We start from the raw sequence: 72,089 nt of genomic DNA, 5'->3' as shown, positions 1-72,089 counted from the left end.
CAAGTGGATCTTGGGCACCTGGCCTAAGCCCCACCCACCTGGTGCCTTCCTGGTTACCACTCGTTTTACCTACTTAAGGAGCCCTCCAGCCTCTTTTCCTTTGCAGATAGGGAGCAGGTGCAAGAGGATCTTGGTCACCTGCCCTAAGCCCCGCCCACCTGGTGCCTTCCTGTTTGCCGCTCTTTTTCCCTACTTAAGGAACCCTGCAGCCTCTTTTGCTTTGCAGATGGGGAGCAGGTGCAAGTGTATATTGGTCAACTACCCTAAAAACCGCCCACCTTCTTAGCGCTGCCTCTTCCTTCCTGCTCTTAACTCTTAGATCAAGGGCGTCTCTCGCCTGTGCGTCCGAAGTGAAGGGCAGTCGAAGAAAAGGGCAATTTCTGTTCGGACCAGGAGGATCCAAGGCCCGAACCCCTGCTCAGACAGCAGGTAAGCATGCACCAACATGTGTTTACTCCCTCTGTCCCCACAGGCCATCCCCACCCCTCTGGTCCCCCGTAATTTTCCCTTTTGCCCCCCTTCTCCCACACAGGTGCTGCCTGTTTTGCTTGATTCTTCGACACTGCTCCCCCTCCCTCCCTCCAGCCAACTTCTGCAGCAGTCTGTCCTGATACATTATGGTTTCACCATCAGCGTCTTGTGGCAAATGCTGGATTTTACTTTTATGGACTTCATTGATACACGGTGCATCACCCTTTCTCAACTCTCATGCTGGACTTCCTTTGCATCTTGTACTCATGGTGGCCATGAATCACTTCTTTTATAGCGAAACATACTTTTTTTTTCAGTGGGATCCGAAAGATCCTTCCTTCTCAGCTTATAAAAACGCACACCGCCGCCCTGATTGGAACCTTGCATCCGTTTCAAAAGCTGCCACCTGCTGCCCCCCAACGCGCACACCGCTAAGAGCAACTTTGATTCCGTCAATAGCCATTGTGATGTAATCTGACTTTCCAAGACTAATCACCTTGTATCTCAGTCCATTGTGAGATCACAATTGAACATTCCATCAAGGCCTCCCCAGGACCAGCCACCTTGCCTTTTCAGCCCATTGTGAGGCCACAATCCGTACTGAAGGCCATTCATGTACTGATACTTAAAGACTCTGCAATCACAGTACAAGTCCATCAAAGGCCCCCAACACACACACCCTCTGAGTCAGGTTCAAGACAACCCCTTCAGGCTTTCCAATCCGTGCTGAAGTAACAAAGGCTGAATCCCAGCGCCTTCATGACCAACTCTTCTGATCAGCAACCAGCAATACTGCAAGCCTGTATCAGCTGACAACAATAACTGAACTGCAACTCTGTCTGGTAGCCGATCACCACAGCAACATTTGCCATTAAACAGCTGTCATACATTATAGTCCCCACTATAACAATGGCTAATCTCCTTCAACATTGCATCCAGACTGTACCAAAGTCAGTCAACTAGTCCAAAGCAGCAGACGAGCTACCTTCTCATAGGTGCTCATTGTCTTCTTGACAATTACAACTGAGAACCAGGCGCACCACCCACACCCACCATGCAGGGCATTCCACCTCCCACCAAGTTTCTTCCATGCCCTGGAAGCCCAACCTGCCCATGGGGACAATAAATCGATGGCTTTCACGTCTACCTCAGGGCCATTGGGGGCAGTAAGTTCAATGACGATCTTAAGGAGGCGACCCTCTTGAACTGCATAGGGGCAGAAGCACTGAGACTATTCAGAACCTTTCCCGAACCTGGCAACATGGGAGGAGATGGCAACCGCAAGTTTGACATAGCATTGGCCAAACTCACCAGTCATTTTGGCAACAAGACCAACGTAGTCCTGGAAAGATACAGGTGTTTTTTCCAGAAAACAGCTCAAAGGCGAATCTATCGATTCATACATAGCGTCCCTCAGGGCGCTTATGTCAACCTACAGCTTCACAGGCGTCAGTGATGAGTATTTGAGAGACCAACTTGTGCTGAATGTGGCTGATCCATGCATCCAACAGAAACTGTGGCAAACTAAAAATCCCACCCTGGACCAATCCACAGAGATAGCAAGGAGCATGGAATTTGGGGATCGGTGTATGAAGGAAAGACTTGACCACACGACCAGTGTAGGGATAAAATCTGTCGGCCCTGAGTTCGAGCCTTACGAGCCTGTAGTGGCAGTAGTGTGAAAGGCTCCGCCATCAAGAGGTTCGAGATACGGCTCAAACAGAGGGAGGCCTTACAACTCCCAGAATCCAATGCGCTGCCAGAGGTGTGGACGGTATAAGAATGGCAATCCTGACAAAGAATGCCCCGCTATGGCTGTTGAGTGTTATAAGTGCGGCCAGATTGGACATTTTGCCAAAGTCTGCAAGAACTCACGGGGAGGGTCAACCAGATATGGCAATTTCACCAGGCGACCGTTCACCAGATCAGCCTCTGTGAGAGTCATTGAAAGTGACCAAGGGCATGATGACATGTTATCCATCAATCAAGTGCAACCAACAGTACAAATATTCACCGTAACATCCCTACAACAGAGCAACGGTCCCTGGGTCAACATGCAAATCAATGGCATATCATTACCTGTAATGGTAGACACCGGCTCCCCCTACACCATGGTGGATCTCAACACCTTCCTGAGGGTACTCTCTGGCAAAGTACACGACCTGCGGAGCACTTATGTGAGAGCTACCGGTTATGGAAAGACACCCATTGATATCATCGGATATGTGTGGGTGAACCTCAAGTTCCATGACAGAGAATCATATTGCAAACTCTTCGTAGCCAAGGATGGCTCCTCTGTTGTGGGATGGGAAGAACAAGCCACCCTTCTAGTGAGGATACACCCTGGAGAAGAAATCCCCGTGCTGAGTGTGCTTAAAACCGATGCTGATATCAAGTCTATTCTAGCAAAACAATTCCCCAAGGTGTTCTGCGACAAGATCGGACTCCTTAAAGGTTTTCAACACAGAATCGTCCTCAAGAGAGGTGCTGTCCCAGTGGCCCATCGAGTCTGCGGAATTATCTTTGGAACAAAAGAAGCGTTGAAGAAAGAACTTACGCGCCTCTGCAATGAGAATATCATACAGCCCATCGAGAGTTCAGAATGGCTTGCCCCGATTGTCTTAGTAAAGAAAACGACAATTCCATAAGAATGTGCGTCGACCTGAGAGACCTAAACAAAAACATATGGGTTGACAGACACCCACTTCCCAACATATCTGAACTCCTATCTAAAATGAAACCTGCAAAGTACTTTACAACTCTGGACCTCTCTTCAGCCTATCACCAAATTGCTTTAGAGGAGAGCTCAATGAATTTAAGATCTTTTGTCACACCTCTGGGAGCATTTATGTTCAACAGAATGCCATTCGGACTCGCTTCAGCCGCGGCAGTATTTCAGAGGCTAATGTCACATCTATTGGAAGGACTACACTGTTTCCAAGATGATATTCTCATCTCAGCCAACACGGAAGAAGAGCACAACACAAAACTTGTGGGTGTCTTACAGGTGATACAAAAAAGTGGTTTCACACTTAAATTAGAGAAGTGCAACATAAAATGCGACCGAGTTTCATACCTGGGTCCTTCCATCGACGCCAACGGCATCAGCCCCAAAAGGAAACTCATGGACACCATATTGAACATTGCAGAGCCCGAAAACAAAGATCAATTAAGGAGTTTCCTCGGGATGACAGAATACTACTCCAAGTTTATAAGCAACTATGCTGATAAGACCAAAAGCATGAGAAACCTCTTGAAGAAGGCAACCAAATTTGTATGGTCCGCTGAGTGCAGGAACGAATTCGAAGAAGTCAAATCCAAGATTAACCAAGCCCCAGCTTTAGGAATGTTCGACTGTAAAGCCAAAACGATCATAAAGTAAAACTGGGCTTGGTGGTGTCCTGGAACAGCAACAAAATGAGAACACTGTGACGATCGCCTTTGCATCGAGAGTGCTGAGGGGAGCTGAACTAAACTATTCCACCATCGAGAGAGAGGCTCTGGGTGTGAGGTGGATTCTTCAACACTTCAAGAACCTAATTTGGGGTTTACCAATTGTACTGAAAACAGATCATAAACCTCTAGTAAATCTACTTCAGTCTAAAACCCCTCACCTTATCTCACCGAGAATCAGACGTTGGTTCCTCGACATCATGCAATACAACCTCCAGCTATGCTATACTCCTGGTCTACAAAACCAAGTAGCTGATTGCCTTTCCAGACTATCGACCAACCATGACGCTGAGATTGCATCTTCAGGTGGGTACATCATAGCTGTCATAAACCCTGCTATCTCGAGAGACTAATGGAAAATTAGTGCCAGTACAGATGCAGAGCAGCGAGAAATCAGGAAGGCAATGGCCAATGACTGGGAGGAAACTGGAGAGGCTTTAGCAAGTTTCATTCCTTTCAAGGAATAAATATCCATGGACGATGAGCATATCTTTAGTGGCGACCGGGTGATCCCACCCATCCAACTCAGAAACAAACTACTCCAACTGGCACATGAAGGTCACCTAGGAAGGAGCTTGAAGAAAAACAAGTTGAGGAACAACTATTGGTGGCCAAGAATGTGGAAAGAAGCAGAAGAACTAGTCAAAAATTGCTCCACCTGTGCCATGAGTGACAAGTCCAAGATCTTAAGAAAGACCCCTCTACAGCCTATTGAACCTCCCAAACATGTGTGGTCTAAACTGGCAATAGATATCATGGGTCCATTCGAGAACCTCGAAACAGTCAGAATATATATCAAAGTGCTTGTCGATTACACCTCAAAATGGACAGAATGGGGAATAGCTGAGGACAATGTAACCTCAAAGAAAGTTGCGGACTTTCTGACAGAGATCTTCAACAGGGAGGGAGACCCCAAAGAATTGGTCTCAGACAACGGGTCTCAATTTATGTCTATGGAACTTGGTGATTTCCTCAAGAAAAGGTCTATCAGCCACATAACAACATCCTTGTACCATCCGATTTCTAACGGACTTGTGGAACGCATGAACAGGCTTGTGAAGAGCGTGGTTCAACTAGCCACGGCCAACAACCTCCCGTGGAGAGAAACCCTCAAAGGGGCCTTGTATGCATATATAACAACCCCACATACCACCACAAACATAGAGCCCTTCACCCTTATGCGAGGTAGGGTTGCAACCAACCGATTTAGGCCGGTGTGGATGTTCATGAACACGGGAGAAGCAAAGGTGAACATGGATCTACTTCAGAAGACAGTAAGAGAAAAGCAAGCAAAATACAAAAAACAATATGACTCCAGACATGGAGTAAAAGAGATGGTGGTTCGAGAAGGAGACTGGGTTGTGTCAAGGAACCGAAGAAAACTCTCAAGGGTGAATCCATCTTTAGACCTCCACAGAGAGTTGTGAGTTGGCATGGGAAGTCTGTCATCCTGGATGATGGGAAGAGATGGTCTGGAGATGATCTTGTAAAAGTAATAACAGACATCCACAAACCCAGCACATCTAAGGACAACAGTCTTGACAGACCATCACAACAGGCCTCGCATTCCCTAGGAAAATCCCTCCATGAACATGTGGACAATGATAAACTCCACCCCATCCATCAAGGAGCCCCCACTGGAAGAATGTCCAAAAGAAACCGCAAAATCATCCAAAACTTCAACAACGACTATGTTTATTATTAACTTACCCCGGTTTACCAACCTTCTTTCAGTAATCCCCAGTTTGTTATTTTCCTTTTCCCCTTTAGCACTCAGCCCAGCCCTTCCTCTTCCCCCCCCTATTTTTCCTCCCCTTTTTTGCCTCATGGAAGGGAGATGTTATAGGTAATATGTGTACGATACTCCTCAGAATCTCGTGACGTTGTGTTCTATTTCCAAGTGCCTCCACAGTTTGTCCTCTGCTGTTGTAAACCCCGGGGGCCTCGAATAAAGCTCTTACTTGCTTTTACACAGTGTGCCTCTTTATTACACTTTTCCTATCACCTCCCCTCCTCCCCTTACTTTCTTCTATGCACTTACTCTATCAGAATTGTTCCTGGACCTAGTATGATAGCAACCTTGTCTGTCTCCTCCACCCTCCCCTTACTTTTTTCCCCCCACACCCGCCTCCAGCACTATCTGAAATGTCGTCCGGCCTAGTACAATAGTAGCTTGCTTTGTTCCTCCCCTCCTTTTCTGCACCCCTCTCCCTCACCTTTTGTTTTCTCTGGCTCTACCAGTAATGTAGTCAGGCCTAGTATGGTAGTCGTCTGTCTGTTTCCATTTCCTTCCCACTCACCCCCTCCCTTCCACATCTATGTCTTAGCTCTTGCACTATCTGAAATGTTGTCAGGCCGAGCACGATAGTTAATTTCACATCCTTACTGTTCATGGCCTGTAAGAATGTCATTGTATTATCCCTTGTTCCCTCCCCTGTCTTGAAGCGCTTTGAAACACATTGGGCCTCATTACACGGTAGGCGGTAAGGGATTTCCAGCACCGGTAAGGGCACCGGTGCCGGTAATCCCTTACCGCCCTACTACGAGGTCCCTTTTCGGGTCGCTTCCCTAACGCCTGGTTTTACCAGGCGTTAAGGAAGGGACCCATTGAGGGACTTCCGAGCTAATAACGGGCCTGCTAATAGCGGGCCCGTTATTAGCTCCATCCCCATTCCCATTGAGCCCTATGGGGGCTCAAATAGGAATGGGGAATGGTTCCCGGAATGGGGACTTACCGGGTCCTCCAAGGTCGGAATGACCCGGTAAGTCCCTACTCCGGAAAAACGGACACGGAATGCGGTAAGGGGGTAACCATAGCGCTAATAGCGCTATGGCTACCGCCTACCGTGTAATGAGGCCCATTGTGTATAGGCGCTATATAAATAAACTATCATATTATATCATACTGTGGGAGTGCTCAAAGAGGACTGTACAATTGATCAACAGGCCCAAGAAGAAGGGACTGACATTCAAGCCAATATTATAGCCTCTAGTGGTTACAACTCCCAAAGTCATGAAACTCAAATCACCCCTAAAAAAGAAGAGTACACATATAAAACCAAAGGGTGGCAATAGGAGGTTGTCTAGGAAATTACCCATAACCTAAATGAGATTTTAAACAGCAGGTATAGTGTAATCTAACTGTAATTGCAAATGTGGACTGCAGCTATATGCTTTTCATTGGTTTCGTCTCACTGTGTTCTGTTCTTTTTTTGTTTTTATTTTCTTCTTTTTTTGGGGCACTGCTTGAACTGTGTTAAATAAGATTTAGGAAAAGCAGAGTGGACTGCTGTAATGTTACAGACTGTTTTACATTGACATGTTTGACAGTGTTTATATAAAGGGAGCCTTCATTGTTTTATTTTCATAATTTAATATTTTTGTACTTTCTCTTGTGTACATGTTTTTAACTGAAAGTGTTAAAACAATGAGGGGAGAATTCTTGGAACCAAAGTTACGATTAGTAAATCACGTACATGCTTGTAAAAAATAAAAATAAACGAGATTCTCTTTAACGAGTGTGTGTCTGACCTTCAGAGTGCACCTCATGTTCCAAAAAAATCGAAACTTAAACACAAGAAAGTGGCAATCAATGGAGCGGTCAAGAGGCGTTAGAAAGTGATGAGGATTTAACACCTCTTGCGGAGCTACAGGGTGACCCCTGTACAGTATTACTATGCGCCCAGTTGTGTTCAACTTCCAACATGGTGTGCTTTTGCAATATCTGCCCACCCTCAAATCGTCCATTGGTTACACAAGGCGTAACTCTGAGATTGCTGCATGTTGTGCCTTCTGAAAGTGAACACTAACAATCAAAAGTTGTTAGTATTTTAAAGGGAACAGGTGAAGAAGGACTTACATCTCTAAATCTCTTACTTACACCAATGAGATTGGAAGCCAGTGTTGTATCTTGCTTGAAAGGCAAGGTGGCAAAGAAAATACCGAGGCGTGCTCCCAGGCTCTTATTGGAATATTTGTTTAAAGACTATGCTGTTACGTTAAATAGAACAAATATATTGGCACCGTTTTTTTAAATCCCAAGTTATCTCTTCCCCTGACATTGATCTTGTGGAGTTCATTGATCCTATTAGAACTCATCGAGTAACGTTGGAAATACCATAGAAAATCACATATTAAATTCTAATTAAGGAATCTAATACTTTTAGACAGTTGGACTGTGACCTTCAACAAATAGTTCCAAAATGACGGGCAACTTTTTCTCTGTACATCACTATCTCAATTGGGGGTGAGATCTGTATGCTTTACAAACCCTGGCAAGGCAAATGTGACTGATGACACTGATGGTCTTGGCTTTCAGCAGCGTTAAAAACAGTTAACCCCAACCTGACATGGTCCCACAAATTATCTTCAGTAAATCTGAATCTTTCACATTTATGTGCTGCAATGCATATGGAGATGCTTATTTAATAACTCGAAATTGGGTTCCATCTTGAAGTCTCACACCATTATTCTCTTACAGGAACCCTGGCTGACAACATGCCCATGTTTGGACGGGTATTACACTGTGTTTCATTCTGCTATGCAGGCAGTAAGAGCTGCCCGTCTGGGGGCCTTATTACCGCAATAAAGAACGACGTGGGGATAAAACTGGCGAAGCAATGTAATAATAGTTGGGTGCCCTTGCTACAACACTTATTTTAGACATTGTGGGATTAATGGAAGAGAGTGCCATTACCAATATTTATTGGCACAAAGGGATTAGGGATCTTCAATCATTTTTAGTGAGACTTTCTGCATTTTTAATGGAGTGGCAAATCTCAACTACGAATGGGAATTTTATGTTGGCCGAGCATCTTAATTCAACCTGCCCAAACATTGATACATGCTGTAATGATATTATATAAATGAACCGGCAGAACAAACATGGAAAGAATGTACAGGGAGTTGGTGGGCCCATAATATGAATGTATGGGGGCTGCACATTCTGAATGGGAACATGGCCGGTGTCATCACAAGTAAGCCTACATGACAAAGAGGTGAACTGTCTATGCTCGACTATATCTATGTTAGTATGGGTCTATACAAGGCATGCAAGTCATTTAAGGTGTTGGAAACTAGACCCAGTGATCATAACCTGCTTTCATCTGTAGTTCACTTGGATATCAAGAGAGGAATGGTTGGAGGTCCAACTAATTTGGTCATAAACCCCGGAAACAACAGAGTAAAGTGGAGTGATAACCAGGTGAAAAGTGTTAATAGTAGAGTTTCTGAGATGCTTATAAAACAACACCTGAGTGGAGAGTGGAAGTGGGATACTTTTATACCTGATGCAATGTATTTATCCAAAGTAATTTGAGGGTGGGTAAGTCATCAACTAAAAATCAAAATAATTATGAAAAACCATATACTTGTATTTGATATCCAGGTATATGAACAGAAGAAGGCATTACAAATGGGGATCACAAGTATTAAATGTAATTTGCTGAATTCCATGCAACACAAATGGGGAAATTAAAAAGGAAAGGTAAAGATATAAAATGGTTACATGTGATTATGTTGAATCACAAAATAACGAATCCAATTCCCACTAATACCAAAATAACTAATTCCAAAATAACAAATTCCTTTTTTGTTGTTTTTAAGGGGTTCCGCCTGAAAGGCCCCCCTTTTATTTTGTTCCTAAGTCATTTCCCCCACCCCAAAACCACTATTCCCACTCCCAACCCCATTTTTAGTTTTTCCCAAATTCATTATTTTGGAATTCGTTATTTTGGATTTGTTGCAATTGGATTTGTTTGTTTGTTTGTTTATTTATTTGTATTGCGCACCGGACCCGGAGGTATCAGGGTGCAGAAGTTACAAGTTCATAGCTTAGGTTACAGCAATAAATTACACATGGCAAATACGGAACAAAGTCAGGCAACAAAGTCACAAGTTACATGTTATCACAGACAGAAATAGGGACACAAGCAGGAGCACTACATCTAGGACCTAAGAGCCACATTTTATAGGTCAATGTACAGTGTGGTGAAGGTGGCAGGCCTTAGTGGTCTGTTGTCTTAAGCCAGTTAATACATTTGTGTCTAAAGTTTTGGTATGATTGATCAGCTCGGAGTGAGGGTGGCAGGGTATTCCAAAGCTGGGCTGCTATGACAGGAAAGTTGCCACCTCCAACCTTAGATAGTTTAAGTTTGGGAATAGAGGCAGCTGGTGTTGATTAATCTAGAAGGTCTAGAAGAGGTCCTTCTGTGGAATCTCTCAGTGAGATAGCTAGGAGCAGCGTTTTTCAACGATTTGTGAATAAGCGAAGCAGTTTTCAGCTGGATTTTGTCATAGGTAGAAAGCCAATTATTTTTTCGCCTAATCTCAGATATATGATCTCTCCTGGCTACACCAAGGGCCGCTCTGAGGGCATTATTTTGCAGAGTTTTGATTCTCCTAATGATATTTGTGTTGCAACCAATGGAAAGGGTGTTGCAATAGTCCAGCCTGGACAGGATGAGGGCTCTGGCCAGGAGGATGCAGCTGTTATTGGAAAGAAATGGTTTGCCGGTTCTGGTGAGTTTACAAGTGTAAGCGGTGGCAGAGGCCATGGCATTAACTTGTTTAGTGAAAGTGAGAGTCGAGTCAAGGTAAAAGCCTAGGGTTTCTATCTCATTGGCAACTTTGATGAGGTTGCCGATTCATGGCCTAGTTTTTTGAGGTTGGTGGGGGTGCCCAGGATGATGAGCTCTGTTTTGTCATCATTCAGGCATAGACCGTGAGTTGGCATCCATGCCTGGATGATGAGATAAACTATATTCACCAAGGCCAAATCCTTTCTGTAATCCCCAGAAAGTGGGAGGAGAATCTGGGTATCATCTGCATAGTTAGTGTAGGTGATACCAAGATGGTCCAGATCATCGAAAAGGGGCTTAGTGAATATGTTGTACAAGGTGGGAGAGACACAAGAACTCTGGGGCACCCCACAGGTAATAGGAATGGGGTCTGAGGCTGCTGACGGGGAGAAAACCCTCCTGGTCCTGTCGCTTAAAAATGACTTGATCCAGACTATGGCCTCCTTAGAGAAATGTGCGGCCGAGTCTAGATGGCTGCATAAGACCTTATGATTCACAAGATCAAAAGCAGCCGAGAGGTCAAGGAGGAGAAGGAGGGTTGATGTCACCTTGTCCCTTAGCTGATTGACTTGGGCCTTCAGGTCGATATGGGCGGTTTCTGTTCCGTGTTGGGGACGGAAACCTGATTGGCGAGCTCCTAAAAGGTGGCGTAGTTCCAGGTATTTCTAAATTTGTAGATATACGACCTTATCCAACATTTTTAAGAGAAAAGGTGCTGTCGTGATAGGCCGGTAGTTTGTTGGTGTCAGTGGGTCTAGGGTTTGGTTTTTTTAGCAGTGGGAGCACCCACGATTCTTTGAGGTTGCTGGGAATGGTGCCAGTCGCGAATGAGGCATTGATGAGCTTAGATATGAAGGGAGCTAAATCCCTAGCTGCATCCTTGATAAGCTGGGCCAGGCAAAGGTCACCCTGACAATTGGAGGGTTTAAGTGATAGTATGACTTTTTCTACCTCAAGAATAGAGGTTTTTGAAAAATTGAAGCAAGTGGGTGGGCTATGAGAGGTCAGAGAGGTATTGCTGATAGGTGAAAGGGTAGTTAAGGTGGTTAGGGATGCTTTTTTTGGGATATTTTGTTTTGGAGTGTAGTCACTTTATTAGTTAGCGCTTGCTGGATGTCGAAGCACCAGGCTTTCTCTTTGGTGGAGGCATCTGGCATGGGGATAAGGGTCCTAGTTCTTTTAAGATCGTGAATAATTCCTTCACGCTGGAATTGGCTTGAGAGATGTGGTTATTGTAAGATTCAGGTTTGGCCAAGCAGATTTCTTTTTTGTAAAGGGATGAGATCTTGGTATTTTGATGCTGTTTTCTTCTGAGGGAAGAAGTTTCCAAGAATCTTCACAGCTTCTTTTTTTATGCCGTAGGTCTTTTAGGTGTAGGGTAACCCATTTGTTCAAGTGAGCTTTCGGCTTACTAAGTCTCAATTTGAACGGGGCGGTGGTGTCTATTATGGTTGTCATGATTTTATTGTACTCATCGGCAAGCGATCCAGGATCGGTGCTGTCTGGTAGAGAGTTGAGGGTAGGGAGAATAAGAGGGATAAATCTATCCACTGTTATATTCTTTTTGTTCCTTTTTAAGGTAGGTGGAGCGGAAGGACTGAGTATGGGGGAGGGTCTGGTGGTGATAAGTGTAAAAGACAAAAGGAAATGGTCAGTGCAGGCTTGTGGGGAGATGGAGGTAATGTTGGCGTTGCAATTATAGTCAGCCACCCAATTGAGTATTATCCCTTTATTGTGATTAGGCGTTATTTTGTGATTCCACATAATTACTGCATACCTATAAAACTGAGTACGTCAGCATCGATATTTACTCCTCCAAAGGGATAGGGAAAACATTTTAGAAATAGCAGTGCGGAAATGAGAAACTAACTTCTGGATAACTGAATCTCAAATTAATCCTACTCTGGAACATGAGTGTGTGAATTATTTCGAGAATCTACATGCCAGAAAGTCACCTGAAGTAGCTGAGCTAGAGGGTAACACCATGAATGGTTCGGCCCTTAACATTAAATATGAAGACTTACTCTTTATTATTAAATTATTTAGTGGATCTCGCGCAGCCGGCCACAGTAATCTTTTTAATAGACGGTCTAACAGGCATCGGAAAACTTGGCATCCCTGCTGTTTATTCTATTTAAGCAAATTATGTATAAACCTATGACACCCCTGTCATGGAACACTTCATATGTTGGCCCTACCTTCAAAAAAGGTATGAAATTCACCCCCAGAAATTATAGACCTATAACTATCTTTGATGCCAACAGTAAAATCTTTGCAGCTATCATTCTGAAGGAGCTGGAACACTGGGCAACCTGTTCTGGACGGCTCAAAAATATTAGACAGACTTCCGTAAAAACATTGTACCCCACTCAATGGCTTTATAATAAATTGCCTACAAGAAGTTGCCTAGGGCAAACAATCTAACCCAATGTTTATTGTGTCAGTAGATTTGTCTGCTGCATTTGATTTGGTTATAATAATAATAATAATAAATACTTTATTGTGATATAATCCAGATTATTAGGATTTTACACAATTTGACACATAAACACAACATAAACCATATAAGCCATATCAAAATTTAAAAAGAAAATAATACATTTGCATGAGTAAATGATTTCTAAATTTATACATCATTTCTAAAAGTATACATCATTTCTAAAAGTATGCATAAGCAATACTATATTTAACCACTGAATAAATCGGAAAGAAAGTCCAATTTATTACAATCCTGATTCTACTAGCAAAAGGGTCTTTACTTGGGACCAAACCCTAAAAAGGGCCAGTTGAGGTCCCAAGGCCTCAGCGTTTAAGCAACAGATCCAAAAGTCTTCCTCCATTATGGTTTTATAGTTATGAACCCATTTTGCAAACATATGCATATAGAGCGGGCCAAGTTTAAAGCAAAGAGTTAGAACATGCCTGGTGGTTTCCAACACTCCTACGATCTGGTATATCCGTCAGTTTCTCACCTCAGTCGGGATCTTCAGGCGGCCCCCACTAATAGCTAGTACCGGAAGCTGATTTGTCCTGAGGCTCAGTATGAAGTGTCTCACATCTGATGCCAGACACAAGAGCAAGTAAGGCTGAGGTTTTCTGTATCTGTGTGTTACATGAATGATTGCCTCATGCCTACTTAGCTTAGGCAGATGGGTGGAGTTCCTGCTCCAATCCCATCTGTTCAGTTTTTCCTCAAACAATCTTTTTTGATGGATATAAGGCAGATGTATCTCATTCTCGTATGACCAGTCAATCTACTTGTAAATGGCTTCGTTTAGATCTTTCAAATGAAATTAAGGCCCCTGGGATGTCTCTCAGCCTCATAATTTTCCCCCGCCAACCCCAGGAGTCTACAAGCAGGCTCGGAGCGTGCTTTGAGGTAGAAAGCTCCCCTTGAGTGTAATGCCATACCTCTCAGGGATTTGAGGCCCAGCTCTAAGCGTAGGTACTGTATTGAACAGGAAGGGCCCAGTCCCAGCACCGCACGCCAGTAGTGGCCCTCCAGTATGTTTAGCCACTTTAGATCGTGCATGGCCAGAGCCTCCAGACCGCAAAGAATGGCAGGCACAAAGCACTGTTGGTATAGTTTTAGTGCTCCTGCTATACTAAAGCCTGCCGTTCCCCTGCCGAATTTGAATACCTGGAGTGTGATCAACTTAGCTCTATGCTTTTTATGTGTAATTATTTCTTCGTAATTAGCAGGTGCTTTAAAAACCAGCCCCAAATAGGGATAAGAGTCTACAATTGCGATGGTCCCCAATTGAGTATCAATGCCAGTACGGTTAGGCCCTTTACGGGCTATAAGAATTACTTTAGTCTTGTCCAAATTGATTATCAACCCCAGCTGGGAGGCACACTCTGCCAGCTCATTTAGCATGCTCGGATAAAGTCTGATCGAAAAGGATTAAATCATCGGCATAGAGCATGCCAATAATAGGAATGTCACCCAGCTTAGGGGGGCAATTTGATTTAAAAGCCATGCGATCTAAGAGGTCTGCGATGTAAAGATTGTACAGCATAGGCGCCGTCACACAGCCCTGCTTCAGCCACATATTGATGGGAATCGAAGTAGATAGTTCGCCATTGTCACTGAGGCGTACTTTGGTAGAGGTATCGCTATGGAGTGCAATTAGGATTTGTAGTATCCAAAGCGGGCAATTCATGTTTCTGAGCTTTGGCCATAGGATGTCACGAGCCACCAAGTCAAAAGCACTGCTAAAGTCTATAAAGGCGATGTATAGGGTGCATTCCCGGCTACTGGATGTATTGTTAATCAGCTGGTCGAGCACCCGGATGTTATGGGAGGTACTAGACCCAGGTCTAAATCCTGTTTGTGCAAAATGAAGAATATAATTTTTGATTACCCAGGCTTCTACTTCTTTCAAAGCCAGTGTCATAAAGATTTTGCTTGTGACATCTAACATAGACAATTGTCTATAATTGGCGGGTAAGCCCCTGTCGCCCTTTTTATGTACAGGAATCAAAAGGGAATTTTTTCCACGAACAAGGGACTGGGCGAGACCTGCAAATGCGAGAATATAAAGTAAGCAGCACCTGGGCTCAATTGTTAGGATCTTTTTTCAGGACTGCATCTGCCAGCACATTGGGGCCTGGAGGATTGGAAGGCTTTAATTTCAAAATGGTTTGTTTTATTATGTTATGGCTAAGTTGGAGGGGCCATGGTTTTTCACTCGCAGGCGGCCTAGTATTTGTCACCCTATCCTTGTGGAATTTATTGGCAATGTAATTGGTCCATGCTTCCCCTGATATAGGATTCAGTACTTTTAGCTTCTGCTCATCCCTTGCCTTGGCTAGGAAGTGCCATATATTACGGGTGTTTCGACTACAGAGTATTTTGGTAGATTTTTGCCACTGCGCTCTCTGTATGGTTAGGCGATAGTCTCGTAGCCAGGAGCGAAATCTACATTTTATCACCTTGATTTGGTCCTTTAACGGACCATAATCATCCCCATGCGCCATTGGCCTTCTTAATGCTCGAATAGAGCGGCGCATCTCCCGTTTCTTGTTGCGTATATTAACATCAAAGACAGCATTTCCTCCCGCCTGCCATCCTATCCCTGGTGCAGTGATTCCCTTGAACAGTGACTGTGTAGTTTCAGTTATCCACTGTTCAATCTCCTCAGGGTTTTTTTGGACAAGCTTTGAGCATCTGTGAGATGCCCATATGCAAATGAGATTAACAAAGATTTGCTCCAGGGTGTATCAGAGCTGCTCCAGGCATCTCCAGATTTGCTCCATTTTAAGGCTTTTTGGACCGGGTCCTAGGTAGCTGCTGCAAATCTGGGATGTGGATTGGTAGAGCGGAGATCCAAAGAAACATATCCTATTCTCTTGCTTAGGCTTTTTTGTGGAGACCTAAGTAGATGTGGGTTATTCCAGACTTGACGAAAGCTTTATTTGCAGCATCCCTCAAAAATGTTTCAGCATGACCAAACTAAATGCTTTTTAGTGTTTGCAATTTAAGTAGACGTGCTCTAGTTCAGGCCATTACAATTGTACAACCTGGCAAATCACTTCGAAAGCAGTCGGAATAGTTCAGCTCATGCATACATATCATGTAAAATACACAGGATATTTAATGGAAAGTCTGCATGGACTGCATGGACTGAATTCATTTCAATCTGACAAGGAATTGGAAGTGTGAAACCATATGGCCTTTCTTTAGAGAATAGCAGACGGAGTTTATTGCTCAGTGAAAGTCCAGCTTTTTTTGTCCTAGCTTCTTTCTAAAAAATAATATGTGGCATGTACACATTGGGGACTTAACGTAGATTGCAGAATTGTCAGGTACGATCTTAAAGAACTGCTCTACATGGGGAGCCAAGAATGTGATTGTACACGTTAGCACAATCTCCATAACTATAGCTAGTTCATTCCAGAGAGTGGTCCCTTGTCAGAATCTAAAGGGTGATAGGCTTGCTGTTTCAGGGGCTGAAGCGTTAGTTTAAGTGACGTTTATACATTTTGAAAGAAGTAGTGAACAGCAATAGTCAAGACAGACAAAGACATCCTGTTCGTAAAATGTATAACCTTCGTATCAAGGTGAGCATCTAACACGCAATGAATAATTTTCAGCCACAGCAGGGCAACCTCATACCAGAATAGATTTCTTCTCCAGTAGCTAGCTGCCATCACTTATCACTTCAGCTTCCTTCTAATATTTCAACCCTCCCGGTGGCATGTTCTGGGGTATTGCTTGAGCCAAACTCTAGCAATATTCATCCTCCCTACGTTTATTATGCCAAAGAGGATTTTCTGCTGCGCCAATGGCAATTGCCCATTTTCTGCCGTAAAGCCCAACAGAATTAATTGCATGGTGAAAAGCACCTTCCCACTTGTGATCTAATTGATGTCACAAAACAAATGCTCCCAAAATGGTCTCAGGGATTATAGCAAGTCGACATAAGTGTTACATCCTCATCTTTACCTCCACATTTCCGAGAAGAGGTCTTCTTCGCTTCTGTGACTTGATTGGCCATTGCAGATGTGTGGCGCAGGTTCTGGATTGAATACAACATTGCCTGCAATATGTCAAAGTGGTTAATCAGGGGAGCCTCAATTTCCTGGAAGTATGATTATTCTCATGTGTAACTGGTAGCCACTCTCCACCCCAGATTTGAACCCAATAATCTCCGTCTTGTATGCTTTCATTTGGAATTTGATATCATTGTGATTAATTATTATGCCTTCAAATCTTTTTTATATAAGTCCTTCTCACTCATATTCCATTGATATTAACTACCTCCAAGAGTCTTTTAGGGAAGTATTTTCACAACTAAACATACTGAGGCTGTGGCAATCTACTCTTGCATAGCACGTTCTAGTGAGTTCTATATGAATAAAAACAGCCATGCACATCGCTTAGATGATTGTAACTTTTGATTACAAAATCTTTCAAATGGATTTAGTGGAACCCATTTGGGAGTAAAGGGATTGTCCAAATTGGTGTTTCCCTATTTATTATTGGGATTTTGAATGCTCTTTTGCTGTCAAGCATAAGTGATAGAATAATTTTAAGCAAATGTTTAAAGAAAATGTGAATGAACTCAATCATGTTAAATAATCCTTTGGTTCCTCATACTATGCCATATTGCCATCTACTTTGTTGTAACAGAAAGTGCAATGTATCCAGCCATGCAGCCCAGTAATTCATAAGAAAAGCGTTCCTTTACCCACCCTGGGATGCCCTAGAGATATTTGCATTGACATCCAGCTGTCAGGAATCATCTCAGGTTATCATGCAGACCACTGACTCTGCAAGTCTTGCTGCTTATTAAAGGCACCACAGGAGTTAATGACAGACGCAGCAGCTGCGTCTGGTGCAAATAAACTTTGGACTATTCATTAAGGCAATGATGGTGTCTTCTGTGGAAACCCAAAGCAAGATGATATCAGGAAGGACAGAAGGAACTTTGAAACATGGCCGCTACATGCTTATCCACATACATGACAGGCAGCAACATGGTGGTCACGAGAGGATTTAGAATCAAAGGGCAGCACAGGAATAAAAGGAGCCTGGTCCTGGTGATCATCGTGTCGCAACTCTGCATACCTTCTCTGTTGCATGGCCGCTTTCTTGTTCCTCGTTTCTCTTCCTTCCTGGTGTCCAGTTCTCCCGTCCTTCTCTGCTTGTCCTTTCTACTCGTTATTTTCCTTGTCCTGAGCCCCCTCCTGTTATTTCTTGCAGCTCTGATTGCCCTTGGGAGTCACTTACCTGCTCCTCCTGATACTCTGGAGCCCCCAAGAATCTTTTGCTCATCTGAGATGTCCAGTTTCCATGAACTACAGTTGTCCTGGAATTCCTTTTTTATTTTTCACTTCTCTGTATGGGTTGTTTGTCCCAGGTCTGGGTTCCTATGGTGGATTCCACCTTGCCTGTTTTCATCAGAGGGCGTGGTGGCTGCTCGGGGAGACTGCCTTCCTCTTCCCCGACAAGGCTAAGGAACCTCCTCAGGTTAAGACAGTCGCTGAGAGATAACCTTGTCTGAATGTCCACTCATGCTCGGCTCTCACCAAAAGATAAAGCTCACCTGTGAAAACTGCTGGCTACAAAGGATGGCTCTATGCCTGCACCCTTCACCTTGCAATATCAGTTGAAGTTGTCCTAGTGAAAACCTCACCTGCCTTTGCTTTTTTTTAGACTTGTCCATGCTGGTATTGACGAACAAACTCTCAAGCCGCCTGTCAAGTCCTGCCTGTCCTATACCAAAGTTCCTCAGCCAGTGTTGGATACCCGCTGGTCCATCCAACTTGGTGAGTTTGGGGGTCTGCAGGAGAGCCTGTAGCTGGACAGTCGGGGAGGTCCTGTTAATGATTACTCTTTGCTTCTATTCTAGATCCACTGGTGTTCCACTGCACAGCTATCTATCCCACCTCTTCCTTCCTCTACGCCGCTCCTGTGCTTCCTATAGAGGCCAGCCCACTCGCCTTCCTAATGTACCTCGTTTTCTCTTGACAGAATATTTGGGAGGTTAGGGGGTCACTGCCACCTGACATCAGTTCCTGTGTGATATCAGAGAGTCTGACTAGTGACACAAAAACGTCCTTATGGGGCCACGCGAATTATCAGAAACGTGTCTACAATTGTTTTTAATCATTGTTTGGGCACTAGATTGGTATGTGCTAGAATTTGAAATGGACTTTTGAAAGGATATTTATTTGAATGTAGTTAACTCTTCCAATTATCATGATCAGAAAGTGACTCATTTATTTAAGTAATTTAGCAACTTCCTTAAAGAGTTTTTCATAGTTAGCGAGATTGTATTTTTTTAAAAATAAAATTCGAATAATGTATTTAGTCCTTAATAACATTGTGGGGTCTTACGTCAATGCGAGATCTTTAGTATGTGCCTCTTTTTGTTTATACCTGGATATTACACCAAATGCTGGAGCGAGATTGAAAAGTTTGTCAGCTGCTCTGTCTGCGTCTGATGCAGCGAAGCAATCACCTGGCCATGCGTGTAGAGTGGAACTACTGAAGCCCGATACTGAAGCCTGAGTGAATAGCGGATATCCATGCGCGTAAAAGCTGCAAATAGTTCAATGTAGATGGCAAGAAGCAAGCGAGCCTCTAAAGGTATTAGTCTGCCTGCTCGTTTCCAGTGTATGTAAATGCTGTTCCTCTTATGTTGATGTGGCTTTTAATGAAACCATGATGGAGTCAAATATTTGAGTGGCTTTGCTTACAAGGCCCAGTAAACCTAATGAAATGACTTCTGCGTCGCATAGCAAGTACCCCAAGCTTTTCCCAATGCTTTTGGCCTAGTTGATGCTGGTTTAGTCCAGCGTGTGTGAGTCCATCGTTTGCATGGATTATGGTATCATAGCTTTCCTCCTAGCTTCCTGTCTGGGGATATGAAATGCCTTCAGATCTTACCTACTTGCTGCTGCACCCACCCGTGCTACCAAACGCAGAAGCCCTGTTGCCCCCTTCCCACCATTCTGCAAAAGTGACAAGGCGCAAATGACAGCAAAGGAGTTAAAACGGTATTCCATCTCCATCCATCATCACCATCCACCACTCCAACCCCTCTAATTAAAGAACAAAAGTAGGTGCCCATCTACCCCTCATTAATGGCAATGAGCTGTGGACAACGAGTGCGTGTGTGGGTGGAACCGTGTGTCGCACTACATACGTGGCAGAAGGGCTACCACACCATGCCCATGCACTGAACCTTGCGAAAAGGGAGAGTTGGCAACTCACATTCTGATACTTTTGTCCTGGAAGCATAATTCTAAGATAATGTGCTAGTAGGTCTGTCCAGTGAATTGCAAAAATACTTTGATGCGATCGTGTACATGCTTCACAATGCAAAGCAATACATGTACATGCTTCACAATGCATCGCAGTACGTGTACATGCTTCACAATGCAAAGCAACACATGTACATGCTTCACAAGGCATCTCAATGCAATACATGTACATGCTTCACAATGCATCGCAGTACGTGTACATGCTTCACAATGCAAAGCAATACATGTACATGCTTCACAATGATCGCAGTACGTGTACATGCTTCACAATGCAAAGCAATACATGTACATGCTTCACAATGATCGCAGTACGTGTACATGCTTCACAATGCAAAGCAATACATGTACATGCTTCACAATGCATTGCAGTACGTGTACATGCTTCACAATGCAAAGCAATACATGTACATGCTTCACAATGCATCGCAGTACGTGTACATGCTTCACAATGCATCGCAGTACGTGTACATGCTTCACAATGCAAAGCAATACATGTACATGCTTCACAATGCATCGCAGTACGTGTACATGCTTCACAATGCAAAGCAATACATGTACATGCTTCACAATGCATCTCGATGCAATAAATGTACATGATTCACAATGCATCGCAGTACGTGTACATGCTTCACAATGCAAAGCAATACATGTACATGCTTCACAATGCATCTCGATGCAATAAATGTACATGATTCACAATGCATCAGCATCACGTCGCAGTACGTGTACATGCTTCGATGCATCGTTTTGAAAGGATTTTTAGGCCGAAGTATTTCATCTATTTGTTATTTATAATGACCATGTTATTGATCGATCAACGTTCTTTCTGTCGCAAGGATGCTAGATTCTTCTGCAATGTGGGCATTAATGCTGGGTTTTGCGAACTGTGGTGGTATTTGCAGTGGGTCTATACAGAACTACCTAAGGGTTTGTATGATGCGAGCATTCGAAGATCACAATCGTTTGATAGATAGCTCTGTTTGGGCAATTTAGGGGCGCTGTAGTTAACAAACAATGGCAAAGTTCACAGGTTTGTCTTTGTAAATGTCATGTTTTTTTTAATAGCCATAATACATCTCTGCGCCTGCGTCTAAGAAGCCAGAGCTCTTGAGTTGTCTAATACTTGTTTGTTTTAGTTTACTGTGGGGACCCAACATGCGATGGGGACCCATCTAGCTCCAGCTAGCAGGGGATGTTAATACCCCCAGTACCTATTCTATGCAGTGAAGCTAACTGGATTGGGGACAAGGAACTGAACTGTGAGTACTGCCCCTCCACCCGCAACAGATCCCCCCCCATACCCTGTTTATACAAGGTGTCAGAATAAACACCCATTTATTACACAAGTGACTTGTGTTCATTGGGGGCCACTACATTTAGGTTTTATCATTAGTTACTGCAGATAAACATTACTGTGCTCTTTTCGATCACACCGATAGAAAGATACCTTTTAATTCTGCACTTTGTCTAATGCTGTATTTCTCAAGCACCCCACCACTGGTCTCCTGCTGTAAATGCTTTCATGGAGCACTCAGTTGCATGCTGACAACACTTGAGTTTAGCCTACCGAAATAGAACTTAAAAAATATGGTCCACTCTTGTAAAAAGCTCCTCCCATTGTCTGTGCTCAGATGTGGCAGGGCAATTTAAGCAGCAACAGATGGAGGTCATCCTCACAGCCGGATATGGAGAGCAGCATTGCAATCTGTGCGTTGAGCTGGCTGGGCTCTGCTGCTTACTTTTACATTATGTTGACAGAACGGGCTCTTGTCATCTGGATTCCCTTCAGCTTCCTTGGTTCTGTCTTTTGTCCTGAAAGACAATAAGCTTCTTAAATGTTCATTATGGTGGAACAAACAAAAGTCAGTTGCTCCAAGCGACATAAACAAATAGGTGGGTACAATCTGGATCCAGTTATTGCAGAATGGATAGCTGTGCAAACAGTTGGTGAGGAGTAGTGGCAGGGACTGTGACACAGTTACATGTGAGTAGCTCGGGGACATGGTGAATACAACTTTAGGGTCCAGGGGATAGCTCTGCAATGCTGACCCTGCAGAAGGGACATTGGACATCACCCACATCCTCTCTTATATCCCCAATCTGGTCACCTGTCCCACAAAAGACCTTTATACTCTAGAAATAATGAGAGGCATATGATGTTGTGAGCCAGGACCTCAATATAAGCCATTACCACTGTCAAGAACAAAGACAAGAGTGCAGGGTCCACGAAGTGCCCCATGATAGCGATCAAAGATTTACCACTGCGCAATATGGTGCAAGCTGCTCACAAGTTAAGAGATCAGAATAGAAGTTGTGGGAGGACCAGAGGAGAAAGGTAGACCAAGGCTTTGGCCAGTTGCCATGACAGGGCCACCTGACTTCAAGATGGCGGCCTCCTTCTAATCATCTTTGCCTGTGGAGATGTGGGTCGACGAGAAGCAAACAAGGTTGTAATTGCCGCTCCTTTGTGGCAGAAGGAGCACATCCCAGTAGACCAAGTACACATTTTTTACATCAACTGGCCACAGGTAAATTAGTTAGTGCCGCAGGTTTCCCCCAGACCTCAGAAGTAAGACGGTAGCAGTCAGAACCAAAGTGGAGGAATTCGAAAGAAAGGTGGGGAAGCAGATTTGTGCTGGCAGAGTAGGGAAGGAGGTGGAGAGAAGGAGCGTGCACGAGATGTTAGAGCAGGAGGAGGGAAAGATGAGGTTGGAAGAAGCATGAAGTAGAGGTTGGTGATGGAATAAGAAGATATTTAGAAGAAGCTGGAAACAAGGAACATCAGGGACAGGGTAGAGCTGGAGACAGGAAAGATCAAGAACGATGAGAAGAGCATATAGGTGAGGAGAAGGTGTACATTGGAATGGAGAGGAAGAAGGGGGGATCAAAGAGAGATATGGATTGGAGAAGAGGAATCAGAGACTGAGGAAAGTTGTCCTATCACTGTGTTAGCAAATTAAGCATCCAAACTCAAGTCTTGCTGGGGCTTCTGATGATGATCCTGACTAGAACAGGGAGCCAGACTTGTGAAGGAGGGGCAAACAAAGTCAACATTGCTGGGGGCTAGGTACCTAGACACAAAGGGGATACGCCTTTGAACCCCTTTAGGCTAATCAAACTGCCCTTGACTTGGGAGGGTGCAACCAAAATGACTGCATCCTGAAAATCCACCCAGGAACTGTGAGTGACTATGTATGAACCCTTTAGGGGGAGGGCACCATGACCCCAAACTGTTGTAGAGTAGGGGAACATAGACTCAGGACCACAGTCATACTCTCAGCTAGAATCTGACTATCCCTCTCACTTGGGTGTGGTTTTTCCTGGACCCTCTGCACTGGCATATTTAAAATCCTCCTATTTCGTTTAAACCACCACCTATGGGAATTACTCCCACCTGGGTGTTTGCATATGAAATGAGAGATACTACACATTTTACATTCTTGAGCCTTCTGTTGATCCTTCAGCTTGTTGCAGGACCCAATCCCATCTGCTAGACCTCACCCCAATGGACAACTGACCAAAAAGCACCAAGAGGCAATGCAAATGGCGAACACTGCCCTAAAGCAACAGCCAGTATTATACAATTGTGTTCTTTTATAGTGCTTGATGCCAGGCTTCTCCAGCTGTAATAACAGGTGTTATTATTTCCCAATGTTGAGCGGTAAAATAACAAAAGCAAATGATAGCCTTCCAAACTATGGTAGTCTTCCTAATTATCTGGCATGTGTCCGCTTCACATTCCAGACAATCCCCAGCTCTCATGTAACATTACTGAACATTAGAAAATGACAGCTGTTAAAGAATGTTATTGCATTCATGTTAGCTCACTGTTACGTTATGTCTGTCTTTATATTGTGCTGAAACTCGCAGTGGGCAAACGAGCACTTTGGGTTGGTTGTAGATGTTGGAGTTTAGGGGTAACTGATTGCTGTTATGTTATTTAGAGACTGAATAGCATGGATTTGGTTTTGTGTTTTGGCACTCAACCTTCCTAGCACTTCATCTGTGGCTCACCCTTGAGCTCAGACCCAACAGCACTGACCCCCTGCATTCTACCTTGCTGCACTTGCACGTTCTGAATACTCACAAGGCATAGTAGGTTCGTCCTGTTTTCCTCTTACCCCCCACTGCTCGTATTCATTGTGCTTTTAATGTATTTTATTGTATTTCCCACTCCTGCTCCCTCCCTTGCCCCGTCGGTGCTTTGAAACAGTATTTTCTTATTGTATAAGCACCTAAAAAGCAAACAATAAATAAACAATAAACACACTCTTACTATAGCCTTTTTGACATTCACCTTACTAACCCATCCCACCTTCTTGTTTACAGATCCGCCAGAGCTCCTGGGGACCAATTCTGTTGGTGACGGTGTGCAGTACAAATACCTTTAACATAACATAACATCAAGGTGCCAGACCATTTTAATTTGTCCCCTTAGTTCCCTTACCTTCCGTTAATAACAAAATGCACTTTTAAGGGCAGTCTTTCCTTAACTAGACAACTCTTGGCTCAGGCTCTGCAGTTCCAGAATAAGCATTCTGGAATTTAAGCTTGGGTACAAAATATAGAGACTCCCAGGCAAATAAGCCACCAAACTTCCAGGACTGCCCGAGCACACTCTCGAGTCCCTCATGCGTCTAACTCTACATTGTGTACTAATAATTCTCCAACTCTGTCGTGGAAACACGACCAATTATCACAATACTTTGGAACATATTAGCCCCTTCTCTTGTGCAAAACCACGGTCCACCTAATAGGATTGACATGCAATCATGCTATCACAAAACATTCTTTCCCTGCTATAGTACCACCCCACCTGTATTCATAGCATCTCTTTTGTTGGGACAGTTAACATGGCCAGCCCACCTTAAGGGGAGAACCACCTTAAGGGAGGAAGAGGGAAGCCAAGGACAAATGTTGGAGGTGAGGAAGAGTAAGGGATAATAGATCCCGGGAACCAGAAAGCTGTAGAGGGAACCTCTGTCTCCATGTGTACATTGTGTGCAGGGCCCAGGCCCTTGGAGCTCCAGTGAGGTGAGGCCAGGCAGGTCACAACAACTGCCGACGAGGCGCCACATTCCACGCAGTGCAATGACCCAGCACTAACCACACCGGCACAGGTACCAGGAAGCAACACAGACCAGAGAGAGAACCGCCGGCAAGACAGCGGTTGAGCCGTCAAACCCGATCTGCGCAAAAGGAGGGATGCGCCACAGGACCCACACCGAAGAAGCTCGCAAGTGAGGAGGACGAGACTGGCACTGCAACACCACACCAGAGTTCCAGGAAATGAACACTAAGCATGCTGATCGGCACATGCGAGGAGGAGGCTAGGAGAAGGCGATATACACACCCCAACGGTTAGGAGATCCGCCAGGACCGCCACACCGCTGCAAGGGAAGAGCGGGCAGAGGCGGGGGAGGCAAGCTAGTACATGCACAATCCAGCCCACGTGTGACTGACTACGCGTGCACCAGCACACGCTGCATATATGACACGTGGAGGTCACGCATAACAGGTGGCAGCCGTGTGTTACACGCAGCTAAAAAAATACAAAAACAAAGAGGAGGAAGAAAGGAAAAACAGCAGCAAAGGCCACAACGCTAGGACACACCTTCCACTAAACAACCAGGGAAGTGCTCCACCCGTAGAACAGCGGAGGGACCACCCTCATGCCAAACAGCCCAGCAGACCAAGGGAGGTGACAGCCACTCATGCACGTGCGCACCATGCACAGCAACACAGCACATGCTCACCAATTGGCACCAAAAGCACAATCCACGAAACAACAGGACAAATAAATGGAGTAAACTCACCGCAAGCACAACAGGCACAGGAAGGTGAAGGAAACAAAGAATACGACACCAAGGGAGCGCACACAAATAATCCAAAGGACAGAAAATGAACATAAGGCAGAAGGATAAGACCTGCAGAGGACACTAAAATTAGGACGCCAGCTGGGCTCACAAGATTAGAAGGAAAGTGCACCACAGAGAGTAACTGTAGCTGGGACACGTCACACCTACCAGGACACGACGTTAAGCACAAACCCACACCCCGAAACATGGCAGGAAGCAATGAGATTGGCAGTAAGATCAATGGACGGCAGAGAGGCAGAAACGTAACCTACATGCGAAGCGGGAGATATTGAGGACCCTGAGGTAAAAAGAATGCTGTAGAAGGTGAACGGAACAGCCGCAGGAGAGACTGCCCAAGGATGGGGCCGCAGGAGAGACTGCCCAAGGAGGAGGCCGCAGCAGAGACTGCCCAAGGAGGGGGTCACAAGAGAGTTCGCCCATGCAGGGGGCCACAAGAGAGTTTGCTCAAGGAGGGGGCATTGAAAAGAGGAGGTACTGAATAAAGGAGGAGGCAGGAGCCCTGCCACTGGCAACAAAGAGACATACCAAGCTGTGAGACGGCACCCCGGGCGCCCGAGGCAGAACCAGGGCTGCTGGAGGCGAGTGTAGCTAAGTGGGAGGAGGACCCAAAGGACGTTGTAGAAGGGAACGAGAGCCGTCGGGGAAAATGAATAACCCAGCGGGAGAGCCGGTGAAAGAGGAGACTGACCCGGGCAGAGGTTGCTAGGAAGATGCGCCAGGGTAAGGAAGACCCAATGCAGTGGAGCAGCTGGCAGGGAAGCAGCGCCCGGCGCTAACCAGTAAGCAAAGGAGGTGAGGAGCACCCACACAACTGACAGCAAGCCACACCCACAAAGGGGAACTGACTACGTAGCTACAAAGACAAGAACAGCGCAAGCGACAGGTACACAACGCCCCCAGGGTACATCATAAACCAAAAGGAGGTCTAACCAATGAAGAGAGCGACCATCAAGGAATAAGCGCACAGACTAGGAATGATAGTCAGCAGGACACAACCATGCCTGCCCAGAAAGTCAACAGGAGACTGGGCACGAGGCAGTCACCCACAGAGGCTCCCACAGTTAGAACAGCAAGACCAACAAGAGTTTAAGGAAGCCCATCCACACGAACAAAGCAGTACAAGCAAGAGCACCCAGAAACGCAAGAGGTCAGAGAAAGCATGGACAGTGGCGTCACACGGAAGAAAAGAGAGTTGTGAGTTGTGACAAAATTCTGCAAGGGCACACCCGACACAAGGTACAGCCAGCTACCAACCAAACACGCCCCGTCGAGCGAATGGACAAATGGGGCACCACACCTAAGCCCAGGTCCTCCACCCCTTGGCGAAGTAGCATCACTACCAAGGGACGTCAAAGCAACAAGGTCTAAGACAAAAACGGAAGCCCATCAGACCAAACTTGAGGGTCAAGAGAAGCACCTCACTGTACACACCGGCACACCCAACCCAATGAGGGAAGAAGGGCTGGACAACAAGTGCCCCTCATACACCTTCAGCAGAAGGCTGGACTGTAGAGGTGGCCCTCCTAAATTTTACTGTGACCAAGACTACCCATCCGGAGAGCACAAAATGATGCTGTCAATGAACTGTCAAAGGGGTGTCACAACAAGACCATCACACTGGGGCACATAGCACTCCACATAGGAGCGGGGAAACACATCACAACCGTAGTTCCTCAACATGCAGCCCCCACCACCAGGGGATGCACTCTACCCATCAAGGGCAAGCAACCACAACAGAATTGGGAACTGGCATGAAGGCAGCATGCTTCAACGCTGGAGGCCCCTCATCATGGTCCGCAGAAGGGAAGGAAGGAGCAACTATTGCTCGAAATAGCAGACAAAATATGTACAGTTGACTATAGGAAAGGTGCAGGCAAACACCTGGCCCTCCTAGCGGGAAACCGGGCCACAGCATCCTCCGTAGTCAACACGGTAGCTGCCGATGACCAGCTGGTCCCCGAGCAGGAGCGAGAGGCAAGAGAAGGCCCCACTCGCCAAGAAGGCCATGTGCAGCATAGGCAGATGAATCTACGACATCATCGGTCTACAAGGGGTGCTGGCAAGTATACCGGGCCTGAGTCATCAACAGTCACCATGGCAATGGATGGCTGCCAGAGGCCCGCTCTTCACAACCAGCCAAGCAGCATGCCTCAGGCCTGTTCCAGCACAAGTCCCACCACAATGGCTGCCCCCTCACTGAACGCCCTAGTTACAGATGACAAAAGGGCAGTCCCTGACTCCTTAATCTATGACCACGACAAACCCTGAATTGCCACTACGATCAGAACACGGACCGATACCATAACGCAAGCCTCCAGTACGGCTACAACCCGCGGACTACACAGCACTTGTACTGGGGGGATGGACGATGGGAAACAAACCTATATCCCAGCTCCCACAACAGCGGCAACCGAATGGCACGGACGCCAGCACAAAGGACGAGGAAAAAGAGAAAGAGAAACACAAGAGTAGAGCCACTCAGCAGGATGCCAAACAGATGGAGTACTGGGCTAAGACTTTGAATGGACAGAAAGAAGATCTGAAGAACAGCCTCCAAACATTGCCCGCCAAGGATGACGAGAGAAGGAGATCGGCAACAGCAAAGGCCAGCCTCATCTGGGTTGAAGGTAAGGGCGTCCAGGCTGAAAGGCAGATAATAATACCAGGCAGGACAATGCCAATAGGGAAAAGGGGTGTGGAACAGGAGCGAGTGACAGCGGGTGAGGAAGATGTCAACGCCCCCAAAGCAACCGAGGACTGCACCAACAAGATACAACAGTATGGACCACGAGCACAAATGCTGGGTTAGGAAGACCTTAGTCCAGACAGCTGTGCTAGGACATCACGCAAGTCCTGGCATGATTGCAGAGAGGACGAACAGCAAAAGGGAACAAGAGGAAGGTGAATACCACGATGACAGCCAGAACGCAGGAGAAGAAAGACCAGACCCCACAAAGATGATAAGCGCAGGAGAAGAAAGACCAGACCCCACAAAGATGATAAGCAAGGAGGGGGGTGTTGGGACAGTTAACATGGCAAGCCCACCTTAAGGGGAGAACCACCTTAGGGGAAGAAGAGGGAAGCCAAGGACAAGGGGAGGAGAGGAGGAAGAGGAAGGGCTAATAGAGCCCGGGAACCAGAAAGCTGGGAATAAAGGATTGTTGAAGATCCCTCTGTCTCCGTGTGTGTATGTACATTGTGTGCAGGGTCCAGGCCCTTGAAGCTCCAGTGAGGTGAGGCCAGGCAGGTCACAACATCTTTCCCACCTTCCCATCCTCTTAACTTCTCCATTCTCATGGCACAGTATGCCTCGCCAGCGAAATACCTAGGCACTCTGGCGCTACTATATTGGTAATTTCCCAGAGTATGAAAGCATAGAAACGTAACATAACATTGGTGCTCTCAAAAATAAAAGGGAAACTACCATGACATGCCTGCGTCAGGCTTTGACCTGTGTCCCTCATATGGTGATCCTGTAAAGAGTTTGCAAGACGCCTAGATGCTCTCAGGTTAGGTGCGCTTTATAAATTGAAAAAAATAAAAATAAAAAACGTTTTGCGCAAGTGTGTTTGACTCCTTAGTGTAGCAGGTCCTAACTCAAGGTGATCTTGCCAAACCCAGGCTTCCCGCATTTTGCACAGGTCTCCATGACAGGTTCCTTATGCCCTTTTGACCACCGCTTCTTTGTTCCGCTTTTGAAGACAATACCACCTACAAGAGATAGGTACGTACTTATCCATGGGGCATCCCACATTTCGTTAAAGCTTAATACATAAAATCATTGAAGCATTTTGATTCATAAAATGTGATTATCTGAATTCGGAAGCAGTGTGGCTTGATATGACACAACCTTTGCCATTTGTATTATGAGGGAGACTTTTGCTTGTGGTGCAGTTGTATTTTGCAAAATGTCATTAGAAGGTTTTGTCAGTTTAAGTACTAATGTTTATTTATAACACATATCTACTCCTACCTTCCGTTCCCGCAGACTTTTTGACCATAACCTATCATATCACATCATATCATTATAGAAAACATAAAAAATAGACATTATCACACTGCCATGTGGATCCACAGTTATAGCCCGACCATCTAGGGGCTGCCCTACGCATCGTCCCAAAGTCCTTTTCTCTGCTCTCTGAATGGACTAGAACCCTACTAGCAAACATAGTTTTTTTCCTCTCTCTGTTAGCCCCCATTTTTTAAGGCCTGGAACACCATTGGGACAACTGCCTATGTTGTGACACACTTTATGTGAAGCACCTTACCCACTTGCTGCAGTTTATTTATTTATTTATTCATAACATTTGTTACGCGTCCAAACCCAGAGGTATCACAGCGTAGGTTATATAGAGTGCTTGTCTGGTTACAGAATTAGTTATAATACAGACAGAATTTGTTGCAAAGTTAGTTACAATACAGGCAACACAGTACGGCACACAAGATAGTTACTGTACAGGCAGAACATTTCAGGACACAGTGATAGCAGTGTGCTCAATACTGGTTAACATTTTTTAAAGGCCATGTTTTGATAAGTCTCTAAAAGAGCTGGTTAGATGGCTCATTCCAAATCTTAGGTGCAGCTGCTGGGAAGCTGGCACTCACTGCCCTAGAACTCTTGAACCTTGGGACAAATAGGTGTGTGCTAGAGCCCGATCTCAGGGATCTAGTTGAACTTTTTTGGGTGACACAGTTGTTGAGGTATGAGAGGGCATCATTGGTGATACATTTGTGTGTGAGGATAGGAGTCTTAAATAGGGTTCTAGCTTGCATGGGTAGCCAATGTACTTCTCTCCTAATGTGATAAATATGATCATTTCTTTTTAATTAGGGAGGATCTGTTTTGCTGCACTCCTCAACAACATTATCAAGCCTTCATTGGCACAAAGAAGAGAATACAGGCATGTGGCCCTCTTTCTTTCAGGGCACCCTCACCCTTGCCCAGTGAGCCCTTCCCGGGAGTCACCAATGCCCAGGTGGACTATTATGGTCTTTGCGTGTCTTTCACTACCCGGGGTACCCCAGAGTATCCCATGTCAGCGGATATCAACAAGAGTGTCCTGAGGATGCCCTTCTTAAGCTTAAGATCAGGAGAAATACACAGGTTCCCCCTCTCCCTCTGAGGACTAAGACACAGTCATACCTGAGGATCTCTCCACTGGGCTGAATTGGCAAAGGCCATCCACTCACGCCACCATACGCCAGGTTGGGTAAGGAGCGGGAGCCTTGCTTCCAAGGGCTATTGGTCTATTGCCAGCAGTCGTGCCTTGACTCACTGTGTTCCCCCTGGGCTAGTGATAACCTACTTCCAAGCCAATGTCTTTTCAGGCACACACCTTCACTAATTGGCAGACAGTGCTGAAAGGATGGCATTTTCATCTATTATGTCTCAAGCATCTAACACACGCTAAGTCACTACATGTACGGCCAAGGTGGCTGAAACAAGAGAGTGCTACTCTCCTCCTGGTGACACATTGAGCAGAAATGCTTTTGCATCGAGAATGGGATGATCAGTGCCTACTTGTACGTAGGTGCCACAGACCTTTAGTCTTCTGCCTACTGCCTCACACCTGCAGTTTTTGGCGTTATCAGCAATCGGGCGCAATGCTGGAAACCAGCGTCTATGATCCCTAGATCTAATATTTTGTGGAAATGGCAGTTCGCCCCTGACTACAGTTTCTATGCTGTTTATGTCCATGATTTATTTCTGCCAAGTGCTTGCATGTTCTCCTGTGTGTATGTTGTCCTGTATTTAACTATTGCATTAACGCTTCAACGGGACATGGGCGCAGGGTTTTGAGCTCCCGCAGGGGCTCCTTTGCCATTTTCCAGCCTTGCTGTTTCCGTGCAGTCCGCACTTTTGCAAGGCTCCCTGGACTATAAAGCTTCCCACAACCACCTGCAGGGTGAAGCACGTGGGACAAGGTTTGGTTGCGAGTCATCAAACCTCTGCACCTACGCATCTCGCAGGACGAAGGTTATTACAGACTGTTGCTGTTGTTTGGGACAAGGTGAGGAATGCAAAAAGAGGGACCTTTATGCAGTGTACTTTCTGTCCTCAGCTGATGTCCGGGGTTTATTTCCTTCCTGCTTGTCTCTTCCCCCATCCCTACCTCCCTTGTCTGCACTGACATGCTAGCTGCAAATCCTGCCATGGTGGATGTCACTCCCTCCGCTTCATCTCCTCCAGGTCCCCCTGTGCCCTGCCCCACTAAGAGGAAGCTCCTGACTATCATACGGAGGCGGTAGGACCCGTCTACTCCTGCTTTTGACCAAAGTATCTTTACAACGGGGGTTAAGGTTGAGGCCTGCAGCACAATTTCGGGCGATGCCTACAGCTTAATTAACAAAATCAATCACTTTTTAGAAAACGCCACGAATATGAATGGGAATAATGCAGGTGAGACTACTATAGAGGGCAATTCTGGTAAGAGTGATGGAAGGCAGTACTACCCAGCGCTAACAGCTAGTGCTGATAGGGGCTGTTTAGGACACTCTACAGTTAGCCCCGGGAAAAGTGCTGCACTCCCAGTGGATTTGACGAGCTGTGGGGAGTTGGAGCCTGAAAAGACCTTTTGGGGATCTCTGAACAAAAAACCATAACATTGATTGCTGCAATTGATCCCCCCTTGCATGCGTGTTTGCGTGCCCAAAGGGTTCTGATGCCAATCCCCCCAAGCCCCTGACGACCTGTCTAATCGATTCTGTTGGGGCGGAATCTAGCATACTTATAAGTACCATTGTAGATGGAACTAATGTACTTGCAACCTACCGCCTATGATGTAACTAAGTAACCGCATGTTCCAAAGTCGTATTCTTGCCTGCGTACACTTTCTTGAAAAAGCGCCTCAATGCCCGTGGGCTGTAGTGCGCTATGCAAATATAAAAAATAAAATAAAATAAAATAAAAAACTAAGGCTGCTACTTCCTCACATGACATACCCAACTTTCCTCAAAGGTTGAGAAGCCTGCGGTATAGATCGAACATGCTAATCCCATCCAAAGACACCCTCAATCAAGCAGCTGATGTAAGGGTCCCTTTCGCCTTCCTTGCCTCTTGACCTCCTTGATGTAGGGTCCCTACCAGGATCACTAACTACATGTGCATCCTCTTCCGCTCCAGCTTCTGTGCATCTAATTCAGGGCTGCCACTGCCCTCTAGTTCTTTCCGAACTGGCGACCATGAAGAGCCTCATAATGCAGATTTTTGCCAATTGCAGTCGCTCAGATGGTGGTTCTCTGGGGGAGCATCACCCAAGTACTGAGGCCAATGTTGGGCCACCTGAATCAACAGTGGAGGTGTTTGCTCATACCCCAAAAATGGATGAGTTTCAACCTGTATTTCATGGGTCCCCCGTCCATCCTGATCTGCCACTCATGGCACCAGCAGAAATGGGACCTCTGAATCAGCCTGATTGTGGCACTCCCTCCCTTACCAACATACAGCACCATATTCCATCAGAAACCTTGGGGTGGGCTGGCTGAGGCACCCACGGGGGCCAATATAATCGCCATGGTGGCAAATTCCTGGCACAGACCCAACGTAAAAGATCATGGAATGGCACCAGAACCGTTCTCCCTCAGTACTCCAAAGTTGCAAAATGACGTAGGATATGACATGGAGCACGGATCAATGAGCGAGTCTGCCAGGGGGGTAGTTGTATATTTGCATGGAGTCCCCAAACATCCCAATGATCAGTGGAAAGCTGGAGATTCCCTTATAAATGCATCCACTGGTTTACAACAGTCTATGGCTGCCGCTCCTTAATTAGAGAGGATACGGAGAGCTGCAAAACACTATGCTATAAAGAGGGAAGTATCCATGACACTATCCGTATTAACTTAAGGGACCCTTCCTTGGCCATGGGCATATTAAACACTGCAATGAGACGCCGCCCACCGCCAAGTAGCCCAATTGTGATTAGTGCCTCCTCTCTTTCCAAGACTCCTATGGGATCCGGCCTACCTATGGGAATGGGGCTCCCTTAGCAGCTGCTCTATGGAGCCAATTTAGTTGTATTGGTGAAAAGATCAGAGAGGGACATTAATGGAATGGGGAACACCTGATAAAAGTTATCTAGGCAGTTCTTTAACTTCCCTAGGGGCAGTTACCCCCTGAACTGTTCTGGGATGACAGGCATTGGCTGCTATTTTCTTTGATATGGGAGCCCAGCTGATGTTGAATATTGTTAAGGATTGTGCATTATGTTACAAAGTAATTGTCTGTACTTTGATGGCCCTATGGTCGAATAAAGTGAAACTAAGGATTTCAAGGAATGATGATAATTAACGCTTCACTGTACTTGGTTCTAACATTGCCTGATCACTGCATTTTGTACTTTTACTTATGATCTCTATAGTTGGTGTTTTCTGTCACACTGGACATTGCCCACCGTTGACATTATGGGCCTCATTACAAGTCTGCCCGTCCGGAAATAAGGGTGTCGGTAGCAACTTATCGGCACCCATTGGGGACCAGCAGACTACAACTGTGCCTCCCGGAGCCTCTGTGTCCGGCAGAGTCTGAATGCCGGGCGCATCGGCCCCGGGAGGCACAGTTTTCCCAGAAGGACTCTATGGGAATGGAGACATACAAATTCTGCCGCCTCAAATCCCTGGCCGTCGGGATTTGTAATGTCCTGGTGGCACCGGCATCTCAGGTGGCGTAAATGGTGTTGCGGCGTTGGCGGCAACCCACCTGTGGCACCAGTGGGTTACTGCCAACTTTGTAATGAGGCCCTATGTCTTTAGTGTGTGTGTGTGTGGCCCTGCCTTGCTTTGTGGACCTGTGTTCAGTTCCTGCCATTGGATTTAGTCGGAACTTTGTCCCCTGCACCTGTGGGATGTGTGGGGGGTTTGTGGATTTCCTCAAGCTCTGGGAAAGGACTCCATTCCCTCCAAAAAAGGTTTTCCCTGCTCCCAGCCGAGGCAAACAGCTTACCGCCAGTGACAAGGAGATTCCGTTTCTTCCAATGCCTGGCCAACTCCTCCTGTTGTTTAACCTGTTCCCAGCCCAGCTGCCAGCATTGTGTGTGTGTGTGTGTGTCTGTGTGTGACCCTGTGTTGAGTTCCTACCATTGGGTTAAGTCCACTCTGTGTATCCCCTGCATCTGTGGTATGTGTGGCGGGTTTGTGCAATTCCTCCAGTCCTGGGATAGGACTCCATTCCATTTATAAAAACTGTTTCCCCTGTTATTAAACCTGTTCCCAGCCTAGGCAAACAGTTTACAGTCAGTGACAAAGGGATTCTATTCCTTCCAAGGCCTGGCCAATTTCCCCTGTCGTTACACCTGTTCCCAGTCCACCTACCAGCATTTGCAGCAGGTGTAATCTACAACCTAGGTCTGGCCCATTACATCTCTTCCTGAGCTAACAATCGGGCCTACCCTTTTCATCTGTTGTCCCAGCCTGTGTGTACCGACTTGTCCTACCCTTTAATTTCAACCTTCATTCCTGTCACTGAGTCCTAGCAGGGACTTAACATCATCTCTGCATCAAATTCTATTGGTAGCTCAGGGCTATATAGGCTCATTATCTTTAAAATATTAGCAAGTTCCTGTATCGCAGTGAAGACAATATACGTGCCCTTAACCCCTATGCGATACCGCAGTAGTTCAATTCCTTGCCTGTGAGCCGGTACACGCCCAATAGACCCGCAATTTTCCTTCCGGTGAGGAATCCCATCTGGACACAGGCTGTAACTGCGCCGCTATAAACTATATCTCAAAATCTGGTATATGTAACCCTCTTCTTCGTATCTACATCATGACATCCTCATAGCTACCCTACATATCCCTGTATTCCAAAATAATTCACCTATTTTCTCATCTAACATTTTGAAAAACACCTTCTTAGTCAGGTACGGAATATTCATAAAAAAGTACAATAACCTGGGGAGCACCACCATTTTGCAGTGTGCCACCCACCCCTTCTAGGAAATAGGTAAAGTCTTCCAAATGTTAATGGCATCTCCTATTACCAATAATGCCCTGTCCATATTGTATGCATATAATTTCTTCCATCTTATGGAATATTTGAACTCCCAAATATTTAAATGATTCCAATTCCCATTTCATACCCCAATCCGGCAGGTCGTCCTTCTGTTTCGTACATAATGCTGCCAAAGGGAATAACACTGATTTATCCCTATTAATCCAAAATCCCAACAAGTTGCTGAAGTTGTCCAGGACCTCCAATAAAATTGGGAAATTTTCCAAGGGGTTACTTAGATAAAATAAAATATTGTATGCTTATAGCAAAATGTTACATAGCACCCCTCCTACCTGTATCCCTGTCTCCCTAATCTGCATCCTAAAGTAACTAGCCAGCGGTTCCAGTGCTAGTGAGAACAGAATAGGCGATACTGGGCAACCCTGTCACGTCCCTCTTTCTAATACCCATCTAGAATACACCAAAGTTGCAGTTTTAACTTGTGCCATGGGACCAGTATACAAAGGTTGTAACCAACCCAACATCCATGCCCGAATCCAAAAGCCCTAGAACTTTAACAAACATGCCCATTCCAGTGAATTTAACGCTCTAACCACATCCAGCGTTGTAATTGCAAGTTCATGTACCGACCCTTGTATCGGATCCATGACGTGATGTAAGCGTCGTAGATTCATGGTTGTGTTGTGCCCCTCTATGAAACTGTATTGGTTGAGATGTACCAGACTAGACGCCATCCTAGCTAGCTTATTCGCCAACACTTTCCCCAAGATCTTAGCATCTACATTCAATAATGAAATAGGCTTATATGACACACAGTCCATCAGGTCCTTGTCCTTTATGCGCAGGACTGTAATCACTGCTTCACGCTTGGTTTACGGCAGTGTACCTATCCAGAATGCATTGTGATATATTGGGCCTCATTACACGGACGGCGGTAAGGGTTAACGGTCACCGTTAATGGCAACGGTGACCGTTAACCCTTACCGCCGTACTACGAGGTCCCTTTGCGGGTTGGAGGAATTAACGCCTGCTTCTTGCAGGCGTTAAGAACCAACCCGCTAAGGGACCTCGGAGCTAATTACGGCACCGCAAAATTGCAGTGCCGTAATTAGCGCCTTCCCCATTCCCATAGAGCCCTATGGGGCAGAAATGGGAATGGGGAAGGGCAATGGCGGAAGGGGGATTTACCGCCCCTCCAACCTTGGAATGGGGCGGTAAATCCCCTTTCCGCCAAGGCGGTGCCGGTAATTTACCGGCATGGTCCAGGGTGCTAATAGCACCCTGGATTACCGCCTTCCGTGTAATGAGGCCCATTCTCTTAAATTGGGGTACCAAAAGATCTGCATATGTCTGGTAAAACTGAAACATCAACCCGTCACTGCCCGACGCCTTATTTCGCTGCATGGCTTAATGGCATTTAAAATGTGTCCTCAACAATAGGTGCATCTAATTCTTCCATAAGTTCTCCCGCTAATTTAGGCAATTTTACTAGGGTCACCAGGTCCGTGGCCCCATGATCTGAGTAGGGACCCTCACTGGAGTACAAGGTTGTATAATATTTTTGAAAAACTTAATTTATCTTGTATTGGGATACCACTACATTACCGTCCAGGTCTTGAATATTGGTAATTATCGATTTTGGGTGTTTCTGTGTTAGAAACCATGCTAACAGATGACACGCTTTATCCCCCTCCCCATGCACCCGTGCTCGAACCTGGGTAAAGAATCCTGCGTAGCCTGATGAGTGTTCAATTCCTTTGCTAATTCCTCTCCCAAATGCTGGGTCAATTCTTCAGTTCTAGTCAGGGAATCACCCAGCATTTTCCAGACCCCAGCCATCGAAGATATACATAAACCCCTCATTGTCACCTTAACTGCCTCCCACTGTGTCCCCACATCATACACAGATCCTTCATTCAACTACAAAAACATAGTAATTTCCTCCCGCAACTTAGTGCGAAAGGCTACATTTTCCAATGCTCCTACCCGGAACCTCCATAACCAAATTTGCCGGTCTTTGAAGTAGTCTCTGAAGCGTTGCTGTTAGGGAGGAATGATCAGATAGGACTCTCCCTAGGTATACAACATCAGTGAACCAGTGAGAATGTTCCTGTCCTATGAGTAAATGATCTAGATGAGAGTATGAATCATGAGTTTGTAATTCCCACAACAACATCCCCGAGTTGGATATTATCCTTGTAGCTATACTCATCACAGCTGTAAGGAACTCATGGTGGCAACAGTAAATACAGACACAACTGATCTTAGTTCAAGGGTGTTTATTGAACTTAATAATGGGTGAGATAAATGCCTAATCTAAACCTAAATCTAAAATGCTAGCAAGTTACGACCATCAAATAATAATATGGCAGTGCTAGTGGCGTCTTGTCAAAATAAAAAGGGCATATACTAAAAAAGAAATATTGCCAATCTTTACCACTAAGTTTACAAAAAGAGTGTGTGATAGTGATCACCAGAAAAGTGTTCACAAAATGATAAATCAGGATGGTATGGCTGGGTCTCCCTTCCCCACGTTTTTAGCACGGGATAAGGCGGGACATCTGAGCACAGCACACTCCTGGGCCTCTCCAGCACGAGGTCACAATTCAAGTTCAACGATACAGAATCTTCAGGAGCCAAGTCTCTTTACTAAAAAGTCTCTTGCCTTAGAAGGCCTGCTGGATCAAAACAATAAACAAAAGTTCCTTAGGTAATCTTGTACCTTGGGCGATTGCTCTTCAGGCCTTTGGTCTCCCTCCGCCGGGCTCGGATCCTTCTTGCAACCTGGGCCTCCCTCCTTCGGGTTCATTATGGCCTTTCAAATGCAGCTTGCAATATTCAAATGTCTTTTTACACAACTTCCCACTGCGGACAATCCTCGACCGGGTTCACTCTTGTCAACACAATGTTCATGGGTGTATTACTCTTCACCCCAACTCGCAGGCATCTGTCCGCCGTGTTCACATTTGCCAATTTCACAGTTCACTTTTATTTATCACGATAAAGGATTCACTTGTCTTAGTTTTCCCTTTGGCAGTGGGTCAGAGACCTTTGAGTGTACAAGGGATTTAATGTGACCCTTGTAGGACCACTCCAACACCTCACGCCTCCCTTTTCCTAGGGGCTTCTGTTATTGTAGGTTCAACACAAAAGGGGCCAGCGAGAGTCCTTTGAATGAGCACTCCTGTCACGCCTGACCGCTCTGCAGCTAGCACTTCTGTGGGCTTTCTCAGAAGTTCAAATACACACAAGTTCTTGCGTTCATCTAATGTTGCCAATTGCCATCTTGGATTCAACACAGTTTGCTATCAGCTTCCTACGACTCACTGATTGTGCTGGGTCCTCTGGCTTGGCTTGCCTCTGGAGGCAAGGACGGTACCACGGTAGCCAGTGTGCCTCCCAGCCTGTGTTATCAATGCGGGAGGCCCCTGTGTACCGTTGACATCGGTCACTCCACACGTCAGCTGTACTTCACAGTCTTCCCTTTTTCGATGGCTTTGTGGGTCAGAGTTGAAAAGGGCAAGGGCAGTTCCCCCTTTGTCGTCCTTCCAGGTCTTGCCACCTTTTTCCAATGTTTGAACTGCCGGTTCAGTGTAGCTGTTTCCTCGTGCATTCAGCCTTACTCATAGTGTGCACTCGTGCTCTGCCTTTTATCCCTGTGGGGAAGGTAAAGGGCCGTTAGGTGTGTGTGGTTATTGTCAATTTCTGACTCTGCCTGACCCTCTGGTGTTAGTCCATTGTCTGGCACGCTTTAAGAAAGTGTTTGCACCAGAAAAGAGGAGGGGGTAGAGTTTCTAGGTATCCTACAGGGTAGGATGGTGAAAAGGTGTCAGAAGGGGGTACCGTGTCTCAACCGTCGGTGTCCCACTTCCATTCCCTGAAGAACCCTCATCCAGGTGATCCTACTCCACTGGTCCACCACCAGGAACTGGATCCAATAGCAATGTCTGTGTGCTGGCCACCTGGGTGACAGATTTCAAGGGACCAGCGGGTGAGACACCTTCAGGTTTCTCACATACCCTTCCTCCATGCGATGTAGCTGCATCTGCTTCACAGGGGAATTGGGACAGGAAATCTAGGTTCCCCTGGTCTTTACCTTTCCAGTGTTCCACTGTGAAGCAGTAGGGCTGCAGGTCTAGAAACCATTTTGGGTATGTTTGACCTTGCGCAAATTGCCCTTGCCATTTTGACCTAAAAACATTTGACCTTTTGACCAAATTGACCTCCATTGTTAAGGATGCGGGGGATACCCCTGCAACCCCCTTTTGACCTACTTACATGAACATGAGGAGCAGGGGACAACCCTGCAATCCCCGCACCTCCTGTTCAGGTAAGTAGGTTTTAACCTATTTGACCTAAAAGAAAAAGGTTCAATTTGGACCGGATGCAAAAAAAGGTCAATTTGGACCACCCAGAAAATGGCAATTTGGTCAAAAGGTCAAATGTTTTATGTCAAATAGGCTAATACCCTAGAAACCATTGCATGACACGTGGGTTTGATTCTTTACGTTGGCTAATCCAAACTAGGGGAGAATGGTCAGTGTTTAATGTAAGCTTTATTCTTAAAAGGTAGTATCTAAGGTGGATAATGGCCCACTTGATGGCCAGGGCCTCTAATTCCAGCACATAGTAATTTTTTTCACATGGGAAGAGCTTGCGGCTTGTAAATATGATAGGATGTTGTAATCCGTCGCAAACTTGAGATAGGACTGCTCCTAACCCAGTAAGGGAGGCGTCCATCTGCAATATAAAGTCTTTGGAGAAGTCTACTACCTTCAGGATTGGGTTTTGGCACAGAGTTTGCTTTAAGGTGGTATAACAGATGTCATCATCTTCAGACCAATGAAGTTTCTGGGTTTCGGCGTTCTTAAGTTTATCTATTAGCCTAGCTGTTTTGTCAGAAAGATTTGGGATAACCCTATGGTAGTATCCTATTAACCCTAGAAATGCTCTAAGATCCCTTTTTGTCTTGGGTGCAGGTGTATCTAGGATGGCTCTCACTTTCTCATGTTGGGGCTGTACATTTCCTTTCCCTACGAAAAACCCAAGGTATTTTACGGCTGACTGTGCCAGTCTGCATTTCGATGGATTAGCACTTAGGCCAGCCTGTCTGTGGACTCTCATTACAGTATGTAGGTGAAAAAGGTGGTCTTCACAGGTTTTACTGTAAATGATGATGTCATCAATATAAGCTCCACAGAAGTCGGAATAGGGACTTATGATTTTATCCATTAGATGTTGGAAAGTGGCTGGTGCGCTGTGTAAGCCCAAAGGGAGGACTTTGAAGTGAAGCAGTCCTAAGGGTGTTGAAAATGCTATTTTTTCTTTATCGGCCCATATACTGGTACCTGCCAGTACCCTTTTGTTAAGTCGAGGGTGGATAGAAAGGTGGCTGCTCTGAGTGTTTCAATTAGATCATCGATGCGTGGCATGGGATAAGCATGGAAGTCGGATATTGCATTAACGTGATGGAGGTCTAAACAGAACCTCCAGGAACGGTCAGGTTTATTGACCAACATGATAGGGGAAGACCATGGGCTGGAAGAGGGCTCCATAATATTAGCTTGCAGTATTGTGTTTACTTCCTCAACCACTATCACTATCACTCTCTGTTTATGGGATTCTGAGAGTCTGTACGGTTTTAAATGCACCACTTTTTCCTTGGGTGTTTTAATATAGTGGTATGTGCCTTTAATTCTTCCTGGTTTGTCTGAAAATACATTGGGGAAGGATGTAATTCCATCCTTTAGATCTTCTTGTTTTTGACGAGACAAGTCAGGAGGAATTAATTCAAAGTTGTCTATATCTTCCGGAACCAAACAAGATAGTACTTTGGCATGGGTGGCTGATGGGTTCTCTTTCCACTCCTTTAAGAGATTTATGTGGTATAAATGAACCTTTTGTTTTCTGTCCGGTTGGGCTACTTTATAAGTGCAGGTTCCTATTTGTTCTTCTATTTCATAGGGCCCATGCCACTTAGAAACAAGCTTGCTTTCTGAGGTGGGTAATACCAATACTTTTTGTCCTATAGAAAACGATCTCAAGCTTACTTTCTTGTCGTAGTTAGATTTTGATTGGAACTGGGCCTTTTCCATATGAATACTGACTAGATCTCGAACAAGTCTCATATGTTGTCGCATTCGGGTAGCAGTTTCGAGATGGGAATGGGTGTCTGTGGGGTTTTCCTCCCTGCAAACAGTGTTCACTGGATCATTCGGTCCCAGTCTTTCCTGTCCTTGTCGACCAATTTCTGCAGGGTTAATTTTAGGGTCTTGTTAAATCCTTCTACCAAACCATTGGTTTGGGGATGGTACACAGAGGTTCATGAGGTGGTAATATGGAGAAGCTCTGACCTCTGCCATGAGCTTGCTCATAAAGTTTGACCCCTGATTGGTCAATATTTCCTTGGGAAAGCCAACCCTGGAAAAATACAGTAGGAGGTGTTTAAGGATTTGCTGTGTGGTATTGTTTCGCATTGGGAATGCTTTGGGGTATCTAGTGGCATAATCAACAATCATGAGGACATATTTGTTGCCTAGTTTGGATGTTTCTAGAGGTCCAACAATGTCCATTCCGATTCTTGAAAAGGAGATTTCTATGATGGATAAAGGATTCAAAGGGGTAGGCAATGGGATGTGTGTGCTAATTTTCTGACATATTTCACACTTACCAGAGCAGAGGATATCATCATTGCCATGTTGCTCTTGTACCTTCAATAGGCAGCCTTTACAAATGTTTTTGCATCTCCATGCATTGAGGTCGGGTCATCCCAATAAGTGGTTAGGCCCAATATCATAAGCCACGTTTTAACATGGCCAAGCCAATTAATTTTATCGCTGCCCCACAGTGACATCAGACGTTCAAGGGCCACTCAGTACTTCGCTAGCTCCAATTTTCCCCATATCAGTAGCCAGGAATATACTGGTCTAATCCCAGCATCTTCACCGATGGGGCCCAAATCACACTCCATATGTACTATCGCACTTGGTGTACTTTGCGCTAATAGAAGGGTGTTCTTCAGGAACTTATTTTCAATGATCGAAGGGGAGGGGTATCTATGTAGCCCCAAATTTTGCTGCCTTAGAGTCCTGCCGCCTTGGCTCGATACATTTCAAGAGCTGGTTTGATGTCTCCCCGCCATGTTTAAAGTAAAGGTTTTTCAGGGCCCGCTGTTCTTCCCTAATATGGATTTGGCCTTTGGCAGCTGGTTAACCCAGCTGGCGCTACTTGCAAACTGCTCGCCCAGGTACTCATACCAAGAGACCTACTCCAGTGTAGTGCCCCCAACCTTAACTTCAAAGGATTAGTTTTTTGTTCCAAAGTCCATAGACTTAGTCTTAATGGCATTGATCTCCAAGCCAAGCTCTTTGCACTTATCAGCACTTATCTGCAAAGGTTGGCAAAGCCAAGCGAAGTCCCATGAGTGTTGTTGATAAAAGTATGGCGCAGTCTGCGAACAATAGGGCGAGAAATCGATCGCTCCCTATCCTTATGTTCCAGTAGCAAGGAGCTGATCGATAATTGAGTTTATGTAATTTCAGACTACCAAGGGGGCCAGGACAGAGCCCTGGTGGACCCCCCTAGCCACTGCAATAGATTTTGTGACCCCCCCAAGCTCCATCAAAACACTGCTGTATTACTAGTATACAGGAGCTGTATCAGGTTTAGTATTTCTTTAGAGATGTATTTTGCCCTTAACGCCTCCCATAATAGATCTCTCGGCACACTGTTGAATGCCGTTTTCAGGTCTCTACACACCCCATAGCGCGTGGTCTTTGTAATAGTTAGATGTTTCTGCGTTATCAAATATAGCCTAAATCTTTGGTCTATTGTACTCATCCCAGCCTGGAACCCAGCTTGCAGATGGGATAGCTATTTTGTTTCCTCAACCCAAGTCTGGAGATATTTAGTATCGCCTTAACTAAGATTTTTCCTGCTGCGTCTAAAATAGAGATAGGGTAGTAGTTGAAGAGAACGAACTTCTTTCAAAATATTCACAATAAAGGATGGAAGGCATTATCTTCCAGAGAGGCCCAGGGAAGAGTGTGATTGACGTAGTTAAAGATGGATGAAAGGTCCAAACGGGCCAGGAAGATCAGAGTCTCTTATCCATGGACAAATTCCGCTTGTTCGACCAAGCCAAACACCACACAGAAACCAGAACGTACCTCGGAAATCGGGCCAAATTCTTCAGACGTATCTCATGTAGAAGTCTACCAAACTGCTTCCAATCTGCATCTGGCAAATAAATTGGCCTTCAGCATTTTGGTTTTCCATGATCATTCTTTTTCGAAAATAGGGGCCATTATCGATACACTCTCAAATAAAAGCAAATGTCAAAACAGCAGCCCAGAAAATAATTGCATGTTTGAAGGTATCAAAGGTACAGTAATCACAGAACCTGAGATTTATGCCTGATGCAAAGCACATTCCAGACAAGAATTATCTATACCACAGCCTTTCTCAGCGTTGCCAACTCACGCACATTGCCCAAAGCCTTAGCAATGGTAATGGGCGGCTGCATAATTGTGAAAAGCATGCCACCCAGTAACACTCTGGAATATTAGAAAATACAATTGAAGCAGGAGCACTGCCTGTCAATCTGGGTGCAACCAAAATTGAGTGTAGTTATGCGTATACTAGCAGCATTCAGCATTCCCCGTGTACTTTTGTGAGCGTTCAATTTGGCTGCTCTAGTAGCATGACTAGAGTTGCTTCAATTATGAGCCATTATTGCACTGTTTTGTGGCATGGACTTCAAGAAAAGTATCAAGGGCCTTTTTGCCAACCTGCAATCTTGGTCATGCCAGTTTGGCACAGACCCTAGGCCTACTCCCTTGAATGTGATCCCTCTGTCACAATGTAGAGTCGGATCAATCCTAGGAATTATTCAAATGTTGTTAAAGCGACTCCGAAGTTGCGAGTTTGCTGGATAAATAAGGCTTCAGTTCTGTGATTTATTTCAGATAAACCCATTCTGATGTAAATCCAACTTCATTCTATTTCAAAGCTTGTCTGGTCACAGTCAGGCTTGCCACTGCTGGCCTGTTGACAGTTGAGGTACTTGTATCATATAAGTGAGTATATGTGAGTTTCAGTGAGTTATGATCACTTTCATCGTGAAGCATCCCTACACGTCTGTAAAAAGGGCCAGTCTTTCATAGGTACCACAAAAAAGGAAATAATGCTAGTCCTGCTTTTCCCGGCATTAAAGGTACAATTCCCAGGGTGATCAGAAAGCAGACACCCATTTATGATCTTGGGCTAGCTACATAGAGGTTTGTCAGGTAAGCCAGGCCCATATGTTTCTTCTTGGGTCAACCAAAGCAGAAAGCTCAAAACAAGATCCTCCCCATGGACAAAAGGGTTGTTCAAACTATCAGCCTATTTTGTTAATATAATCCCCACAAATGATCAGATGGGAATTACACTTGAGGGTGAGGTCAAGAAGCTGACCGAGATATTTCTGCAAGAATATCAAGGAAGACCTGGGTTTAGTGCTAGGATAGCACAGGGGCAATGCGCGGGTCTTGGAAGCAAGACCATGCAGAGCAACAGAGGTTCGAATCTCTGATCTACTTAGAAACCGAACTCGGGTGTTAGGTGGTTATAAAAAAACAATAAAATAAACAATAAATAATAGAAATGAATCAAAATAATAATTGGAGTCATTCTACAGCAAGTATGGTACTGGATGAGTAGAGGATCTTTACTGTCGTAAATTGCAAAAACTCTTATCACCAACCTGCCTTTTTTTGCTTTCCCTGGAGACATTTTCAGCTCTGGAAGAACAGCTTTAAAAGCCATCTATGGTAGCTAATCTATGTTACTTGTAGCATAAAAAATACCAAAAGCAATGGCAAATTCCAAATATTCATTATCCAGTATTAGGAAGCTAAACCAAACCTGCAACATTCCCGGACATATTAGCTAAGACACGTCAACCTTTGACCTGGATCTTTGGTACTATAGCGTTGTCAGATCACACCTATGGCGTGGTCTATAGAAAAGAGCCTGCAAGACAGCTTTCTGAAGCGATTGGAATTCGTTCAGCAATATACATGTTTGTGCAGGAAATTGCCACAAAGTCCAATCCAAAGTGTTTCTTGTCCTTTCCCACCAGGCCCACCCTTCTTGGCCCCAGGTTATACCACACGATTTCCCATATCGAGACAGTAGCAGAAGAGCTTTGCATCATCCGTAAGATATAATGGGAGTGTAGGGATGTTGTTAGGGATCAAAAGATGTTTTTTTTTAATACCTTTTTTTTCTAAATCTAAATATAAGGATGGGGCCTAGCCCCAAAGGTTCTCTCTGTTCACACAACAGAGAATGCTTGGGCACTATATGCTTCTAGTGATGGAAATGCTTCTTTTGTTCCAAATCTCTATCTCTACAAATTCATCTCACCTCCTGGGCCACCCTGGGTCTCCCTGATGAAACTAATTTTATTTAACTCCCCAGCCAGCATCAAAGCTGTCCTCCGGGCCCAGGTACCTGCTCACCCTGCCACCCTTCCGCACTGCCTCCGGGCCACCCCTTGCACTGGGGTCTGTATCTGTACCCATACAGCCCCCCCCCTTTTCTTCCTGCACTTATCAGACCTACCCTGTCTGCTGCCTTAAACCTAGCACTTGCAAACTGCTGGCTACACTAAAACTGTTTGTTGCCTTTATTATTTATTTATTGTTATTTATCTGTTTCTCCTCTGCTTCACACTTTCCACTTCTCCCCCCTTCCATGCACTTTTCCTCTCCCCCTCTCCCATGCACTTGCGCGTTCTCAATGTCACTGGGCCTAGTAAGATCTTTGTTTTGTTCTCCCCTGTTCACCTCCCCTCCCTTGTCGCGCTCTGAAAGACTTGTGTACAAGCACGATAGAAATAAAATATCAATATCAATATCAAAAGGACAAAGAACAAGAGATGCAAAACAAAATACACAGATGCAAGCACCAGACGCTCAGAGGTCACCAACCACGGGGCACACTCTGTACAGCTCCGCACTCATGCTGGTCACTGCCAAAAGCTGCTAAAATTGTACTGGTTAGTACATCAGGTCAGCAGTACTCCCGCCGCCCTGCACCGTCCTGCTGTAGGCCCCAGGCCAGTGTTGGCCCTGTACAGAAGACTGTCTTCCTAAGCCTCCTTCTGCAAATTCCAAGCCCCTACAAGCAGCTGAGTGGCAGGGTCCTGGCATGGACGTAAGGCATGATGTGGGCACCCCCTTATGCCTCACATGCCTCCTGGGGCTCCGTCAAAGTCCTCTACAGCTACACCTGGACCTAGTAGTTAGATGAGGGAATGGGAGAATTTTTCTGAGAATAGCTGGAAACGTAGGTTTTCATTACTGAATTGATCCAATGAGCAAAAATGTGATCTGCATCAAATATTACCCACGTTTCTGAATTTTCTGTGCTGTCGGTGGGGGTGATCCAAGGTTTACCAACCATTTGTTACGATCAGGGCACAGACGTTCCCAGCAGGAGCACCTTATGTTTGTTTCCATTTTCAGAGAGGTCACTTTTTATCCCCACTGATATGACATGATCCTGACATTCTGACTAGAGTTTTGCTTGTTTTACTTCCTTTGATGTATTCCATTCAGAAAAGGGATGTTTGTGCCTATTTATTTATTTATTTTAATTTTTGTAAAGCGCCAACATGCTCAGAGCCTCAGGCATACATTTTGCAGGGTTACCTGCTATTGAGAAAGGGGGTATTTCGTAAAAAAGTGTTAATTGCATTAGGGGGCTGTCCACGTTAGCATTACTAATGGGTCACCTACATGCAATATTCAACTTAACAGACGGAGTGCAAAATGAAAGGGTGAAAGCAATCCGAATCCCCCTTACTCTTTGCTCTGCAAAGCATGCAAACGCTGCCTGCAAATTACGCTTTGCAGACAGCATTTACAATTACTCCTGTGGATTCGAACCATTTTTAGCAGGTGCTGAAAACAGGCGGATTCCATTGAAGTCCTTAAATTGGATGCCTGCATATGTCTGCAAAAAAACCTCATGTAGTGTAAAAGCAGGTGCCCTTTGAAGTCAGAGGAGGAAGGAATGATGAAAATGTTCATGCGGTTTCCTGGTCTCCCTTCACCTCCAATTTGCTGTAAAAGGCACTGGAGGGTAAAAGTAATGCGTACATGCCTAAAGCCTTGTTCTTAACCCCTTAACTGACAGGCTATTATGCAAGTCTATGCAAAAAGGACGAGTATACTTTAACCTAACAGTTGCTCTCCAGGGTTCAGAAAATGAGCCCCATTAAGTCTGTGCCAATGAGCACACCTATATACGGGCAATTATGGCATGTATAGGGAACTGGCTGCATGGGAATATTTTACAGGGCAATGTAGTCATGCATTGTTGGCCGCTGGTCTGGTAGTATGAACGTGGGACAGTGCTGCGGGCATATTGTCTGAGACAAGTGTAATGATGTGCTCCGGGCACAGGCAGAATAAGAACCTGTTTTACGGGACAGTGCTTACTTGTATGGTTGAGACAAGCCTGCATTACTTCTTTGTGCTTAGCCAGCCTGCAAATGTTTTATTGTTGACATGGCTTCTACTGTAGCTTTTCACAGTTTCCCCAGTAGAACCAGTCGTAGATTAGATTGCTTTCTCCACCAAATGTTTCTGAAATGTGTGCTGTAAAATACACCATTTCAACCAATTATTTAGAAAGTTTGGACCTCATTCCGACCCAGCCGGTATCCTGGCGGTAAAGCCGCCAGGCTACCGGCAAATGATAATGCTGTTATCGATTCCGAGTGATGGTGTAAATCCCCATTCATGGAGTCCCATGGGACTCCATTAGGGGATTTCACGTCATTACCAGCGCCGGCAATACCGGTGCCAGTAATGACGGCTTTTTTGACATTAGGGCGCCTGCCTTAATTACAGCTTTTAGCTCGAGGTAACTCAGGTTCCCCACCGGCAAACTGATAGTCGGCCCGTCCGGTAAAGTGCCGGTATCCATGAATGGCAGCACTTTTTTACTGGACCGGTCGACTTAGACTGAGGCTCTTTATTCGGTTGAGAAACCACCAAAAACATCAAAAATAAATATGTCTCACTTGCTGCGCTCGCTCTGGCCAATTTGAGGAAAACATTTATGGCCCTCCACTTTCAAACTTCACCAGCCACCACTGGGTAAATCATGTGATGCTTGAAGCGAAATAAGGGGCAGAGAAGCTGTGGTGCAGAAGAATGAGTTAGAACAAGCCCTGCTCTGATTGGTTCAAAGTAACCAATCAGAAGAGAACATTCGTCCACCTTGGCTAGTTTATGTTTGAAGGGCAGTCTTTTCTCTGGGTAGATGTATGTATTAATGTGATGAATCAACATCTGGGGCACCAGTGGTCCAGGGATGAGTATCGGTTTCTAAACTATCAATCAACCCCACACCTCTAGTACATAAGAAGGGATCCGAACAGATTGGAATACAAGTAAATTATAAGACCTCCTTGTCCACTGTTGGTAACCTGGATGGAACAGTAGGCTTATCACCTCAAGGTCGTGAATCGTTGGTTAGTTGCAACAGAGCGAAAATACAATTATTACCCAATGATAAAAGGGACTGTCCAGTCAAGGTTGTATAAAAATATCTACTTTATTATTACTACAACAGACAGTTCTACCACACTACGATTACAACCCACACTGTAAAGGAACACAGAGGACAGTTTCACAAAGGAAAGGGATGCACTCTGGATACTGACAGGAGGGTAGTTGATAAACTAATCAGTCTTCTAGTTCACAATTATTTGGTTTCAGCACCAAAGGGGCAAATGGTCGTAACTTTCTGCAGGGGCCTTCGGGAGGGTCAGCCATGTACCTGGTGCTGAAGAAATTCTTGGTGCTCGACAGTATCGGAGAGGTTCCAGGGCATTTTGCAGCCCGGGAGACAGAGTTAGTGGCGGGCAGCTGCAGGTAGCAGGCGGCAGGCAGTTCGGCAAGCAAGGCTGGACGGATGTCTGCAGGCTGTCCGGCGTGGCGGCTTGGGGCTAAGAATCAATGCCTCTGTGCAGTTTGGTGGATCTGAAATGCTGGTTGAGGCATCTTGGACGGCTCTGGGGACCGCGGCATGACAGCTGTACAGCCGGATGCGGTTTGAGGACTCAACTGTCTCGAAATAGTCCTTAAAAAGATGGACGCTGGATGATGCTTGTGTGGCACTCGTCTAAGCTTTTTCGCAGCACTCGTGTCCTTTCAAGGCGGACTGCCCAAAGCTCAGGAGGGTGTTAGCAGGCAACGGCCTTGTCCTTTGTCCAGAGACTCTCCGGCACTTCCCATCTAGGAAGCTTGCTGTCAGAACCCGGCAGAGCATGCTGTGTGCTGGCTGGGTACCGGTCCTGGAGCTGCTGGACTGGTCCTCTGAGTCCGGTATCTCCCTCTGTTCACTGGGAGATGTTTAGGGGATGTATCTTGCTTCCCCCTTGGAACTCCTGGCCTTCCTTCACTGGCGGAAGATGTAAGGTAGACTGTACCTTCAGCTCGGGTCCAAATGCGTCCTTTTTGTTACTCCTTGCAAAGTCTTCAGATGATCTGATCAGTGAGGGGCTCATCCCTCTTTAAAAGCCAAACGGGTCCCAGTGATTGGGGCAGGCTAAACCGCCTTAATGAACCGATCCTGGGTCCCCACCAACATTCTTCAGTGATGCTTCAGGTCAGAATCAGAGCCCTTGGCAACAGACAGGGGAAGGATGACAACATATACTTCTAAGTCCCACCCATCTTCCTGTCTACTGTACATCAAAGTGTCTCCCTAATTAACTGAGCCCTATGTAGCGCTTGGTCACAGCATGAGCCTCCTTTGAAGTAGGGAGTTGCAGGGAGACTTTCGTCTCCTACAATTCACATACTTCCCTGCTCTGAAAGGAGTGGTTCTAGACAGGACATTCAATGCCCTTTCATACCAAGGAGGGGTGGTAGTCCCAAGGTGACACATTGCATTACAAAGAGGTGTTGGTCTCTGGTCTCCATTGTTACTTCCTGCACCAAGGCCTTCCATGAGGCCTGCTAATTAACATTCTTCAGAATTCTCCGCCACCAGCCAGGTGTAACAATGGAGATGCAAATCCATGGGGCCTTGAAATGCTAATCAGGCTGCCCACAGCCAGAGGCTTTTGATGTACCCACAGCTGTAAGGTGTCAGCTACACATGACAGGGGAGGGCGGCGCTGGTAAGCTGTGTCCTCCCAGAGTATATGACTATTTTTCTGCTGTGCGGTGAGCGTGGAAAACATGTTCGGGAATGGCCCCACATATTTTCCAGAGGTTAATCTCCCATCATTCATTCCTTTTAAATAAACAAAAATCAAAAAGCCCAGGTGAGCGCACTCTCCCTGTGCGGATAGTCGAATTCCTCACAATTACATCTAGACACGAGTCAGGCCACAGACCCCAGCCTGTCTCTGCATTTTAGGTCCTACCCTACTCTATATATACTCAGTCAGAAGAAATGTTCACTGTTTCTGTGTGTGACGGGTCATGCTCAGTCAGTCCCTTGATGTTGGGGAAGGCAGCGCGACACTGGTAGCAGGACGTCTAGGCTGTGCCACGTGATGTTGACAGGGCATGGGTGGCAGCATCTTACTCACCCCCTCTGTTCAGGAGTGTCTCTTCACTGTAGTGGCACAGGAGATCCCACAAGCAATTTGTACTGAGCTGCAACCTTTGCTTGCACATAGCACTTCTTCTGGGTGGTGGGTGTCAGGGCTGCCGCTTGGCTTGACAGAGAAGGCACATTCCCCCACAACCCCCCAGCAGGAGCTGCATCAATTTGTTGCTGGCTCTTTGATCAGCAGAGGTCCTTCATTCCAGTGCTACAGTTCTGTTGCAGTGTCATGGCATACTGTGTAGCTCTGAGACACTCATCACTGGGTTGTTTATTGTGGAGTTGAGCACTTTCACACAGCTGGTATGCTTTCTTTCACACAGCTGGTATGCTTACTTTCACACATTTCACTGCCGGAGGCCCGGGATCTATAGGAGGCCATCAGCATTTACTTAGCATACTAGACTTCGAGCTGCTGCCCATTTCACCACCTTCATGGCCTGGGGCCTGGAAGGGGTTCCGTTTGTTTCATTGTGCTGGCAGGACACGTTGCTTTTTCCAAAGAGCTCTTTACTTTTTGTTTTCACCGCCGTGTCACAACCCAGGTCCTTCAGGAAACTGACTATTCTACTTTCTTCGCTCCAACATGGAGCACTTTGCGAATCACTGCCGGAGGGCCCAGCACTTCACCTTCCTTGCTCCAATGGCCGGAGCTTACCCTTTCACACCACCGGAGGCCCGGGATCATAAAGGGCACCGGCGTGGATGATCTGTTTTTTTATTCCGCTCCGAGACAGAGCTCATTACTATTCACCGCCGGTGGGGCCTGGGACTTTCCTGGGGCTTTCAATTTCCCAGCTCCGACCCTGGAGCATTTGCCACCTTCGCTCAGACATGGAGCTGCTGCTTTCTTTTTTTTAAATTTGTTTTTATTTGCATTTAATCAATAAAAGATTTTTACAAAGTCTTTTGCCGTTTTTGATAAAAAAAATTCTAACGAGAGTACTTAGGACACCACTTTCGAATGACTGAGGTTTTCTTTCAAAAGTCATTTGAGCAATCTTGGCATAAGACTGATCAATATCCGTTAGACGTTTACGTTTACTGGGTTGGCTCGTTTCAATGCAATATCCAAGAGTATAGCTGTGGCCCTCGACCATCTAGCTGAGTCACCAGCAATTAGCCGACACCAACCCGTTTCTTCACTTAGTACTGATGGATAAGATAATAGTGGTGTCAAGTAAGCCTCTCTTTCTTTAGACCTTTCTGGACAAGACGTCAGGAGGTGTCTCACTGTTTCAAGCTGATCTGGGTTTTTACATAAACGACAGGAGGATATTGTAGATTGCGATCTAATAGCCACAATTTCTCTTGTGTGTAAGGTATTTAACCAAGCTCTCATAAATGTTCTTCTCAGTTCTTTCTCAGGAAATTGTTCACAATATCTCAGTGGTGTTTTTGGTTTCTTGTGGCCGGGCGGGAGATCTTTGAGTAGTTTGTAAGACAGGATTTTTTCATTGGTCAAAATCCAATCTTGCTGCTCTATTTTTTCTTTCACTCTGCCTGGATTTGAGATTAAGTGTTCTTCCGTACAGGCTATCTCTCCCAGTTTGTTTTTTAATTTCTTTACCCAATCATTTAGAGGTTTGCACCCCCCTCTTTGTATTTCTTCTGCTACCACCTGGAAGATGGGGAGGGAGTCCGGCAACAGAATTTTTCTAAATAGTTGTAGAGCGCCTTGATCGACTATTGATGCAAGAGACATAAAACCTAAGTCCCGTTGAATAGCTGCCATTGGGGCTGACTTTGGCAGACCCAGCACCGCCTTCCACACAAAACCTTCAAGCTTTAACCACAGATCTTGGGGTAGGGTTAGGTTTGCACTGATTCCATATAAAAGTGCTGGAACTATTTTAGAGTTGTAGAATTGTAGAGCTGGCGTCAACAAAAACTTTCCACATTTTTTATCCACTGCTTTTAGTTGTGCTGTCAGATTTCTTGTTTTTTCCCAAAGGGTCTTCGTGATGGTGGTTTCTTTCAGGGAATTGTCGATCCACACCCCAAGATATTTATATTCTTTCCCCACTTCCAGTTTGGTGTTTTCACGGGGGCAACATGGTCTTACTGCATGGTTTTACTGCAGATGGGGCTGCTGGCACAGCAGTGTGTTGCCCCAAAGTATTGGTGGACACGGGCAGCCTCTGTACTCTGTTTTCACTGCACAGCCCGGGACATTACTCTCTCCCCCACATGCTCCGGTGTCGGGAGCACACCCCCTCACCCGGATAGTTCTCTTTTCCCCTGGGGGTAGCACAAATCTCCTCCTAAGGGGGAGCTCCATTTCTTCTTGCGGCTGCAGCCGCTTCATTTCTTTTTTCTTTTCTGGGTGGCTAATGCCTCCAGGGGTTTCGGGTCCCACAGGGGCTGCGGGCTGACCCTCCCCTGGCCGCACGAGCACCCTCTTCACAGAGAGCCGGGGCCAGGGAGGATCCGCCGGCAGGGCCCTGGTGTCCTGGCTGATGAATGCTGCTCCTTCTCCTTTCTCCCTTCCCTTTTGGAAAAAAAATGAGGGACATCGGGGTCAGGGACATCACAGGGGTTATTCTTCCTTTCTTGTCGCCATTATTGTGAGGCCGGCGGCGGTCTCGCGGCCAGCCTCACTGATGCTGGGTGGCCCAGCAGCATGTTGGTGTGCCAGCGTCACCCGGACTTACTTGGTTACATGGTAGGACCCTGTGAGTTCTGTGGGCACAAAGCCTGGGTGCCAGAGGCACCCTGGATGCCGGCAGCACCCTGGATGGTGGGCGTCTGGGATGGACCCAGGACACAAGGCTGGTTTGAGGGGACCAGACCAGCAGCAACATGCAGGGGTGTGATCAAACGGCATGGACCTGCAGGCCATGGCTGCAGTACCGTGATCACACAGTGTAGGCCCACAGACCCAGAATGAGAGATGGAGACAACAGATGTTCCATGGTTGGAGTCTGCAGCCGTTCTGATGCACTGGCCTGCAGTTGCTCCTTTTATTAGGCCCATCTTAAAAGGGCATTACATGTTGAGAGCGACCCACAGCTTAAAAGGGCAATACACATGGGAGGGTCACACATCACACCATCCACGGGTAAGATGTACCCTTTGAATGTTTCCTTTCTTGATACATTGTCTGCATCGGAGAGACGCCTGCTTTTCGTATCTGCAGTATCGAGAGGTTTAAGAAATACCGAGTGGACGTCTCTAAATCTGGACCACTTTTAGCTTCATCTGCCTGTCTGGGTGTTGCTTCTATAAATACGTTCTAAATGTAAAAGATCACACACAAACAGACGTGGAAAGCAGTGACTAAGTCTCTCCCGCCTAACCACAGTTGTTAAGGAAAGCGGTTTTCAGCTCACAAGCCTGGGAACTGCACTAGAGAAGGCGTTAATAATAAACCAGACTCCTGAATCACAGAGGACATGCAGGCGGCCAGCGTAGCTTGGATGAGGTTGCTCCACCGCAAACGGGAACTCTTAAAGCCGGCATTCCCAAGACACAAACTTCAGGAAATATGTCAGCTGACAGCGGTCTACCAGTGCTGCATGTGCCATGATAACGCGATGTCTATTAACTTAGGAGCAAAGCATACATGAAGGGGGGGCGAGGGGGGGAAGAGGCGTGCAGAAAAACAGATGTGCCTTATTGTGCCGTGTTCCAGAGCATGTGCGTCTAGCAGAGAACTGCAGCAGTTCTTAGGATGTTTACTGCGACGGCGCCGACTCGATGAAACGATCTCTTTGGTTGCTGGGCCCTCCGACATTCTTTTTTGTTTTGTTGGTCAGTGCTGGTAAATAAAAAGTGGAAGTCTTCCTGGCCTTATATAATTATGAATACCCAGTAGCACCCACTTTTCGAGGCCTGTTTCGGTGCCAGCCGGGCCCTGCCTTTGCCAGCTAACATAAGCAGGCCAGCCTCTGCATGGCGGGGCCAGAGGGCCGTGCGGAAGGGGCGCTGCCTCAAGCGCTCAATGGGGCCCTTTGTTCCCGCCGCCACAGCAGCCCCGAGTTCTGTCCAAGCCCTGCACTTCCACTGTAATGTGCAACAGTGGCCGGATGGGATCGGAATTAAAATGAGCCTCCCTCGCCCCCGCCCCCTGCACGTTCTTAGCCACATCCTTTTAAAATTAGAAAGAGCACCACGGCTTCGGGCCCGCCACCCCCTTCCTCCTTGCCGTCGCTCGCTGAAAGAAAACTTGCAGGGTGAAAGCCAAGTAATTGGGGGAGTGGGGGTAGATGGGGATCCCTGAAGTATGGGGGACAGGGACAAAATGGAATCCAGACACATCCCAAACGGCTCCTCGCATAAACATCTGCTGCGCATTCCAGAGAAATTGCTGTCCTGCAGCCAGCCAGCTTTCCTCCCAGGCAGGAAGTACTTAAACCGCACTGAGAGAGAGGAAGGGGGTCTTCCCGTGGGGGATAACATGCTCAGGGACCCCGTGTATGTTTACCACATTAGTCGCTTTTTGCCAGGTGGGTGGACACCAAATAGCCGATGGGCGCCTGTTGCCTGGCCCACCCAGGGTCACCCCTGTTCTTCCTTTGAAGAGATGTGCTTGGCCTTCAGCCAGCATCCCTTTTGAGTGTCCCTGGCCAGCGTTTAGTGGGTTGCAGAACACATTTATTCAATAAAATGTTCTTTCTGTATTCAATGGCATAGACGTGGATAAGAATGTGTAATCCTGTTAAGGTTTTTGCATTTTAATATGGGCCTATTTTCTGGTCCTCAGTCTTCCACTCTATGATTTCTATTAAGAAAATAAGTTGCGATTTTAGCCTTTAAAAGGTCGCTTTTGTATTGAAATTTGTGCTTTAAAAACGTTTCGTTTTACTTTATAGAAACTGCTGTTGGTGCTGTCTTTTCTGGCTTTGATAATCCCTAAATAGGCCTCTAAATCTGGGCAAGTTAAATGACTTCATCTGGCTACCCCCCCCCCCCCGCTTCCCCCCCAAGAATGTTAGGTTGAGCTAATTTGCATATCCACAATGTCATATATATTTATATATATATATATATATAATAAAAATGTTATTAGTGAAAAGACATGCCCCATACCGTAAAGGGCTTTGCTAGTAATCAGTGTGTCAGTGTGAGTGCGAGTGTTTATTTTGGACAGAGGGGGTCCAGCTAGCATATAGCTCCTCCACCTGTTCCCCTTTCATGCCTTTCTGAGTCTCTTATCTGTCTTCCCTATCCCCGTCCTCATCCTAAGTATCCACCCGACTTTGCGCCTCCCTACCACTACTGCATGTTTTATGATACTCCTCCCTCGCCTCTCTGACAAGCAAAGCACTTAGATACCATAACCTATGGCACGAAGCACTATACAAATGCAAGATAACAAAACATAACACAGATTAGGAAAGACATCAGCAGATGGTGACCAGGTTAGAGACTTCCATATCAGCAGTGAATGCAGGAGTGTGTTTTTATGCTGGGCAACTATCTCAGCTGGAGTAGGCCCAACCTAGCAGTGCGGGAGCTCAGAAGAGTACCTTCTCCTGTGTTGAATTGCCTCGGTCTTTGTTCTCTGCCCATGAATGAAACCGAGGGCCTGTATCTGATGCAAGCTTGATGGTCAAAAAGTGTCGCTGTGGGACACTAAAACAATATCAGTGCATGTGTTGTGATTCTAATGAATTGTGGAAGAGGCAGTAAACACAATGGCCCTCATTAGGACCCTGGCGGATTTTTTCCGCCATGGCGCAAAGTCCCTTTACGCCATGGCGGATGGCGGACTTACCGCCCCATTCCGAGGTCGGCGGGGCGGTAAGTCCCCATTGACCCATTTACCCTTCCCCATTCCCATTTCGGCCCCATAGGGCTCAATGGGAGTGGGGAAGGAGTTAATTACGCCACCGTAAATTACGGTGGCGTAATTAACACCAAGGTCCCATAGCGCCATGGATTTTTACGCCCGCAAAAAGCGGGCGGAAAAATGACCATGGCGCTATGGGAACTCGTAGTTGGCGGTAAGGGGTCGGCGCAGCTAACGCTGGCGCAAACCCCTTACCGCCAGGGTCCTAATGAGGGCCAATGTCTCGCCAACTTCTCACAGAACAAACTTTCCAGAGGGAACGCTACCATTCTTCTTTTCTCTTTTTGTATGTCAAAGGAACCATTCAGAAGCTCACGAAACATTATATCGTCCTGATGAATGCTCGGCTTGTGAATCAATGCGTTGTAGGCGCCAACACTTAAGTTCTTAAGTAGGCGCAGTATTGCATATTTCCCCCAACTAATACAAACAAGTAGAATGTATACCACTCTACTTTTCTTATGATTAACTACTGAATTGTACTAAATGTACACATTGTGACTGCCTGTAATTGTTGTCATTGGCCAGGGTTTATTGTTGTCAAAGATACCTTATTGTAAAATGTCACATAACCACTGTAGATGTTTTGGATTATAGATTGTATATCCTTCTCACCCTTTGGTGTTTGTCCTTTAACAAATTAATTGTAAATATTTTGTGTAAATGTTTTTAACTTTTTCACAAAAATCGTTATTGCAACCTACATTACTCATGCTGATGAACTCCTAGCTGTCACAAGCAGATAGATTAAACAAAAGCATCTACTCAAATATAGTCTTCTTTCCCAAAAATTGGTTTACTGAACCAGGTGACACGTGCAACTTGTGGAAGTCTTTTCTTTTGTTTGTTGGTTACCATATTAATTAATGAATCAATCTTTTTAACATGCTTAATACTGAGGACCGGTTTCTAAGCACGGGATCGGGATTTGAACCTGTGTTGCTCCGCGTTGTCTTGCTTCCAAGACAAGCATCGCCCTAAGCTACCCCTCGGCCCTAGGGTGTAGAAACCTCCCTGGTTACTGGTAGTGTAAAAAGTAGGTTCAAAGTGTCGATTTTGACGCTGTTAGGTATCATTACTGCACTTCTTAAAGAGGTGGAAAAATATGGTTTCTTGGCAGGCGGCGGTGCCAATCGAAGAACTTCACTGACCCACAGCAGCGACCACAACAGCTTATCTACTCATCCAATTGATGCTGTGTTTATTGCTACTTCTCATCTTCTCCTGTCCACAAACAAAACTTAGTAGTGGACAATTAGCACACATTGCTGAAGGTTATTCATTCTTTCCATGGCAGTGCGTATAATATATATGAATGCAGTATAGTCATTGATAAGCCTCTGCAACGCTCTGGGGATACGTGCCTTTAGGACCGTGTCTTCCGCGTACACTAGGAGCGGCAAAAGCGGACTACCTAGTCTCAGGACATCAGGTGTGGACATTAGTAAGCAGTCACACAAACCATTGATGCATAAACAGGAGAGCGGGTGACCCAGGACACAGACCTGGCACACCCCCAGCTCCATTGGGAAAGATGCAGAGCTTCGCTCATTGGCGCCACTCCTTACCCAAGCTTGGGTTGCATGGTGCAGTCTAACCAAAAGGTGAAGCCTTGAAATGTGACAGAATTGCAATTTCAGCTAACAAGCCACATACGCCACAGCACCCCCATATATAGGCACAGTGTGTATATGTGTAATCAACATGCCAGAGCAGGAAGTGGTGCGCTTGTATTTATTTATATACTGGAGGGTTGTGGAGGGAAGTAAACAGAACTATCACAGGGAACAATACATAATCAGACATACATAGATTAAGGACAGGAAAGGAATGAGGTGCCTAATTTTCCTAATATTTAGGAGGATGAGGTGAACTACTGTTCCGGCTTTGAAGTTGAAAGTAGAGGAGGTGTGAGAAGGGTCATAGATGACACTGATGTTTCTAGCTGAAGAAGAGTAGGGGAGAGTGTCAGGTGGGAACTGGACAGGCAGAGGAATAGATGAGAGAGAGAGCCTTTGGCAGGGAAGAAGAGAACCTCTGTTTTGGTAGAGTTAAACATCCGAGAGTGTAAAGCCATCCAATATTTAATGGCAGAGAGACAGTTTGAAATTTTGATAGAGAGATCAGAGGACAGTTCAGGAAAGAGGAAAAGATTTGGGTGTCGTCCGTGAAGAGTTGGCACGAGAACCCAAAGGAGGAGATTAGTGCCCCAAGAACAGAGGTGTGGAGTGTAAAGAGGAGTTGACCCAAGACAAAGCCTTGTGGAACACCAACAGTTAGAGGAATGAGTTGAGAGGCGTTGTTGCTCCAGGAGACAGAGAAGTGGTGAGGTGCCAGGTAGGATTCAATCCAGGCAAGGGCTTGATCGCAAATCCAGAGAAGAGAAAGTATTAAGGAGATCAGAGTGATCAACAGTGTCAAAGCCAGGACACCGGACAAGGAGAATTAGGATAGAGGATAAGTTGGAGTGCTTAGCAAAGGCAATGAAGTTGGAAACATTCATGAGAGCAGTTTCTGTGGAGTGATAGGAGCGGAAACCTGCTTGTCTCGAATGTTATGAATGTCTAAGAAATTGGTAAGATGGTTGAACACACCCCTTTCAAGTACTTTAGAGTAGTGTGGAATGAGAGACACAGCGCGAATTTAGCTGGCAGGTAGAGGGTCAGCTCCTTGCTTTATTAGGGGATGGATGACAGTGGCTGTTTTGAAAACAGAGGTAAAGCAAGCGAAGGGCAAGTTGAAGAGTTCAGCTGGGTCAGAGGCCACTTAAGGGGCAATAGGCTTCATTAGCTGAGGAGCCAGAAGGTCTGATGGGCACAAGAGGGGTTAGCCTTCATCAGTAGAGATAGCACTTTGTCAGTATTAGTGTGACTGAAGTGGGAGATAGAGGCAGAGGATAGTAGAGTAGTGGTTTGCTTTACTAAACGTGCACAAAAATAGTAATTATTTTTTGCCCTAATACACTCAATAGAAAACATTGTACATTTGAAAGGCAAGAATTCTCACACACACACACATTTAGTCAATTTATTACACAAGTGAATATACTAAAAATGCTACGTAAAACAAAAGGTCAGTAATACATCACTGTTAAAGCACCTTTTCTGCAACTCTTCATCTCTGCCAAAATCTGCACAGGGGAACTCCAGACCAGGCAAACATAGATTTGTGCTTAAAGGGCAATTAGGAAGCGATACGCCTATCCTTCCCTCAAAGCTCCATCTGATCTCCTGATCCGGTCTCCCCAATAAAACCTCCCACAAAGTACTTTTCCAGAAAATCCACCTGTTGAAAGCATCCACTGGCATTCGGCCGAAATGTCAGATGGAAAACACCAAGATGCCTCTTTCTCATGGTAGCGTGAAAGAACACATTGTTTGCTTTCAGCTCCTGCAAAGTTATCAGGCACTTTATTCAAAACAATTCCTACAATATATTTTTCTAGTGATTCAAAGAATGCAGACAGTATTTAGAGCTCACATTAAAACGCACCCTTCGCTGAAGCTTGAAGAAAATGTCCACTGCTGCATCCAGAATGCATTTTAAATAGACTCCATGTTTTTCAGTCAAAAATATTACATTTTAAAAACATTACAAGTAGTATTGTCTAAATAGGTTCTGCAACCTGCATCTCTCCAGATGTTGTGGACTACAACCCCAACGAGTCCTCAAAATTGACTATTAGTGCTACGGCTGGCTAGAGCTGATGAGAGTTGTAGTCCAACACATCTGGAGAGCCAAAGATTGCAAACCCTTCTAGACACAATATTGTAAATGCTTGATTTGATCAAATGTGACTTGGAGCCTTATTGTAACTCAAGGATGACTGTGCCACCCAAAGTGTAGCTTCTTTCACTGTTACTTTCTTGTGCACTGGGCTTATCGGGAGGTATTATATCAATGTTATCAATGTGTGCTGCTATGTCAATGAATTCTCCAAGATTCTTCAAATTGTATGCAATGCTATCCTGAAACACACAGAGAAGCTCATAAAGTGCCACAGATGTGACTAAGAGCTAAGCCATGTCATTCTTTGGTTTTTGTGGGGTACATTTATCAGCCCAGCAGAACTCCCCTACATCACCAAACTGCATGTTCAGCAGTTACCTGCAGAATGGCTGCGCTGGCTCTGTTGGGCACCATTGCCTTGCATCAAAACAGCATTTTTGCAGTTACCAAAATAATGGCTTCACTGTCTTTACCAGGCACATATAGGGCGAGATGGAACATGGAACACTCAGAGAATGGCAGCTAGTGTTTTCCTTATGTGCACCAAAGAAAAGAATTCAAAGGCAGCGCTGCTATACTGCCAGCTCAAAACTTCTTACTGAAAAAGAAAATGTTCTGCATTTAAAATGACTGCGCACTGAGGCTCTTTTTCATCTTTTCAACATTACCCAGTTTGGTTCCAGCAAGACACATTCATGTACACCCATATTCAGAGTGTACACCAGCAAATGAGGGAATTCCTCACCAAATGGCATGTTGTGGCAGGCAAAATCTGTGAAACAGCAGAGAACTTCACTCCAAGCCGTACGCAAAACGCTTTACTTTTTGCGACCAAATAACGCAGACCATCTATTCACAAGAAGCTCTCTGTCCCTTTGCTTATGTCAGTTTCATTGGACCGTTGCGTTAGACAGACTCTTGTGTGGTAGAAATTGACTAGGGACATGGAAATGCTCAGAACACGGATGCAAGAGAAAAACACATTTTGTAAAGGACATTCAAGGATTAACCCACGTGTAAAATGGTGCTTTTTGACAAACAAGAAAATGCCTTTTAAAAAGTGAAATGTTAAACTAAGGCCCTGTGCTTACATGGAAATGTGATGGGTCTTGTTTTAAACAAATACATGATATTTATTTCTAAAAGATTTGCTTTCTGGTTAAGGAAAGAAAAATAAAGAAAGAAATAAAATTACTGTGAGGCCAGCTTCAGGTTTGACAGACCCTGGCTTCACAGGGCCCTGCCTTTCTTGGGAACAGAATCATCTCCCCCAAGTGGACCATCCCCCTGGAAACTATGAATGGGCAAGGGGGAGAATGTAACACCCTCGTCAGACGAAGCAGCGTTCAATGACAATGGACTTCCAGGACACATAGGTGTGAATTCCTGGTGACACCTCCCCTCAACTCAAACTGAAGGCTTCAAAGGTGCATCCACGGCAACACTGGACTAAGGCCAACTAGAGCCTGACATTTGGCTGTGGGATGGAAGGAATGCCCATATTTGGAAGACAAAGCCAGGCCACCTAGGTCAAAAGACTTTTCTTATTTAATAAACTTTAAGACTTTTATCTCTGCAACCCGAAAACGCAGTAATGCGAAATTCTAACAATTTGAATGTAATTTTTGCGCCATTAAAATAAGACGTTGTAGCTTTTCCTAGCAGATTGGAGACGCAAATGCCAGAAAAATGTAATTCATGGGAAAAGTACACATGGGGCAGCTTTGAAAATGAATGAAAATATACCCTGTGATAATCCGTATACCTATATAAAATTGTAGAATTTTAGGTGAAACAATTCCCACCAAAAATGGCAAAAGATTATTAGAAGGACTAAACAACATCGTAGAAACTTGGGAGTTGGAATGCCATGTTCTGTGTCAAATATGGAATCTGGCTATGTGATTTTCAAAAGTGTAACAATTGTAAAAAGGTGCATTTTTGTGTCATAATTGATTTTGGTAAAAGTAACTGTGGCATGGCTCTGTACCTCATAAAAACACACCCCATAAAACTGAGTCCCCTCCTTCAGTCCAATCTGCTTCCAGGGAGGAGGCAACATTACAGATTGACCTATCCGATTTAGAGGTAGATCTAACTTAGTTCTGCCCCATAGTAAAATCCTGTGAGGCCATTCTCCTTATATAAAGCGGAGGCACAGGGAACTCTGGACACTCTTCTGACTTGTCTAGCTCTCGCGTGTCCAGAGATCCAGACATTCCAGATTCACCACGCAAGATTCCAGATTCCACTGCCAGGACAGGGGTATCTGGTCCAGACCCTCGTATCCACGCAGAACCACCCTGCAGAACTCAAGCCCTACAGATATCACCATAATCCCGGGAGAAAGGGTGAAAGGTGGCTGAATCCTCATTGGGATTCTCCAGCGCTACCTGCTCTTCCCCGCTACCTGCTTTATCCATCTGATGCACCTCGCTATCTACTGAGACCAGACCCCAGTTACCAGCTGTCCCCTTCGAGGAGAGCCCGCTGCTGTGTACCATGACCAGATCCTTGTACCGCTGTCCAGAAACCCGGTTGGCTGTCCAAAATACCCAATGCAAGTGATTATTAAAAGTATAACCCCTTCCCCATAGCAACACATAGCATATCCCATTTTGATACCTTGCCATTTTTTTCCACCCTATAAGTAATCCCATAAGTATCCTAGTAACTTGTTAAAAGGTCAGAATCCTCTTTGCATTCTGTTTTTGATCTCCATGTGTTAGCGCCATTCTTTCCTATCCTTTTAGTTCATTTCATAAGCCCTTAGTCATATTTAGAATAAATGAATTAATTCCCACATAAAGAGACACACAGCGTGTGGGGGGAGGGGGAGGGGTTAAGACTGCTGCTTAACCTTTTTCACGTGCAGCGTTGCTCTTTTCTAGCCACTAAAATATAGTTTCAGTAAAACTTGTCATTTACTTTCCCAATCGATTTTCCCTGTTCAACTGCTTTCCGTTTAAAAACCGAGTTTCCTTTCCTGTTAAGAATCTCATCCAGTCATCCATTCAGAGTTACCCTTTCACTTTCATATTATCCCTGTGTTGTACATTTGTACTTTAACATCAAAACCGCATTCCGATTCTGTCTGTTAACACGTTTTTCAAGCTGTTTTGTCATTTTGAACCTGTGTAAATAAGCACATGCCAGTTCTCCACGTGTGATTTCGTGGCACAGTGTTTTTCCTTCCAAGTCGATGTTCTGAACTGTATGCCTGTTGTTAGTGCATTACCTTGCAGTTTGCTAGTGTTCTTACATCTTTGATACTACTATACTCATTTCTAGCTCATTCATTCAACCGCACATGTAAAATAAGTACTTTGCTCAATTTTCAAAGGTTTTCAATATGATTTTGCCTCCCATTCAGAGGGGGAAGGTTGGATTTCAATTCTGTTTGTTGCCTAGTATACCTGACTTCTTGCTACTCCTTTCTACCCACACACACCCGGTTAACAGGGGTTTGAGGGAGCATTGCATGGGGAAATACTAACTATGGTGCTATCAGAAAATACCTACCAAAAATAATCTTGCCTGTATTCACTTGTGCATTATATATCTGATGTTAGAAGGTCAAACTAAGTGTGTTCTATTAATTTACAGTGTAATTATCACCACACTGGTGATTGCTGCCCCATATTAAATTTGTGTGATTTTCATTGACATTTTATATTGTATTATTACACACCAGCCTGGTTCCTGGTCCAGTGTGACCCCGGGGTGTTTGTAAAGGGGGCTGTGAGACGGGTTGGGTGCCTTCTCAAATTGAATTCATAATAAAGAAAATAAAAAATTTTTGATTGTGCGCTGCATCCCCGGCCAGTAGCAAGGGTCCTGATCTGGAGTGTGACGCCTCTTTAGAATCCTTAACATCTCCGTCATTTCCATTCAGGTGACAGCAATAATCATAAACTTCTCCATAGCACTTCTCTCTCTCTCTTCAGAATCTCAAGTTGTTGATGAATTTGTTTTAAAAGTTATTTCATTGATACATGCATCAGTGGATAGACAACCCTCATTTACATTTTTGAAACACTATGAACTGTATAAATAGCCACACAAACATGCAGTGAGCAATCAGCTCATTTGCAGTAATTACCACAAGTGTTGTTCGTCTATTGATACACCGCTGAACACTCTCAAATGTAGATTAGATCTGCAACAACATTCAGTGAACAATTACATATCGCCCCAACAATGCATGACATACTGCCGCAGCATACACAGCACTATGGGATATGTTCATAACACAATGGCTTTTTTTGCATTGTTTTGTGCAGTTTCCGATGTGCTCTTCTAGTTTCTAGGCTCAAATTGGAATCGGGCTGTGTGTGTTTGTTTTTATTCACAAAGTGTGCCTGTTGCTTTTTGCCCAGGTGTGCACCATGTGTGTGTTGTTAGGACGATACAAGGTGGGTGTTGAATTCCAGCCTTGTACATCGTAGATAATACCACAGCATACTAGCCTGATCTTGGTACTAGGCAATTGCATTTTTCTCCTCAGAGTGAATAACCATTTTAATCGGTGGAACTTTGAGGGTATCGTTCTCAAGCAAAAGCGACTGAGAGCAAGGCTGGTTGGATGTTGACTGTTGCGAGTCAGAGTACTAATTTCACAGAATGTAACACAGGATGAAAATAGTATATAAACAAACCTACATTTAACAGCATGCTTCTGTACATCATGAACAAGGCATTCTGGAATAAAGACCAACACGGTATTATCCAATTTGACCTTATGTCAATTTGATCTACTCCCATTTGACTGCATCTTTTTGACTTAATTCGGTAGGTCAAATGCTACACTTTAATAAAATAAATAGTTGTGGGTGGGGTAAGGGAATAGGTTGAGGGGGAGAGAAGTCGGGGGGGCCATGAGGTCTCCCCTCGCATTAGGAGGGGTTGCGGGGGTCTCCCTCCACAGTAGATTAAAAAAAAGTAGTTCAAACAAATTAGGTCAAATGGGCAGTAGGTCACATTTTTAAGGTCAAACAACCTGTATCCGACCCACACTACCTAAAGGAAAGGACATCCCACTATATCCCAACCACACGTTTTCACTCATCCAAGTCCAAATCAAAAACCTTTGAGGTAGAACCGCAGGCGTACAGGTTACAAAACATGAAAATGGTTTTAATTGGACCTTGAGCCGTCAACTCTCACCTTCAGAAATTTGCCTGGGACGGATATTTTTAAAGAAGCGTTTGACTGGGATTAGACTCTATTTTGGTGAATGAGAATAGCCCCGCTGGCTGGACTCTAGCCACTTACAAAGAAAACAGACTCAATTGTCTCTTTACTTGGTCTTACCCCTTTTTTCCCACGCTACCCTAATGCTAGTCATTTTGGGACTTATTCTTTATTCCTCCTAATCTTCTCCTCATACTTACTGGAGACAAACATTTTTTTTTTATTTCTATGTTCGTTTGATTGTTTATTTTGAACTTCTGTCTTTGTGGAAAAGCGCTCAGAAGAAGGTGATAGTCTGAGAAGGGTGGGGTACAAGATCCCTCATGTGTGCGAGGATGACACAGAGAGAAAAGTCCTGGAGCACATGGTTTGGATGGAAAGGACATTAGGCGAGCAACAGCTCTAGATCATAAGGCAGAGATCTCCTTGTTGCAGGGAACCAGATAAAGGATTTATATTGGCATTTAACACCTACTTTCCCTTGTATCGATAATAGCGATATCACCTCGTTTATCTTTCCTGAAGACAAGGTGTCACTGAATGAAGAGACCAAAAGAAATGTGCCACACGGTTACAGTGACCCGAGTGTGGGAAGGTAGTGTGAGGGTGCTCTAGAGATAAGGACATCACCTTGGACACTAGGGTTTGAGTAGTGGGAACGTCTATGCACCCTATGTCAGAGTCGTGTTCCATCCACAGGTAAGTGCAGTACGTATGTGGCCCTAGGATTGGGTGCACAGTTATCACCAGTATTTCTGCCCCAAAGGATGGTGCTGCGTTGTGGAGAAGGTTCATCAGGGGGATTGGCTGAAGAACCTCCCCATTGCCATCCTGTAAATGGATGCTGTGCATGGCTGTAGCCCTATTATTCACAAGTAGTTGTCTTTTAAATAAATGTATGTTTTTGGGACTCAATTAGGAATTGATACCTTTTTGGTCCCTGTTTTTTCGTTTAGGCAGAGAGGTGCATCCCCACTATAAACAAATTGGAGGGAAAGGAAAACATAGAAAAAGGGTCAAAGGTACTGACGAAAAGTTCATTGGGCCTCATAACAAGTTGACTGAGAAGCCCTAAAAGGGGCGGTAATGGTATTAGCACCGCCAATCAGGAGCCGGCGCAAATACCGCTTACTGTAAAATCAGCCGGCGCTAATGCCGGGATCGCCAGCGGTAGCGCTATTAGCACTGATATTTTGGCAGAAACCCTTATTTCGATGCAGTTTTCGCCAGACGTTAATAGCGTTACTGCTGGAGTGAGGCGCGCATTCACACCAGGTTGTGATGCGGTGCTAATACTGCTGCACGACCCGGCGGCAATGCTATTTCCGCTCGGCGGAAATTGCACCGGAATACTGGCGAAACAAATGATAAGGCTCATTGTGCTCTTAATCCTACCTGAAATTATTTTTTTTTTCTAGATGTTTTCTTCTAGTTTTTATTAATTTTTTATTCATGGGAACTGTCCCCATATGCTACTTCTTAGTGCCTTTCACTTCTTATTTTGACTAATTTGAAAGTTTGAATGTAGAGTATTGTGTTTTTAATGGCTTTTGTGGGTCAACGAGGATAGCCTCGCTTATTCTATGCATACTAGAGTAAACATGCAAACATACAAATGTCAAATCTGACTGATCAGTTTTGCAGTATTTCAGAAATTGATGTGGTCACAACTTATGCTAAACTTAAAAATAAGTCCTGCAAAAAGGGTAGTATAGCAGTGTAGAGATGCCGTGAAAGAGACTTATGCTGAGGTTCAAAACAAGTCATTATACTAAACCACGAAAGTCTGTCGCAGGAACTTTTGTGACTGTGGCGGAACACAATAGCAAATGTATAGACCCAGATATGCAATATCCGCAGCTAGTGGACGAAAACCTTAGGTTGCATCAAAAACAAAGTTTAATACAATTTCACACCATGAAGGAAAATAAGGTGGAGAATGCTTTGCATTATGGGACTATTCCTCAAACTGACTCCTTCCCTTCTTTGCTAGGTCAATACAAAGCAAAGAGAGAGGCAGGTACTTTAGAGAACGAGTATTTTAGTGAATATTCAGAATGAACAGGGTCCTGAAGAACCAACACATCACACAATGAGTAAATATCCACCATGACTGCAACTATGTATTCTGATGAATAAAGAATGAATATTACCGATCTAAGAACATTATCTCTCGAAAAGGGAAGAGGGGAACATGTAAGAATCACTTGTGACTCCATCTTGTATCCTTAATCAGTTAAAACGAGACTTAGCGAGGAAGTACGTATGATTGTTCCACATAGTAAACGTACCAAAGGAGCTGGGACATCTTTCCCTGTGCATGCTACCATGGCATGCAACAAATTACTGAAAGATTTACGCACAGAAACAAACTTGCTACTTTTTAGAAAACGCTTGAAATCCCTTCTTTTTGAGTAATCTGTACCTGGCTCTGACCCTAGCTTGTGTTCTGGTCTCTTCTCTCTTGGCGCCCTGATGCCTGCTGGCTCCGGTGCATTATAAGCCGACAAATAAATAAATAAGTAAATACTGAAACTCCTTTCTGGTCGACATCAGAGCTTGAAAAACACAAAGCAAGCGTAATCATGCTTGCTATGATCTCTCCTTACAAGATTAGCGCCTACTTGACATGTCAGCTTGTTAAGTTTTACCTCAAAGCTGCATGCAAACTAAGGTTAATCCAAAGAGCTTTCTTTAGAACATCCAGATCTGTCATTTTCAGAAACTTCTTTGCAAGAATTTGCAGTTTTATTTTCACCAGCATAAAAGGTCAGGCTTTCGGAACCAAATTGTGGTCTCTACATGATTTTCACATTTCTGAAATGTCAGTCCGCCCGATAGTATATGCCACTTTCACAACTACGATGAAAGCCACACTAAGAATATTAGTATACTTTTTGAGGGTTATCGAGAGAGACAGTTATGGCTAACTCTGTGAGTGACAGAAACCTATTGATCACTATTTTGAAATCTCTAGTCAGAACAAATAGTTTGTGCAAATAGGCGAAAGATGCCTGTGAAACTGAGATGCCAGGAGCATAATCCAGCATAAAACGTCCTCTCCTGAATGCACGGAGGTCCAGCGATGGCTGAGGTGAGGCAAGCTGTGAATGCAGAGGTTTGGCTGAGGGGAGGCAAGCGGAGGGGGCTGGGAAGGTGGTGGTGGTGGAAGGGAGGGGGATCGTGTGTTTTGGGGGTTGACCCCCAGAGATAAAGCAAGTGGAGAGGTGGGGGTAGGGGACAGCAGCATTGCTTCTCCCATTGCATTGCGGTATTGACAGAATAGGAGTCGTACAATGGGTGTTATTTCGTAAGAATCATTTAGAACCAATCAAATCAGAGGGTCTTTATTGATAGTAGTGCATAAAATAAACATGACTAACCCCCTGCCAATTGATTATTGTAGTTAATCCTCTACTTATCAGCGTTGCTAACCCTGCATGATGGTCTTTGGTGCTAACAGTCTTGCTGATCACTTTGCATGTCAATTTTGAAAAATGTTCTTGAAAACTCCTATTATTAATCTTGTCGAGTGACCATTCTAGCTGAACTTTTTTTGCTTCATGGGTGCTTTGCAATGGGCATGTAACGCTCACCTGACTCCCACGGAGGCGCTGGCCTGGTTCGCACTGCTGTGACCTCTTCTAAGGTGATGCGCAGGGTTCGGAAGACGGACTGGACCGGGCCCCCAAATCTGGCTTGTCTGGCTCGCAGAAGTATCCTTCTGTAGGCGAAAATAGGGGGTTAACTGTCTGCGGGGTAATGCAATCGGCCTCCCACTTTCCCCTCTCACCCTCCTCGAAACCCTTCTGTGATTCCTCGTAGCGTCTCACCTTAGGGTCTGGAAGGACGAGCTCTCCATCCTGCTTCTGATGCAGGGGCGCGTTGGTATCCAGTTACTTCACTGGATTTTCGGATTGGTGAGAACCAAACTTGCTTGGCTTCCAGGTAAGTTTTTTGATAAGAGGTTCCCCTTGTGTCCATGCATTAATGTACTAATGCTAGTGTCTTTTTCCCCATAGGGGCCGGGGTACGGAATGCCGGGGAACAGGCACCGACCCGAGATGAGAGGTGAAATCCTTGTAGAAATCAGGTAAGTCTTTAATGAGCGTTTTTTGGTAATGTCTTTTCATTCGCTCATTAACGCTGATGTCTCTTTTTCCCCTTAGGGGCCGGGGTCCGGAAATGCCGGGATGCGGCTTAGACCTGAAATGGAGAGGGAATGAATCAACAGGTAAGTCTTAACATGGAGATTTAGCTTTCCTTATTCCCTTCTCTCTCTCACCTTTTGTTCTGGTCTTTTTCTCCCTAGGCGCTGGGGCGTGACTGCGAATCCGGATGATCGCTGCTGAACATGGAGGCGCCCTGTAAAGGTGAGTGGAATGCGGCGCTGCAGCGATCGACGCAATGAGCATTTAAATAAAAGTCTTCCTTTTCAGGATTGTCGGCGAGATGTCTCCGGGATGCGGTTTTAGCAGGTAAGGACTTTTCCTTCTTCTGTTCTCTTCTTCTCTTCCTTTGCAGGTGATCCAGGATGCTGGCAGGTGTGGCAGAAGTCAGGATGCAGGAGCAGACACGGTGAGCGTCCAGCTGCTAGATGCAGAACAACGCGAAGCACGTGTGGCTGTTCGGATGGGGTTTAAATAGCCTTGGAAGAAGTTCCAGGTATGTATCCTTCCTCCAATCAGGTATGTATCCTTCCCCGACCACGCCCGGATGGTAAATTAGTCCCACAGGTAAAGTAGTTCCTTTCAGGCCTCAAGGAGGCCGGGATCCTGCAGCATGGTCTGCATCAGGTAAGTGCACCCAAGCACTCCCATAATGAGCCTGGCGCCTATGGCGCCAGGACTGATGTCTTTTATGAGCCTGGCGCCAGTCCAAAGGGCCCCTATATGGGGTTGCTGGGTCCTTCCTTGGGGACTGGATGTCCGCTTTCGGGGACGCAGGGCTTGAACCGGCTCCCCGGGAGCGGGCATCATGACAGGGCATTGATGTGGGTTTGTATGCCCAATGCATTTGGGACAAAGGTGCTTCAAATGCAGTGCTTGGCTCCTTATTAATAAAGGAGATTAGTGAAGGAACAAACATGCTTGTCAAAGTGGTTGTGCTTGCTCAGTGACTCCATACTTTGCCTCAAAGACGAAAATATTTCATGGTGATCCATGGCTTGTGGGAGAGCATTAGTTTGGTGCATGGTTTTTGTAGGGCTGCTGCACTGTATTCCACCTCTGGAGAACAGTTGGGGGCCAGTGCCAAAGCAGCAATCTAGCTCTTCATCAATGAGGGCGCAATTAGATGGGTGTAGCAACATGTGCCACAAGAGCTGTCAAAAAGCAAGGGTCTGACCTTATGCAGAACTCTTCCCGCAAGATCATCAAGGCGATCCAGAAGGGATTTCACCTTGCAGCACAACTGTGAACAGGGACCTCTTTTATACCGTGGCAGAGGCCTACCAGGGTGGAAACCAGAGTCAGCCCTATCCCAGAGGCAGAGAGGGGGCGCTGGAGGCACACCAGTGCCTGAAACTCCCCTATGTGCTTGGAATGATAATATGGCTACCACTCTCTGTCACACAATGCCTCACGGTACTGTTTCCGGGCAGTGTTTTCTCTTTTGTGTTTTAGAACCATAAGGACCAGGATCCCT

Source organism: Ambystoma mexicanum, chromosome 14, assembly GCF_040938575.1.
Source record: "Ambystoma mexicanum isolate Mex_15411 chromosome 14, UKY_AmexF1_1, whole genome shotgun sequence".
Lineage (NCBI taxonomy): Eukaryota > Metazoa > Chordata > Amphibia > Caudata > Ambystomatidae > Ambystoma > Ambystoma mexicanum.
The sequence above is the reverse complement of the archived record's forward strand: the minus strand, read 5'-3'. Positions refer to the sequence as shown.